At 37.1% G+C, this 61,402-nt stretch overlaps 3 protein-coding genes and 2 long non-coding RNA genes across 6 annotated transcripts; all 5 read right to left on the reverse strand.

Moving 5' to 3' along the window:
* Nucleotides 1-20,523: 20,523 nt before the first annotated feature.
* LOC136068503 (uncharacterized) lies at nucleotides 20,524-22,408 on the reverse strand. Its single transcript, XR_010629868.1, has 3 exons — nucleotides 22,226-22,408; nucleotides 21,059-21,664; nucleotides 20,524-20,962 (listed from the first exon to the last, which is right to left on the reverse strand). It is a non-coding gene; the product is annotated as an uncharacterized LOC136068503 (long non-coding RNA).
* A 3,043-nt stretch (nucleotides 22,409-25,451) lies between these two features.
* Nucleotides 25,452-29,060, reverse strand: LOC112030196 (uncharacterized). 2 transcript variants are annotated; one of them, XR_010629870.1, is made up of 3 exons: nucleotides 28,690-29,060; nucleotides 27,769-28,261; nucleotides 25,452-27,548 (listed from the first exon to the last, which is right to left on the reverse strand). It is a non-coding gene; the product is annotated as an uncharacterized LOC112030196 (long non-coding RNA). The 2 variants fall into 2 exon arrangements; XR_010629869.1 differs by lacking the exon at nucleotides 28,690-29,060 and having other exon boundaries at nucleotides 27,769-28,683.
* Nucleotides 29,061-46,987: 17,927 nt separating this feature from the next.
* LOC112030184 (uncharacterized) lies at nucleotides 46,988-47,542 on the reverse strand. Its single transcript, XM_024062874.1, has one exon. The coding sequence runs from the start codon at nucleotides 47,540-47,542 to the stop codon at nucleotides 46,988-46,990; it is 555 nt and encodes a 184-aa protein (XP_023918642.1).
* A 156-nt stretch (nucleotides 47,543-47,698) lies between these two features.
* LOC112030185 (uncharacterized) lies at nucleotides 47,699-48,634 on the reverse strand. The gene has a single exon (XM_024062875.1). It carries the CDS (start codon nucleotides 48,632-48,634, stop codon nucleotides 47,699-47,701), a length of 936 nt encoding a protein of 311 aa, XP_023918643.1.
* Nucleotides 48,635-55,198: 6,564 nt separating this feature from the next.
* Nucleotides 55,199-56,269, reverse strand: LOC112004078 (uncharacterized). Its single transcript, XM_024036302.2, has one exon. The coding sequence runs from the start codon at nucleotides 56,267-56,269 to the stop codon at nucleotides 55,199-55,201; it is 1,071 nt and encodes a 356-aa protein (XP_023892070.2).
* Between the last annotated feature and the right edge of the window lie 5,133 nt (nucleotides 56,270-61,402).

The following is a 61,402-nucleotide window of genomic DNA, read 5'->3' on the forward strand; positions in this document are numbered from 1 at the left end:
TTCTGGTTCCTCTGCCTTGCCCTTCATTGGCTGTTTCTCGTCTTTATGATCTTGTTCAAGGAAATTCTTCAATTTTCCTTGTTTGATGAGGACTTCAATTTGTTGCTTCAGGTCATAGTATTCATCTATAGCATGCCTATGGTCACAATGAAAGCAACAATACTTGCTTTTATTCCGCTTACTAGGATCTGCCTTCATTCTTTCTGGCCATTTCAAGGATGGATCATCTTTTATCTGTATCAGCACATGATCAAGTGAAGTGTTCAGAGGAGTGTAGTTAGAGTATCGTCTTGATGACGATCTTGCCTTTTTGCCATCACGATCTCTTTTCTCCCCAACTTTAGCTTTCTTTAGATGAAAACCCTACTCTGGATGGTGCACGTAACTATTCTCCAGTCATTCACCCTTCTTTTTTCTCTTGGCAATAATTGCATCTTCTGCATTCATAAAACTTTATGTTGAATGTATCAACTCAGCCATCGTCTGCAGCTCCTTATCATACAACTTATGAATGAATAGATTTGAACTAACTCTATTGTAGAAAGCTGCCAAGAGGATCTTGTCATTCATTTCATCTACTAATAGGGCTTCCTTGTTGAAGTGGCTGATAAAAGATCATAGACTTTCATTCTCTCCTTACTCTATGCTTAGTAGGTTGGACAAAGAGCGTTTTTGCCTTTGTCCCCCAATAAAGTTGTTGACGAACAACTTACTTAACTCCTGAAATGAAGTTATGGTATTTGGTGGTAACTTACTATACCACACTCTGGCTGGGCCTTTCAAGGTAGTAGGAAAGACTCTACACATGATTTCATCTGAAACACCTTAGAGATGCATGGTTGTTTTGAACGTGGCAAAGTGATCATAAGGATCATGCATCCCATCATAAGAGTTTAGGGGAGGTATCTTGAACTTGGACGGCAAGGGATGACTTGTGATGGATGCAATAAATGAGGAATTAGTTCTGTGGACGAGATCATCCACATGGTTTACTCTCTTCATGGAATCCTTCATCTCTTCCATGGATCTTTTCATCTAGTCCATCTCCCTCTCTAGGTGTGGTACTTTACGAGTGACAGTGCCTCTAGATTGGTCTCCTTCAGCATTATTATTAGCCCCTTCGTTCTCTTCATTTTGACCTCATTCTCCACCATGTTGCTGATGACGTTGTCTATTAACTTTTTTAATTAACTCCCGGTTCTGTTGCGTTAGCTTTGCCATTGCTGCTACCATGGATTATATTGTTGGACAGTCATAGGGGGTGGTGGTGCATGATTTAGGTGACTGGAGGTGTTTCCACTCTTCTAGTATCCTAGACTAGTGGCCATTGACCCAGTCTGAACCATGTAGCCTTTTGGTCTTGGAAAGGGCAAATAAGTTAACACTTAGAAACTTTTAACTCTCCCCACAGACAGCGCCAACTAATGATACACGAAAATCAGTAAGCTGAAATATTTCGAACTATGACAATGGCTGTAAATCCTGAAAAGGAAGAAGGAAGCATCAAAGGTGATTGGTGTGACCTGGCTAAAGACCTTCCGACGGTTAAGTCAATTTTATCTCTAGGACACAAGAATAGAAAAATAATGGACGGTTAGAACTTACTTTTGGTAGATGGGACCTACTCCTTTTATAAAGAATTTGACGTGGGTCTATTTGTTTGGGACCTATCACCATCGTGGGTGATATTGGTGGCCAATGAAGAAAATGGGGTATGTGGAATGATGTGTATGAAATTTCTTCCATGTATTAAGCAACGTGTCGTGTTTTGCTTGTGTAGAACTTTTGGATAATTTCTTGTAGAGGTTACCAAGTACAATTTGATCGTCCATAGGTAAGGTCGTTTGTGACATGGTTATCTATGGACGAGTTCTTTTTGGCGGATCTCAATATTCTTAATAAAGGGTCTTGTTCATGCATTCTGTCATTCCAATGTGTTTTTTCCTTGGATGTGATCAAGTCCATGGACAACAACTAAGGACGGGTTATTAACACTACTAAAAAATACAAACAATGTTACTAGAACAACATTACCAAACAGCTATTTGTCTTCCTTTCAATTGCTACACTGCTATAATTATAATCGAGGATAGTGTGAGGGAGGAAAGTCTTGGTATTCAATTGTAGTGTTTCTCTTTCAGTTTCACTACTTTTTTTCTTTCTTTCTTTCCTTCATTTTCTCTCAGATCCCATCTCTTTCTATGTATTTTTTCTTTCTTTCATTCCCTCAACAGACAAAGACCACTGAAATCAAAGAGAACTCAAGCACGAAATGGGGATGGCTTCAAGGAACACTCAATCATGAACCACACCTGGTCGACACCAACAAATTGTTGTTTAGTTTTGAATAGTTCCGGTGCCGAGATTCACAACTATTTAAAACCCATATCAATTTCTTTTTTAAAATATTTAAGTCATAATTTTTTTTTATTGAATATATGTTCTGGTTTTGTTCTAGTAACATCTGAAATTTGTATGATTTGTAATTTTTGTAAGATGATTTGTTTTTAATGAGAATTTTTGTAAGAGGTTATTTGGTGTGTTGTTTTCGGTTAACTTGTTTGAGTTGTGTAACTTGTGTTTCAACTTTCGAGGAGGAGGAGAAATGAGTGAAGGGTAGTTTAGTCTTTTTGAAAAAAAATATAAATTGTAAGATGCTTTTCACTTGTTCTCATAAAAGTCATTCATGTCTTGTGAAAAAACAAAACAAAGTTAATAAACTATTTCCTTATGTGTACGGGGCATACATTAACCGAACCCTATATATATGTGTGTGTGTGTGTATTATTAAGGAAAAACTATAAACCAGGAGTACATTGGTGATGGGCTTGCTCATTACGGGGTGAGTAAGGACTTGCCCGACCCGACCTAACATATTTTGGGTGAGTTTGAGTCTACTTGGGTCTGTTGTTGACTCACACAATCAGGTTGTCATCGGTTTCGGGTTGGGTTGGGTTGCGGATCAATAATTCACCTGTTTTTTCTTAAGAACCCGATTTGGTTTTTGGCTCTCTCTCTCTCTCTCTCTCAAATTTCTCACCTCTCCTTACTCTCAAACTCTCACTAAATCTCAGTGAAACTTTCTCAATCTCACTCAATCCTTTCTCAAAATCTCCCTAACGGTAAGTTTAAAAAAAAGATTGTTTTGATTTTTGGTTTAGGGTTTCGATTTTGGGTATTAGTAAAGCTGGGGTTTAATTGGGTTTCTTTGAGGGATTTGCCTCACAGGTTTTGATTTTTTGTGGTTTATTGGGTATTTCAAGACTATGATGTTAATGTTGTTTTAGTTTTTGAGTAATTTGGGAATTTAGGCATCTAGGTATAAGTATGCTTTCATTTAAATGAAATTTTTAGTCATTTAGATTGATAAATATATGAAATGCTTTTGCTTAAATTCATGAGTTTATTTAATGGATTATTTTAGTTTTTGAGTAATTTTGCTAATTTGGCTTCTAGGTAATGGTATGCTTTTGGTTAATTGTGACTATTGGCGACTTAGATGATAAATATATGGAATGCTTTACTTAAATTTATTAGTTACAACTGTTTGAATTTGGGTTCTAGTGCATGTTTGATTCTACTTTTGCTATCTGGGCTTTTAAGTCCATGCTAGTTTAAATTATAATTTGGTTGTTTAGATGGTTAAACTTAATGGTTGATGTCTATGATTTTGATGTGTTCTTAATGTTGCTGTTTTCTAGTTGCTTTGTTATGTTCCATTTTCTGCATGTTGTTGTTGGTGAAGACAAGATTGTTAGTCTTTTATTTTTTATAGGTAGTTTGAAATTTTTCAACGAGAATTTATATGGTTTGCTTATTCGATTTCTCCTTAGCAGTGAGTTAACCAGGCATTGATTGTGTATGGTTGAATTTATTCAATCATTTTGTTGGCTTTATTCCGTGCCAAATTTGCTTATAATTCAGCATTTAAAAACCCGGTATTTAGGTCGAAATCATGTAAGGATAGTGTGTGAGAGAGTGTGAAGAAAAGCTCAAGAGTGTGCATTCAAGAAGAGCCTCGCGACTGGATCTTGCGATTAGCGAGTCGCTAAAGGTGGCACACATGTGAAGCATGCAGGGGGAGCTGAAGGGTCACGCCAGCTGTTGCACGACATGACAAATACCCTTATACCTACAACATGTGGAGAGCTTCCAAAGAGAATTTTAAGAAAGAAACAAGATTGACTTATCCATAATTTTCATCCTTTGATTCCCCAAATTTCTCTACTCTTACCCTCTCCATTGATATATCCTTGAGAGGTACATTAGCCAAATCCTTATCTCACCATACCCATATTTGTGAGAATGTTTTTTTGGTGCTTGGGAAGTAGCAGAAGGAACCAATTCATTTTGGTTGATGCAATGGCGATTGCGGGATTCAGTAAGCTAGAGAAGACAAGGTTTGGCGTAACCCTGTAGGAGCAAAAAGCTTGGAGGGCTTAGGTACACTGGGTAGATTAGGCTTGGAGGGTCTTCTGCTATTCATGTATCCAAACTTTATTTTCTAGTGGATTATTGACTGCTTAGAGAGCGGCAGAGAGGTTTTCGCTGACGACTTTGGTTTCCTCTTCAATAACACATCACTATATTGTCTTTGTGTTTGCATCTTTCTTCTCTTAATTTTTACCATTTAATTACTGTTGTGGTTGTTATAAAATTCAGTTTAGATTGTTTTACCAATTCTATTTTAGCTTATTTTCATATTTTGCACATATATTGTTTGATTATAAGCTAGTGTTGATAATTTGTAAATTGGGGGTCTAAATGTTCATTAATGTTTTGCACACTTATTGAGCATTCAATTGGTATCAGAGCAGGTACACTTATTATGGTTTAAATACCTAAATGTGATTCTTGACCCCTTATGTGTATTGCCATGGATAGTGATTTGTATGCTTCCTTGGTTGTTGATGATTGTAGCATGCCACGTGTTTGTGAAAATGCCTTTATGAGTATTTATCCTCATGATTGTGATGCTATGTTACGTGAATCTTTGGATATTGTTAATATTTCTAACATCAAACTCTTGAAGAAAAAGGCTAAGAAGTTTAATAAGGATTTGAGCAAGTTATTTTGTGAAAAGGATGATCTGATTGCTAAGCTTAATGAATCCAACAAATTGGTTGAAAAATATAAGAAACTTTCTAAAAATTCTCTTGAAAAGCTGAAAAAGTTTGAATGTTTGAATATGGACTTGGATGCTAAACTTGTTTTGTCTAACAAACTTGTTGATGAGCTAAAATGTGAAAATGAATCTCTTAAGATGCATGCCAAGTGTTTAATTGCTGAACTTATTCCCAAATAGGATGAAAATATTTGTTGTAATCATGTTGTGGTACCAAATTTTGTGCCTATTATGTGTTCTATCTCAAAGAACAAATCGGTGTACATTCCTCCAGATAAAAGAAATCAAAAAGTAAAGAGAAAGGCTATTAAGTCAAAGCCTCCGTTTAGGTCTCAAACAAAGGTTTTGGATGGATCTAAGTTTGTTCTAACTTGCCTCCATTGTGGTGTGATTGGTCATATAAGACCTCAATGTCGTAAATTGAAGAGAGAACAAAATCATATGGCTAGATCCCTTTCCAAAAAGCCTAGTGGACCTAAACACATTGTTTGTCACCATTGTAGTGCTTTTGGTCACTTAAGATCTCAATACTCTAAGTTTCATGCTTTTAAAAGAATCAAAAGAAAAGAGAAACTTGAGCTTTTTGGAAGTTGTGCTTAAAATGATAAACCGGAGTTAAGTGATAATAGCATGTTGTTAAAGAAAGTGTTTAATGCTCTTAACTCCTTGTCTATGTGCATCTTTGGTTTGCATTTTTCCAACTCTTGTCTCACTTTTTATGAGACACTCATTCCAAACAATCATTCCGTTTAGATGAGGAAGGGTTCTTATGGTTAAGTTTTTGGTTTTTTTATCCTTGATCTAATTATTTCGATCTTTGTAGGACCTTTCATGCATTAGATGCTTCATTGTCATGCATTTGTGCATCATGCATCTCTTTATATGCATTGTTTTTGTTTTGCCATTATTGTGTATTATCACAAGCATGTTTTGCCTTGTACCTTTGTACTAATGTTTTGTGCATTTACGAGCGTAGCTTGTTCTTTATACACTCTTATCATTGTGGGAAAAATCTTGAAATCTATGTGACTGTTATAAATGATCTTCAAACTTGACATGAATGATTAGTCAATAGTTTTGTTGATCTTGAAACTTGCATAGACTTGTGCTTATATATCTTCCCACTCTTTTATTTTTTTATTTTTTTGCTTAAAGAGCTCAACAAATGTAAATCTCAAAATAAAAAGAGATAATAAGCTACAAAAGTGGTCGCACATATTAGTATTTGACTAGAAAAAAGGGAAAGCGACTTTTATGAAAAATGTATGATGCCCAAAAAGCCAAAGGCTTGCTTATCAAATTGAAATATAAAAAATTTCAAGTATTGATCTCAAAATGAGATGTATTAATTCAAAATGATCAAATGTTATAATGTACATGAGGCCAAATGAAAAGCTTCAAAATAATGTTATCAAGTTTTGTAGGAGATCATATATGCATATTTCCATAATTGAGATAGGTCACTTTTTCTAGTGCTAATTGTGTATGTCTTGGTTGAATTGATCATTAAAGTTTCACATTAAACTAAAAACTATCTCATCTTTGGTACTCACACACATCACACGTCTATATTCAATGAATGCCTTTTTCATTTGTGTGATTGTACTTGATTAAATATGTTGCACATGCTTAATTATATGTTGATCAAACACAAAAAGATTTTTGAGTGTTTTAATTGTTTTTGAAAAGTGTTTTTATTTTGAAAAATGTCAAAATTTTCAAAAAAAAAAAAAAAAAAACTGTGCAACCCTGTTTTGGCGACTTGCCTCACGGGTCAAGCAAGTCACATTCCCCAGTCGCGAGATTACTCAAAAGCTCCTAGCGACTCTCTAGTGGGTCAAAGCCTCTGTCGCGAAAAAGACGTAGAATTTTTCCAAAAATCTGCGTTTTTAGATTTCGCGTGACTTAGTTTGGCAACTTGTTCACAAGTGGAAGCCTCAATCACGGGGGTTACTCAAAAGGTTTCATGGCTTCCCATGTGACTAACTCGCGGGTGAAACTTCCAGTCACAAAAACCACTTAGACAAATTTTTTTCAAATTTTGTCACAAGGGTTTTTAGCAACTTGCTTTGGCGACTTGTTTGCGACTCAATCCAATCGCAAAAATCGCGTGTTTTGCATAATGAGGGTTATTTTCAAGATAGTTTTAAAATCTTTTCATTTTTTCTTCATGCATCATTATCATTGTTCGTACCTTCATCTCTTGCCCTTATTTCTCCTTGACCATCTGTCTAGTTGTGACAAAAAGGGGGAGAGTATACTTTAGAGAGTATATCGAAGAGTTTTTGTCATTTCTATATGATTCTTATGCACATTCTTAGAGAGAGAAATTCTATTTCTCATGCACATTTGTAGGGGGAGAGATATTTCATAGGGGAGATGCATATACCAAGGAGGAGAAGACATTGAGTTAATAAGAAAACTTTGTTTTATTTGTGTTTCTTTATGTTTGTTTTCTTGTTTACTTTATGGTGCTTTGAGTTATGTTCAGTTTCTATGCTTTGTTGTTCTCATTTCATCATGTTTGTGTTGGACATGCATACATCCTTATGCTATTGTGCTTTATTGAATGCATGTTCGAATGATTATTTGCTTTGCTATGTGATCATTATAGTCATTTCTATATGACCGTTTTGGTGTATGATCAAGTTGCTCATATGTTTCACATAATGTTTACTTGATCGCAATTTACTTGTTACATTATACTTGTCCTTTTATTACTTGCTTTACCTTGAGGGTCTAATATGTTTTGTGCAAGTGTTTCTAGTTACAGGTATATATGTTCCAAGTTCATCACAACTTTTATGATTCATGATAGGGGGAGTGATATGATAGGGGTAGAAAGAAAGAAAGAGCTTTGTGTTATATTAATTATGTTTTTGCTTTGCTCATAGTTTATGATTATGCCTAACTGTTTACACTATATTTTTTTTGTACCCATGTTCTGTAGCTTAGTACTTGTTGTTAATGTTATGTATTTCTCTAAGTACATCACTTTTGTGCCCTTATTGGATTTTGTATCCTTGATGCAATTACCTTGTGTTGTTGTATCAATTGAGTGTTGGACATGCAAATGATACTTTGCATTGAACTTATTAGCTTGCATGTCCAGATGTTCATTCCTTGTGTGAATGATCATTGTGTTCACTATTTATAATGATTGTTCATTTTTGGTCAAGTCATGCTTTAATGTTTCATTCCTTTTTGCTTGATCACATTGTGTTTGCTCCAAATGCATTTCAAGTTTTTTGCTTACAATGATCGTATTGTGTTGTTGTTTTTAGGAAATACTTATTTGTATGGTTCAATAGCTTCATAAATTCTAGAGTTAGGTGTGAGTGAGTTTTGTTCAACTGTTCCCAACTCACATGTTAAGTTTAGAGTTTGTTTTAGGATTTTGTCACGAAATAGCCAAAGGGGGAGATTGTAAGGTTGAATTTATTTAATCATTTTGTTGGCTTTATTTCGTGTCAAATTTGCTTGCAATTCAGCATTTAGAAACCCTGTATTTATGTAGAAATCATGTAAGGGTAGTGTGTGAGAGAGTGTGAAGAAATGCCTAAGAGTGTGCACTCAAGAAGAGCCTCGCGACTGGATCTCACAACTGGCTCGCGACTGGCGAGTTGTCAAAGGTGGGACACGTGTGAAGCATGTAGGGGGAGCTAAAGGGTCACACCAGCTGTTGCATTACAGGAAAAAACCTCTAGCTTGGCAAGGCAGTTAGCTCGCGACTCAAATTCGTGACTCATTCTAGACGCGAGCTCAAGTTGCCAGAATGCCCTATTTGGTTGTAACTAACTCTTCGTATTCCTCATACATCCTACTATAAATACTCTTATACCCACGAAATGTGGAGAGCTTTCAGAGAGGATTTTGAGGGAGAAACCCTAGAGGAAAACAGGATTGATTCATCCATAATCTTCATCCTTTAATTCTCCAAATTCCTCTACTCATACCCTCTCCATTGATATATCCTTGAGAAGTACATTAGCCAAATCCTTATCTCACCATACCCATATTTGTGAGAACGTTATTTTGGTGCTTGGGAAGCAGTTTAGAAGGGACCAATTNTTTTTTTTTTTTAAGGAAAAGTTGGTTTTGGGAATTGTCAATTCTTTTTTTTTTTTTTTTTTCTTTTTTGAGTTCATAGTATGTCGTATTTTTTAGGTAGTATTTGATGTAAACTATCATTTTTGTACTTTGTTTGATAATGATATGCTTCTACTGGTACATTGTTATTGTGAAAATGTTATTAACATATATTTTACTTGTTTCTACTGCATTTTTTTACAAAGTTTTTTTTTTTTTTTTTTTATTTATTAAAAAATTTATGTAATCTTTGTTTATTTATACTATTTATTTTGTTTATTAGTTGATTTATTTTTGTTGCTCAACCTGATTCAAATGAGCCTTCACAGCATAATACTATCATTGTAAGACTTGTTGCTATTGCAAGACTTGCTAGGAAACCTCCTTGTCTAGCCAAGGTGAAAGTTTCGTCTTCTAATCCTAATAAGAGAAAACAATTATGGGCTTGGGAACACTTTGATAAATTTGTAGATGAAGATAGTCAAACTAAGGCAAAATGTAAATATCGTACAAAAGAGTACATGGCTGACAGTAGAAATTATGGGACATCTAATGTAAAATCTCATGTACCCACTTGTCTCAAGTATCCTTATCAAGAGTTGCCTGAAAGAGAACACCCATTGTCCAAGGATGGAGAGGAGGGAAATCTAGTACATAGGAACTTTTCAAATGTTGCAGGTAGAAAAGCTCTTATTGAAATGATAATATTGGATGAGCTTTCCTTTAGGTTTGTAGAGGGTTTAGGATTCAAAAGGTCTTGTAAGATTGTCTAACTTAATTTTAATACCCCATCTTGCTTTACAGTAGCTACAGATGTGAGTATGATCTACTTTATGGAGAAGAATATGTTGAAAAATGCCTTGAGAGGTCGTAAGCTTTGTCTTACCACTTACGCATGAACTTCAATTCAAAATTTTAATTACATGTGTCTTACTTGTCATTTTGTAGATGATAATTGGAAGCTACATAAAAGGATTTTGAACTTTTGTATTGTTGATAACCATAAGGGGAAGACCATAGGTAAAATGGTTGAATCTTGTTTAGAAGATTGGAATATTGAGGACATTTTCACCTTGATGGTGAATAATGCTAGTTCAAATGATATAGTCATTGACTGCTTGAAAGAAGCTACTAAAATGTGGAAAAGTACTGTTTTGGGTCATAAATTTTTACATGTGAGGTGTTGTGCTCACATCCTCAACCTTATTGGATTAAAACAACATAATAAGTCAATTGATAGGATGCGTGATGCAATTAGATATGTGAAAGCTTTTCTAAATAGGTTACAAACCTTCAAAAGTATGTGGAGATAGTGAAAATAGAGTCAAAGTCTATTTTATGTTTAGATGTGGCCAATAGGTGAAACTCCACCTATAATATGTTGGAAAATGCTGAAAATTTTGAAAAGGCATTCAAGTAGATGGAATTTCATGATCCTGGTTATAAGTCCCACTTTCACGATGCTAAATCAAGTAGGAAACCTTCTAATGAAGAAGATTGAGAAAAGATTTTGGAGACTTTTTAAAAATGCCACAAAGAGGTTTTCAAGTTCCTTGAATTTGACATCAAATGATTTATTTGATGAGATGTATATGATTTAGAGCAAGATAAATAAATTGTCTAAGGGTCTGTTTGGGATCTATTTATTTTGCTGAAACTAAAAACTTTTTGTTAAAAGTATTGTAAATAAAGGTAAATGTTAGTTGAAATAGTACAGTGGGGTTCATGAATAGTACCAAAAAATGCAATGAGACCCATGAATAGTAACAAAAATAAGCTGAATAGTAAAATAAGTTGACAAAAAATAAGCTGGCCAAATAAACACTAAGAGTGGCAATTATTTTTTGAGCTCAATAACAGAAGAAATGAAGGGGAAGTTTGACAAGTATTGGGGGACCAAAGAGAATTTATCAAAGAAAGAATGTTTCATCTTATATGTTATTGTGGTGCTTGATCTTCGAAAAAGTTGAGGTATTTGTGTTATTTTTTAAAGGACAAAGTTTAGCTATAAAATTGGGTGTAACTTAAGACTACAAACTCACTTAATAAAATAAATATTACAAAATATTTTGAAAATCTAACTGTTGAATTGCATGTTCTTTACGCTCTTAATACACATGCTAAATTTTGTGTCAATCGGATATTGTTTACTATATGATCTATACGATTATATATTGTGCATAATTTTAAATTATAAAAACTTGCAAATTTAAAAAAATTTATTGATGACATAACTATTGATTTTTAATTTTCTTGAAATTTTACAAGCATAGAAGATATAAGAAGAAGATGTAATCCAATGGTGGATTTGTCAAAATTCACCTTCAATAAAAAGATATTAAGTAAGTTTGTAATCTAAGGATACAACTAATTTTGTACCTAAATTTTATCATTTTTTAAAAACTTTTTATGGGAAATTTGTTGTTAAGTCTATGATTAATCATATGAACACCATATTAACATGCTTGTCTGATCATTATTATTCAATTAATTCATCGTCTATGTCTATGCAAAGTGAGGGCGAGACATCAAGAATGGAAGTTGATGATGATGATGACGATTCAAAAAAATTTCTAGTCTCTCAATACAAGGCCTTTAAGCAAGTGACAAAGTCTGTTCAGTGTAAGAAAGAGGTTGACAAATACTTGAAGGGGGATTGTGAAAATGTGAATGAGAAAATTTTCAATATATTGGATTGGTGGAAGTCTAATATATACTAGTAAGAATAGCATATTATCTCGGTTGGCTCAGGATATATTGGTTGCACTAGTTTCTACAATGGCTTCTTAGTTGGCGTTTAGTATAAGAGAACATATACTAGATCCATTTTGTAGTTCACTTGCCTCTGATATGGTACAATCTCTCATATGTGCTCAAAATTGGTTTCAAGCTTCAGAGGTATCGGAACATATACTAGATCCATTTAGTATAGGAGAACATACACTAGATCTATTTATAGATCCATTTTTTGATGCGAAGTTAGCTTCACCTTTAGCAATGTCACCTTCTCCCTCATGCATTGTTACTAATCCTGATTAATATGCCCACATTCATTGGTGAGTTATTTGGTTTTTTTATTTGCTATTCTGATATTTGTCTCCAAAACACAATTGATGAATTTAGCTAGCATGTCACCTTGTAGGAGTAGGCTGTTCCAGCATCCTAAGTAATGTGAATGGTGTTTTTTTTTTTTTTTAATTGTTTTGTGTTACATTCCTTTCTCTCTTTTTTTTCTTTTTTTTTTTCCTTTTTGTGTGTGACACTTGGAGTAAGTACCCTTTTTGTTTGATGACCCTGCTGTCTTGACCAAGTGATATAAAAAGGAAGTTGTGATTGAGATCTCTTTTGCATTTTCGTTTCATCAGAGAACCATAGAAATGTTGGAAATTTCTAGAATCTCATTCTTGAATGTTGTCACCCTAGAACATATGATCTTAACTAGTTGCATTTAAAGTATAAACCATTGATATGTACCCAGTAGGCCAGTACCCTCTATTATTTATTCAATATCTTTGGTGTCTAAGGCTCCAGCACTTTCATCAACTTCATTTACAAACATGACATAACTGTAACAAATCATCAATTTTTGGCATTCTACTTGACAATTACTGCTATCCATTTTGGACCAGGTTGGCCTATTATTATACCCTGAATTTGTTTGACTAAATGGTCAATGGATATAGTATTTACCCTATTAGGAGTGTAGCCAGGAATAAATACATGGGGGGGGGGGGTTGTAACATAAATATACTAAATATAATTTTTAAGTCTATTGGATACAAAATTATCAACTTTCATATATCATCATATACTTGAACATGTTGGGAATTCAACCGAAATTCCAAACCTGTGAGAAACAAAAAAATAGAGAAAACAAAATGCCAAAACAAAAACAATCACACGCACAAGATAGTATTTACGTGATTCAGCAATTTGCCTATGTCCACAAAGTTGCAGGGATTTCACTATTATCAAAGAAAATTACAATGTGTGGCTACAATGTTTTTCTTTCTCAAAAACAACAACAAGACAAAACCCTAATCATAAAAAAAAAAAAAAAAAAAAAAAAGGTTTTTATATCCTGCGCACAGGATTTACAATGGGCTACAAAACGGGCCAAAAATTTTTTGTCTGCCCATGCCTTCGCTCCATGGACTAAGCCTCAGTAAATCTCCCATTAAAAACCACGCAACATTATTCAAGTCAGGTCGCTTCATCAACCGGATCAAATCATGCCTGCCGACGATTTTTCACGGAATAAAATTCATCCATTATCATCTCCATAGTGAAATTCCCTGCAATTTCCTTCTCCATATAAACTATCATATTATCTGTCAAAAACTCATCCTCTATTCTATTACGAAGTCTTGTTTTTAACAACTTCATAGCTGAGAAAGCTCGTTCTGTAGTTGCTGTAGAAACTGGAAGGGTCAACATAAGACAAATAAGTCTATCAATCAAAAAATAGATATTAGACTTTCCTGAAATTTTTAATCCCCTACATAGCTTGGAAATTGTATTCATATTCTGAAAATCTAGATGGTTTATCACATCAAGCTCATAATGTTGCAATTGAGACTCCAAAAGTTCTTGTTCATGTTCAGTAAAATCTTGAGGATAATATTTCTTAACTAAATTGCATATATGACCAATTTTGAATAATCTAAAAGCATCCTTGTGATTTAAAGCTGAACTAAGAATGACAAATTCCTTTGTTAGCTCATAAAATCTACTTTTCAATTCTTGCAATTGAAAGTCTATTGCAACTGTAAATATGCAAATTCTAAAATGATGTTCCATTGTTAAATCTTTTTCTTGACGACGATATCTACCTCGACCTTTAGTGTAACGAGCATTCATATCAGGAATATCAATTTCATGTTGCTCACAAAATGCTATAACACTAGCAACTAAAGGCTCCTATCCATCATCTCTCAACTTTTGAATAAGTGATTTTATAATTGAAACTAAATGCATGGCATTTAAAAGGTCTTGAGAATGTTGTTGCAAAGCTTGACAAAGAACATTAGTAATTCCCATTATCTCTTTCATCATATGATCTATAGAAGAAGAAACTTGAGCATCTGGGATAGGAACAGAAGTGTAGCGAGGTTCTGTGAATGACTGAAGAGGTGTGGGAAACACAAAAGGATCTATATGAGACTTTGTAACCCTTAATACGGGAAAGCCTACTTTGTGTTTGTTAGCAGAGAGAGTAGAAGCATAACACAAGCACCCAAAGAATCTAAGATGATCATAAGAGGGAGGTGAATTGAAAAGCAACTCAAATGAAGTTTTATCATGTGAAACAATAGTAGGAAGTCTGTTTATGAGATAAACAGCTGTAAGAAACGTCTCCCCAAAGAGTTGAAAGGTAAATTGGATTGGAATCTTAAAGCTCTAGCCACATTGAGAATATGTTGATGCTTTCTCTCAACATTGGAGTTCTGTTGAGGAGTTTCAATACAAGACAATTGATGAATTATTCCTTTGGTTTAAAAAAAAAATCTCGAAGCATAAATTTAGTCCCATTATCTGTTCTTATGCACTTGACTTTGAATTAAATTGCGTTTCAACTAAAGTGGAAAATTGCACAAAATGGGACTGAGTTTCAGACTTAGATTTAAGCAAGTATACCCAAGTACATCTGGAATAATCACCCACAACTGTAAGAAAAAATTTAAAACCATCAGTGGTAGGAATGGAGAAGGGTCCCCACATATTAGTGTATGAGTTCAAAACAAGCATGAGAAACATGAGTATTGGAATGAAAAGGAAGCCTTTTTGGCTTAGCAATTTGACAAACCATACAAAGATCATCTTTATTGCTATTTACAACAGAGAGACCTTATCAAGAAGGGCTAACTTCTCAGTAGAGGGATGACCTAAGCGATAGTGCCAATCATTAAAGGGACATGTATGTACAGAAGAAACAACTGATTTGAACATATTTGACTTGAAGTCTTGTTGCAGGAAGTAGAGACCACCATGTTCTTTACCCAGACCAATCAAGCTCCAATAAGCAAGGTCCTAGATAAAGCACAAGATAGAAATGAAGACAAAGCAGCAAAATAAATATTTTGTAAGATGACTAATGGAAATCAAGTTGAAACTAAAACAAGATAAGAGTTTCACTGAGTTTAACTGTGCCTATATGAGTTACTAATGCTGTTTCCCCAGTTGGTAAATGAACAACAGTATTGATAGCAAAAGCAATGATGGTAAGATGAGTGATTGAATGGACTATATAATCAGTTTCCCCTGTGTCCAAGATCCAATCTTTAGATACAAAAGCTTGTCTATTGACAATACTAGCTAAAAAAATGGAATGTTTGGAATCTATGCTAGAAGGAGTAGAAGGGGACATGATATTAACTGTGAAATTGTTAATGAAATGGGAAGAAGCAGCACCAACAGACTAAAATTGAGCACCAAAATTCACCATAGCAGATACATAAGTAGAAGTTTAAGATGTAGAATTGGTTCAATCACTGATTGACTAAGACTTCAGAAAGTTCAGAAGTTGGTCACATTGAGCTTCTGTGATAGGGCATTGAGAAGGATGAAACCCTATCATTCACCAATGGAACCAGGGGAGCAGATGGTGTGCTTGAAGAGCCAACATTGGAGGAAAGAAGGAGGTGAAGTGTAAACATTGTTAGCTGCAAGTACAAGCACACTTACAATCTGGAATAGCTTAAAAATTGATCAACTGATTTGAAAGAGCCTTGAACCTGTAAGTCTCAATTGAGAGCTGACCTTGTGTCAAAGATGATAATTCCCTTTGAAGCACAAAAATCCTTGGGAGCATTGCCTTGAGAAAAACATATCTTGCAGATTGAGCTACACTTCTCTGACATTGTTAGTGTACATTACACTTGAAGCAATTTCTTTCAAGATGGAATTGATGATCAATGAGATGTACTCTATTGAAGAAGCATCAGGAATGGCTTTAGTTCCATTCAGAAAACCGATCTTCTACTTCACTTTTAGATGTACAATCAAAGCTCTTGACCAACTTTGATAATTCTCAGCACTAGCTAATGGTTAAGAAACCAATCAACTACTTGGAGCATTGCTACTACTCAGAAAGAATAGATTGAGAGATGGATCTACCATTCTTGCATAAGCTTGACCAGTAGAAGAAGAATTTGTAGTGATTGGATTGGTGGAATTTTCAGTGGAAGCCATTGATGAGCTTAGAGCTCTGATACCATATTAAGAATTTCACTCACTCACTCAGAAGCAACAAGCTAAATAAAATGGAAACTTTTATTGATGAAAAATGAAATCAGTCCCCAAATAATTAGAGAGGCACTAGCTAAATAACTATCCGTATTTACAGGAACAAATGAAGTAATTACACGTGGATTAGCTTAATAGCTAATTAGCAAACTGTAACTAATAGCACTTGAATAGCTCGTGATTCATTAAGTCCATTATCATTAACTAATTGAAATGGTGTCGCTTCATGTCTAGACTTCTTATAAGACTTAGTATCATTCGCACTAGACTTAGAACCAGTTTTAATAAATACTAAATCATGAATACACAAACATGAACACAAATGAAATCTAGAACAATAAAAGATGATATGACAGAAATAGAAACAAAGGCGCGGTAAGAATTGATGGTCAAGGGATACCAAAGAACAACAACTTTTAATATATTGGATCATTAATTCATAAAGATTGAGAGGTTGTAGAGGATGTGGATCATAGGATAAGAGAGAGAGAGAGAGAGAGAGAGAGAGAGAGAGAGATTAGTTACCATAATTAAAAAGAGTATAAGGCCATACCCCAAGAAAAAGGGGAAAAAAATCCTAATTTTGCTTCTTTTTCTTATACTATTGGAAATAATTAAGATGAAGACAAAGACTCTATCTCTCTCTCAATAAGGTACTTTATGATGGAATTAAATCAAAGAAGCATACAAGCAGTAAACTTAAAAATTACAAATGAAAATTCATGGGATATAACAATTCTGAAAATAGAAATTACAATAAAAAGAAGAGATACAAGCATCACAATAAGCTGACATCCAATCATACAAAGTTCTCAAAAATAGATTCTTCAGCTCAAGAGTAGAAAGATCAACAGCGTTGAAAGTCCAGTTATTCCTCACTTTCCAAATAATTGACATGAGATAAAAAGGAGTTGCAATCCACACCAGCCTACTCTTATGTCACTCAAACAATAATTTCCAATCAAAATACATGAAATTGCCTTCTTATTGTTACCACATCGTGTAAAGAACTCCAAATCTTGCCAAGAAAAAAAACAACAACTTATGAGCAATGAAGTAGAACTATAGAAGATGATCAACTATTTACTCACAATAATCACACATACAACACAGTTCAGTAGATTAACATTTCTTTGACAATTATCCAAAATTTGAATTTTTTCCAGTGCAACCATCCAGACCCCCATAAAAAAAGGATTTCTTAGGTACTTTATTACACCACTCCACAGGACATTGCATATCACCTTAACTCTCAAAACCTTGTAAAAAGATTAGACATCAAATACTATTTCATTAGGCTTCCGAAACAATTTTTTCAAAAAAAATATTTTTTTAAATAATTTGATAGTTGGGAAAGGGAAGATTTGAACCCTAGATGTACAAAAGATGCCAATTGAGCTACAACTTACATGGCTCCAAAACAGTCTATCAACCCCATCACCCACTGTAATATTAGAATGTAATAGGCCCATCAAAGAATTGAATGACTCAAATTCCTAGTCTTGAAAATCTCTAACAAACCTAAGATTTCAAGAACAAAAGCCCTTGTCTTCTGAGTACTTCACATAAGAATTAATGGGAACATCCTTTCTCCTTATCCGTAGCTATTAGGAGCAAATCAAGAAATATTTCTTTTCATGCTATTTCACATCACATAATACGCCAAAATTAAATTCCATCTTTACCACAAACATCACATACCTAGAAAACCTCTCTAACTAGTCCTAATAACACGCCTCTGTCCAAGTTTGTTGTCTACTAGTCCTAAGAAACTCCATATTTCACTTGAATAACACGCCTCTAAAAGTGGTCTCTTATGTTTATTTATTCGTAATAAAGTTACTTTTTTTTTTTTTTTTTCATTTTTTTCTTTCCACAATCTTGTTGAAAGGGACTTTGTTGCGTGACATAACATGTGACTAGATAAATGATTCACTTGTCCCTATAGTTCACAAATTAAATGATAAGACTATTTATGGGTACTTTATACAAGAAGAAAATATCTACACTACTAAGAACAGGAAAAATGGTTTGCAATTTGTAATTAATGGAGTTCATATATGTGAGATTATAACTATATTGGTTAGGGCAAGGGAAAAAAGAGGACAATAGTGATAAGCAAGAACAAATGTCATGTTTCTTACTTTGGGGGTTTGAAAGTCTCCCACTTGCTGACACAACTTACAAGAGGTCACCTTTCCTAACCATAAGGAGAAGACAATAATGTACCATTGTTAGCAACAACCTAAAGAATGAGGAAAACTACAATAATGGCTCTTAAGTCATAATTCAATAGCAGTGTGGAAAATTAACTCATAGCGCATAATTCTATAGGCATCAGATCATACCAAGAAACAAACCCTAACTTAAATTTTTGTGTCCTTGCTAGACATGGCAATACGGGTCAGAATTTTCTGACCTGATCCGATTCGAAAAATACCTGACATGAACCCGATTTTTTTGACTCGAAGTAAAAATGGGTTGACCCGTGACCCGATCCGATTTTTTTTTTTTTTTGCAGGTCAACCCGATCCGATTTGGATAACCCGTGACCCGACCCGTTAAAAAAATTCGTTAAAAAAATATTTAAATTACATCTTGATACTAAGTGCATAAAACATAAACTGCCAAAACTAATAATAGAAAATGACTATTTAATTCGTCAAAATCAATAAAAGCTAGCTAGCCTTGCTTCTTCTTTTTTTTTTTTTTTTTTTTTTTTACTTTTTCTTTTGAGAAGCTAGCTACTAGCCTAGCTTCAGTGCTTGCCAAGTCAATTGCCATCAGACACGTTACACAACACAAAGGCAAGGCTGTCAAGTGACTGAAGAGTCAAGACAAGTAGACAACCATTTAAAAAAAAAAAAAAAAACTCATTCAGCTGAACAATGTTGCAATGCACAAACAAATGGACAATGTTACAATGCACAAAGCCACAAACGGCAAACCTGAAAAAGTTGAGTCAAACCAAACCAGTGAGCCACAAAGCTTCCTTTCCCAGTTCCGCAGTACTGAATCTGCTACCGACTAGATTAAAATTGAAGTGTAATTTTTATAAAATATTTACTTATTCTTCTTTACTTAATATGTTATGTTTATTTTTAAATATTTTTTTGTTTAGTTTATCTTTTTAAGTAATTTAACTTTACTATTATTTTAAATGCAACAGGAACATGTGCACTTAAGAAGACCGATAACTTGCTATTTTGCTGACTTACTTGTTTTGTTTGTTTTAATATATATATATATTTTTGAAGATATAAACTTGTAATTATATGCATTTTGACAGTAAACTATTAACATTGAAGACTTTTTCCATCATGAATTTATGACTATAAATAATTTTTATCATGCTCAAAACTATTAGAATTGGAAGTATATTAACAAGTGGCATTAAATGTAATTCATTTGCTTAATTGATTTTATTCATTCTCTCTAAATAAGTTGTCATAGATTTGTTTTTGTAATTGAAAAAAAAAAATTGTTTGAAAAATATGAGTAAACCCAACCCGACCCGCAACCCGATTGACCCATTTAAAAATGACCCGTTTTGACCCGCGATCCGTTTGACACACAAACCAGATTGACCCGACCCGACCCTAACCCGACCCGACCCGACCCGCCCGTTTTGCCATGTCTAGTCCTTGGGCCTTGTTTTAGTGAACTCCACCTGCATTGAATTTTTAGACTAATAATGGATAAATGGAAATAATGCATCCACCTTTCTTGCATATTTTCTTAGTTTTAACCTTTTTATTTTGATAATATATAGCTCGTTTCTATCTTTTTTGGGCAAGTAATATAATATAAAGTTCGCCATAAGGGTGTGCAACACAATTACTCATGTATGTGAAAGGGCACCCCTAAAATGGAAAGAATGTGAAGAAAAAGTACAAATCAAATTCTGAAGTTCAATGATTGATTGAAATTTGGAAGCACTCTGCACACACACACTAATAATGGTACCTACTGATTGAAAAAGGTATATAGTTAATTACTTAGAAAGCAACTAAAATAAAATAAAAACATATTGTCATGATTGTACTGTTTTAGAGCATCAGTTCACTTTTTGTAAATATCCTCTTCATTATGATATTATATGTAAACCATTATACAATTTTTAGTTACAAAGAATCGAACGTGCCAATATCTCTGCTACATGTTGGCCAAGTAATCAGGAATAAAAACTTATGTAAAGCATGTTAAATGTTAAAAGATGCATATAGCAAGGAGGGTCAAAGGAGTTTTCCAACATAGGTCCTGTGACAAATTGCACCCAGAAAACATCATCACCAGAATGTACTTAACATATTTGAATTGCTTTCATTGCCAATGCTATGACTTCTTGAAATCAAAAGAACTACTAATACATCCCCAATAATCCGAGCTACTCTTTGACGACAAAAGTTGTAGAAAAAGTCATTGCCAAAATTACTAGTAGTTTGGCATTTTTTTAGTAAGTTACTAGTAAGTTGGCATTGACAAATGCTCCAGTGTGATTAGCTTCACCAAACAAAAAACAATGGTAATTCAAATTAAGGAACTGGATTAATAATGCATGTGAAAATGGTAACTTTATTCAGGGGGAAAAAAGCATACCTTGTCATAGCTACCCAATCTAGACAGCTCTCCAGAGTCCACAACCAGAGTTCCACATATATACTAATTATGAAGAAGATAATGAGTGTAAATGATCAGGAAAACTTACTTAAGGCAATTCAGAACCTTCCCATAAAACTTAGGAGGTTTTAATTCCATGCTTCTCTCTAAATAAATTCTCAAGCTCCTTCGTCAAAAGCCGATCGCTCTTCTTCTGTTCCGGATTCAGTGCCTTGAGACATATGGTCATCGTCCAAATGGCACGAAGGCTTTGAGTTTGAGTTCCCATTATTTACAGGTGTAGTAACATATTTATAATTCACCTTAACATCAGATTCTCTCTCATTGAGAATTTGAGATTTTACATCAGAATAAGGTTGAGCACACGGTGTAGCAGGTTCATTATGAGTTGTACTTGTAGGTTGGGTGTCAGAATCAGAAGCAGTTTTGGCATCAGGCACTACTTGACAACGTTCAGTTTTGGCGACTGCAAAATCTGGTTCAGCGGTCTCAAGATGACATGTGGAAGATATTCTTGTTGTCATTGCTGCGATCACTGCCTGTATTACTCTTCTGAGGCAAGTCATCTAATCAAGGTACCTTCCACTGGCACAGAATGACAAGGAGACTCAGCCTTGTGTGATCATTTTTTATAATTGATAAGTTACACACTTACTCAATGGGTCTTAAACCCAAAACTTGTGTTGGAAAACTTGCGGAATAGTAAGATTTAAACAATATTTATGATTGTTTCAACTCAATTAAATAGAACAAACATCCGCCAAGGAGGGGACCCTCTGGTTTAAAAACACTACCAGAGTTGGACAGCCCTTACTGGTGAGGATGGCAAGGATAACAAAATTAGTGATGTAATTAGCCTTTTGAGCTCTCTGGAGTAAGGAAGAGAAGAAAGATGCAAAATTCTGAATAGGACCAATTTCCAAAGCTCAGAGAGGTAGTTTGTTCATCTGATGATGTAAAAGAACTCTTTTTTTAGGCGGCTATGGAATATGGAAAAGATTCTAGTTATTGTGGGTAATAGTAAAAGATTCTAGAAATAGTACTAGTAGAATTGATGAAGAATTTTTTTAGTAACATAGGATGTGACCAAAAATGCTTCTCTAATCTGAAAATAACGACAAATCGGTTGGAATGAGATGAGCTTACCTTCTTCGATTGCATGAACAATCAGGCATGGATTTTTTTTCTTTGGTATTCCAAGACTTGTAGGCCAACATAGTTTTGCAGCCCCTCCCCTCCACCAGAAAAGGGTCCGTTATAGTCGATATCTTCATGATTATATATTCCAACAGGAGGACATCATTAAAAGGTCATTGCACCCACAATTTGATATTGGTTAGATATTTTTACACACATATTTTTTTATTTATTGAGTTTTGATACAGTTGAAGTAATATTATATGATACAACACCACCAACTTTATTCTATTTGTATTTATCAATGGATCATGGATGGTTAGCCTCAAGTCTTTGTACGGCTACTAATTAAGATATCTAATCCACACAGCATACACCAATTTCCACTAATTTTTTGTCACTATGTTTTTTTTTTTTTAAAAAAAAAAAATTTAAATAAATGTTTACTTTTCTTTGGTTATTAGAAGTCAATAACTTGTTAGGTACTTCTTTCATTTTCTTTTATTTTTAAAGGAAAATGACAGTAAAATGGTTAGGTTGTTCAAAAGTGTAAAGCTTCACGGTACCCCTAATTGCGCTGTATTTGTTATTTACTTTCTAGGCATGCATTATGTAAAAAGGAATGTTCAAGGAATTGTAGGGTAGATTTGTGGAAGCTAGCTATAACCCCCATAATTATTAATTCTTTACACATGGCATATATGCTGTCAAGAAAAAATTGATACGATACAAATTATATTATGTCATGTCATTTATCTAAATAATTTGAAATTTTAGCATGAATAATTTTTAGGTACTCTCGGAGCAAGAAGAATAGTGCTCCATTCTCTCGCAAGTTTCAAAGTTCAAACTTAACAGATGACATAATTTTAGTAGAGGCTTTGTAATAATATAAATATACGCCATAACTATAACTTTATTTGTTATGGTGTATATTATCAAAAAAAAAAAAAAACTCATTTAAAAAAAATAGCAAAATATTAATTTTATTTGTTTGAATTTGGTAAGAGATTTAAATCTTTTTTTTTTTTCTTTCTCTTTTTTACTTTGAATTAAAGTGCTTGTTTGGTTAGAGAACTCAAATAACTATTTTCAGTTTTCACTTTAAACATGTATTCTCATAAGTCTAGGGCCATGTATTTTCAAATCAAATGGCAACAATGAGGAAAAAGAGAAAGAAGCTATATGATAGCTTATTGATGCCACTCTTTGGAATTTATAGTAAAATAGAAAACGTCACCACGTTTTCTATTTTACCAAAAATGACACCTTTTAATAAGTGCATTTTTTTTCTTGGGCTATGTAGGTTTTGGTTATCAATTAATTTTACCTATTAATCTATTTTCTTGGGCTATGTAGATTTGATTATCACTTTCTTGCAGTCTCTAACAATGTCCTTTCCCATCAATTTCTGCACCGAAAGGATCTTGCCGACAATTGCATTCTTCTTAACTTCACTAGTGGCCATTTTCTTATTTAGATTTGTATATTTCTCAATTTCTCTGCAAGTTTTTAGTTTTCCATCATTATTTTAAAAAATAAAAAATGGCCAGCGTATTTAAAAGATAAGTGAAGTTTATATTGCTTAATCTAGAAGATTAATTAGTAAGAACAGTCCAAAAAAATTTAGAAGAGAGAGTGAGAGACTGAAGCTAATTAAAATGAGAAACATAAACCTATAAAAGAAAAAAGGATAAAAACTCTTTTGTAATGGTTTACGTACAGGTACAGGTTTGCGTGTTCTCCTTTCTAGAGCCATAAACTTATGTTGACACAGATTCCTGTACTTTGAATCCTTTTTTTTTTTTTTTTTCTTTACCACTGCATGCTACGAAAGCATGACTCAGCTGGCAACGTACCAAATCTGTGTAATGGACCAAATATATGAAACAAATAAACACGTACAAATTTAAATGACCAAATTTTTTTTTTAAATGTTTATATTAACAACCGTTTGACAATAAATTTTAAGTGGTGATAAATTGTATTATTTGCTGTTATATGTAAATAAGAAAGTAAATTTAGTGGTAAATTAAATTAAAACCATAAAAAAACCTATTATTTAAAATTTGTTATTGAAGTATTGTGACTACACAATCTTTTTCCTCTTTTTTGAAGAATGACGAGATTTTAATACTCTTTCAATATCACCCTTTGAAATTAATACTACTCATTATAGTTTAAAAGGGTTAAAAGAGAAAAAGACAGCCCTTCTGTAATTGTCAAAAAATAGGAGTACTTCAGCTTTAGTTAGTCAATAGTTATTTGGTCAAATTGTTTACCATTTTTTAGGGTTTNTAAATTGTTTACCATTTTTTGGGGTTTCCCCCCCCCCCCCTCCCCCCCTCCTCATTCACAAATCACATGGAGTACATTGACTAACTAGAGGAAACAAAAAGAATCAACGGCTCAAAGGGCGGTGCTGAAATTGGGACCAACATCACCAACTATGATCCCTACACAAAAAATAAAATAAAATTGCTAGCGTGGCCATTTTTTCCTTCATTCATTCACCCCCATGTATTTTCGCCTAGCTATTGGGAACTGCCCTTTCTAAAAAATGGGGCCATAGGGCCCTACTGGTTTATGCTTTCCAATTTGGGCTCTTGTCACTTTGGGACCCACTTCACAGCCGTCTGATTTTGCCACGCGGGCTTGTATTCATCGTAAAATATAGTCAATTTCTTCGTGATTACATGCTCCAACTGGAAGACGTCATTAAAAGGCCATTCCACTCACAATATTCAGATCAAGTGTGATAGTACTTTGTAATTATAGTTATGGTTGAGATTGAAAGTTAAAAAAGTAACTTTTAATTTTAACCATTAAATAAAATATATATTAAAAAAAAGTAAAAAAAGTAAAAGATATAAAAAAAATTTGTGAAAGAAAGTGGGTGTATTGTATTAGGTGCAATTTCTTAAGTATTGTACCTGATACAATGTGAAAAAAATTTGACCGTGTGTTTGTTAGAGCAATTACATCAATTTATGCAAAAGATTTCGTCTATTTTATAAAAAAAAAAAAAAACTTATTTCTTCTATTTTACACTATTATTTTTACAAAACACTCACATCAATTTATCTATTATACACATTTTTTTATTAAAATAATATTTTCCCTCACTTTTTTATCATTTCCCACCTACTCCCACCTAACCATTCTTTTTCCTCTAAATACACCCTCTTTTTATTCACATCATCCTTATCTCTATCTTCGCCTCTCTTTCTTCTCCTTCCTTTTTTTTTTTTTTTTTTTAGAATATTTTTCTTTCCTCTTCTTTGTCAACCCATTACAAGCACTTTATCAACACCGATCTCCATCAAAATTGATCTCCATCAAGATCGATCTCCATCAACACTAATCTCCATCAACCCATCACCGATTTCCATCAACACCGATCCAAATCACCTCTCCAATCCATGATCCATGATCACTGATCCAACGATTTTGTTCCAGTGGTTGATTTTTTTTGTTGATTTTGTGGTTGATTTTTGATTTTGTGTCTGTGGGAGTGTGTGTATCAGAGGAAGAAAGAACATGAGAGGAAGGGTTAGTTTTGCAGATGGAAAAGAGAGAGAAAAAAAAGAGCAAATCAGAAATTATTAACATATTAAATGCAAATGCTATAATAACTGTGTATATATGCACGGTTACTATAACAATTATGCATAATTTTACACTCACTAATGTTGGTGTTTTTTCGCTCAAAATGTGTAAAATCAATTAGTTTTTTCATTTTGCATAACTTTGCACAAACTAATGTAATTGCTCTTACATCTGGAATTTGGCATTTACATCATTAAATGGATAAAGGTCTGATTTAAATGAATGTGCAATCTTTCGAAAAGGTTCCTCACAAGAGATTGATGGCAAAAATGGCCCACTACCGTTATATAAAAAAAAAAAAAAAAGCAATTTGTTTCACACTGTTTCTGAGCAACTTAACAGCACATTAAAAATTAGCAATTGGTCAGACATGAAACTCCTGATGGTCCATCAGAGTCATCGCCGACGGACAAACAAAAGCTGTCAACCACGACTTTGGGATATTGCATTTGTTTCACACAGTTTCTAAGAAACTTAACAGCACATTAAATATGTTGGTTGCATACAAACCCAGAAACATACAGATCATAACAAATGAAACTCATCTCTAATTTCTCTTTAAATAGACGAAATTTAATAATTTGATTACTTGAATTACACATCATAAATAAACTATAAAAATGTGTGTGCGTGTGTAAGAGAGAGAAAGAGAGACCTATCATGGTGTTTTGAGTTAGTGGAATTGAATGAAGAATTAGCCCTCCGAAGATTAAGAATAAAAAAGAGATTGAGAAATTTTAGAGGGTATTGGGATTTGGGTGCATAAATTTGAAGTTTTTTTTTTTTGGTGTGTGTGTGCGCGCGCGCACCGCTCTCTGAAACTCAATAATGAAGCTTGGAATGATTACTTATTAGGTTTAGAAATTTAAAAGTTAATTTTGGGTAAGTTTTAGGCTGCTAGAAACAGGAATTAAATTTGAAAGCTGCTAGAGGGATGACCTAAGCAATAGTGCCAAGCATTAAAGGGACATGTATGTACAGAAGAAACAACTGACTTGAACACATCTGAATTGAATTCTTGCTGCAGGAAGTAGAGACCACCATGTTCTTTACCCAGACCAATCATGCTCCAATGAGCAAGGTCCTGTATAAAGCATAGGTTAGAAATGAAGACAAAGCAGATAAATAAAGATTTTGTAAGATGACTAATGGAAATCAAGTTGAAACTAAAAAAGGTACACAAAGTACACCAGTCAAGATAAGAGTTTCACTGAGTTTAATTGTGCCTATATGAGTTACTAATGTTGTTTCCCCAATAGGTAAATGAACAACAGTATTGATGACAAAAGTAATGGTGGTAAGATGAGAGATTGAATGGACTATATGATCAGTTGCCCCTGTGTCCAAGATCCAATCTTTAGATGCAAAAGCTTGTCTATCAAAAATACTGGCTGAAAAAATGGAATGTTTGGAATCTATGCTCTAGTAGAAGGGGAAATGATATCACCTGTGAAATTGTTAATGAAATGGGAAGAAGTAGCACCACCAGATTGAAGTTGAGCACCAGAATTCACCATAGCAGATTCATAAGCAGAAGAAGTTTGAGATGCAGAATTGGTTCAATCAGTGATTGACTGAGACTTCAGAAAGTTCAGAAGTTGGTCACATTGAGCTTGTGTAATAGGACATTGAGAAGGATGAAACCCTATCATTCACCACTGGAACCAGAGGAGCAGTGGGGAATAATTCATGACAATTATGTCTTCCATCTCACAATGTATTCCTAATCCATGGGTTTTGAATAATTCTAGATTAAAAAGAATTTCTCTATCACTATCCAAGACACTTAATCAACATTAGTTAACTATTGGTGTTCACATGGAGTGTTAGATTCTACATAGTTCCTTGTGCCTCTAGGGGAAAATGTAAACCTTCATCTAACAAAAAAAAAAAAATATATATATATATATATAACATAATGAATCACATCAAAGACATAATACCACATGATTGGCCAATATAGTAGTCTAAAAGGCGTGCTTGAGATATACAAGGTTTTCTGCAGAAACACAAAGAAACATCATTTCAAATTAAAAGCATACGTTATAATAAGTAGAAACTGCATTTGATGTGACTCACTGCATAAGTAACAACTTATTAATGCCCATGAGTTGAGACGGCTTAATCTTGGATCAACAGTGCGTGGGACATCCAAATTTATAATACAAATAGCTAAATTTCCAATTCAATTAAATTGAAAAAAAAAAAAATTAACCAAAAAGAATACAAATAGCTGAGTAATTGGATTTACATTGAATTGGAAATCATAGATTTGATGTGTGACCTGGTCATTGTGGACTCTACTAACCTTGCAGGAATTAGTGCAACCAAATCATGCTCTGATTGGGTTGGACAGAGATAAGAAAAACAACCGCAATTCATTGGCATCTTTTTCTCCCAAATTGATAAGAATGCAGGAATTCAATACTGTAGCATCTAAAATAACAATACAGGATTTTCACAAAACATACATAAAATTTTACCAAGCCTACTGATTCTAATTTCACTGAGACATTTTGTCAAACAGTTAGGGTGATGGGGAGGATTTTCACAAAACAAACGTAAAAAATTTACCAAGCCTTTAATCTTCATTAATTTTATAGGATCGGCCTGCTTTCACAAAGCAAGAAAACTGGTGAATTTGTCGAAAAAAAAATTGGATTTTTTGAATAAAATATGGAAGCCTCTATATGTTTTGAGACCCTGATGATTCTCTTAAACATATTTTGGTTGGGCTTTGATCAAGCTCAAATGGGAAAATCGTCTATATATATAAAACATAGACGAATTGAATAAGATAGCCAAATTAGATTGCAAACATAGATTATCAAATAGAATAATATAATTAAGAAATAAAAACTCACCTGGGGAGGATGAAGGGGACCAGTTGATTAAGAGAAGCCAAATACAAAGGATATTGGTTTGATCGAATGAAGAAAGCTTGCAATGAAGTTAGAGAAGGGAGAAGATAGGAGGCAAGGTTATAAAAGTCAAAGTCTCGGTTATATAATATTTATAAATAAATTATATATTATAGATAATAATATTTTTAAAAATTAAAAAAAAAAATTGTAAACACAAAATAATAACAGACCAAATCCACTACAAATTCAGAGTTACAGGCAACAAAACGCACTCCTTGTAGACTTTTTTTTTTTTTCATCAAAACAAATCAACACGAACTCCGTGAAAGTCTCGAAGACCCCTTTTCTACTCATTAAAAAAGAAAAACAAAAAACAAAAACAAAAGTCACTTCCGAATTACAGAATACAGCTTTGACAAATGCGCATCACGGACCAAATTCACTAATAGAAATAGCATTAAAGCGGACACTATTCAACTGGGCCGCAAAAACCGGGTGGCCCAATCACAAAGCCCAATAAGAAGCCCATGTCACTGCTGATCACCCATGTTCTTCATTTCTAACATTATTTGGGCCACCTCTTGTAATTCATCTGCTTTCGTGAACAGCTTCTCTAACATGATCTGCTTCTCTGTTTCCACTATCTCCATTCCTAGTTCATTTTTTATTTCAATTTCCTAATCAATTCAATTTCCTAATCAAAATTGAGAATCTATATATTGTGTATGGAAACCTCTGCTCGATAATATTTCACTAAGCACTCTGGTATAGTGGTATGTAAAAGAGACAACCTAAGAAAATATCACACACAACAAAGAAAATACATAGAACTTTAATGTTTAAAAAACAGTATGCAGTTTGTGAGTGGAATCCCACATCGGCTAATGATGATAAAAACAAGGTTAATATAACGTTGGAGAAGACAAAGATAAACACACGGAATAATATAAACTCACAGAGGAGTAGAGGATCAGGTTCTTCTTCTCGGAAGTGTAAGAGAATGCCAAAAGAATGTCAATATACAAAAGTTCAGAGGAGAATAGAGTGAGTGTCAAGTGTCAAGTAAGTGTCAAGTGTCAAAGCAGAGAACAGTTTATAGTATAAACGTGAGTGTCAATTGCTACTAATTTTGTAAAAATAGAGTACCTGCTTAATCACATGTGAGTTAAATCTAATTTCCCAATTTTTCTCCTACAAGGTAATAATTTTCATTTTTTACTAATATCTGAAGTGTCAAAAAATATTGAACTGATACTAAGAGTGAGTATAGGGAGGTCATTGGTGGGCAGGTAATACTAAAAGTATATGGAGGCAAGTAAGAGTTCAAAAAATATTGAAATACTAATACTAAGAGTGAGTATAGGGAGGTCATTGGTGGGCAGGTAATACTTTGTCAAAGCAGAGAACAGTTTATAGTATAAACGTGAGTGTCAATTGCTACTAATTTTGTAAAAATAGAGTACCTGCTTAATCACATGTGAGTTAAATCTAATTTCCCAATTTTTCTCCTACAAGGTAATAATTTTCATTTTTTACTAATATCTGAAGTGTCAAAAAATATTGAACTGATACTAAGAGTGAGTATAGGGAGGTCATTGGTGGGCAGGTAATACTAAAAGTATATGGAGGCAAGTAAGAGTTCAAAAAATATTGAAATACTAATACTAAGAGTGAGTATAGGGAGGTCATCGGTGGGCAGGTAATACTAAAAGTATATGGAGGCAAGTAAGAGTTCAAAAAATATTGAAATGATACTAAGAGTTTTATCTAAGTGTCAGTATAGGGAGTTCATTGATGACTTGAGTATAGGGAGGTCATTGGTGGGCAGGTAATACTAACAGTATAAGGAGGCAAGTAAGAGGTCAAAAAATATTGAACTGATACTAAGAGTGAGTATAGGGAGGTCATTGGTGGGCACGTAATACTAAGTGTATAGGGAGGCAAGTAAGGTAAAAAAGTATTGAACTAATACTAAGAGTATTATCTAAGTGTCAGTATAGGGAGTTCATTGATGACACTAAGAGAATAATGTGTATCAAAAAATATCTGTGTCAAAAAATATTGAACTGATACTAAGAGTGAGTATAGGGAGGTCATTGGTGGGCAAGTAATACTAAGAGTATAGGGAGGCAAGTAAAAGGTAAAAAAATATTGAACTAATACTAAGAGTATTATCTAAGTGTCAGTATAGGGAGTTCATTGATGAAACAAAGAAGTTGAACTGACACTAAGAGTATATAACATGTATCAAAAAATATTTGAGTGTAAAAAAATATTGAACTGATACTAAGAGTATAGGGAGGTCATTGGTGGGCAAGTAATACGAAGAGTATATGGAGGCAAGTAAGAGGTCTTAAGTGTAGCTATCAGTAAAAAAATATTGAATTGATACTAAGAGTATAGAAACTTCTTCTTGGTAAGAGCAAGAGCTAAGTGTCAAACAAATATTGAACTGATACTAAGAGTATAGGGAGGTCATTGATGAAACAAAGAGGTCATATGGCTAACGTGTATCAAAAAATATCTAAGTGTCAAAAAATATTGAACTGATACTAAGAGTATACGGAGGTCATTGAAACGAAGAGGTAATATTTATTCTTCTATACTTTAGAGTATACTTTAGAGAGTATATCGAAGAGTTTTTGTCATTTCTATATGACTCTTATGCACATTCTTAGAGAGAGAAATTCTATTTCTCATGCACATTTGTAGGGGGAGAGATATTTCATAGGGGAGATGCATATACCAAGGAGGAGAAGACATTGAGTTAATAAGAAAACTTTGTTTTATTTCTGTTTCTTTATGTTTGTTTTCTTGTTTACTTTATGGTGCTTTGAGTTATGTTCAGTTTCTATGCTTTGTTGTTCTCATTCCATCATGTTTGTGTTGGACATGCATACATCCTTATGCTATTATGCTTTATTGAATGCATGTTCGAATGATTATTTGCTTTACTATGTGATCATTGTAGTCATTTCTATATGACCGTTTTGGTGTATGATCAAGTTGCTCATATGTTTCACATAATGTTTACTTGATCGCAATTTACTTGTTATATTATACTTGTCATTTTATTACTTGCTTTACCTTGAGGGTCTAATGTGTTTTGTGCAAGTGTTTCTAGTTACAGGTATATATGTTCCAAGTTTATCACAACTTTTATGATTCATGATAGGGGGAGTGATATGATAGGGGTAGAAAGAAAGAAAGAGCTTTGTGTTATATTAATTATGTTTTTGCTTTGCTCATAGTTTATGATTATGCCTAACTGTTTAAACTATATTTTTTTTGTACCCATGCTCTGTAGCTTAGTACTTGTTGTTAATGTTATGTATTTCTTTAAATACATCACTTTTGTGCCCTTATTGGATTTTGTATCCTTGATGCAATTACCTTGTGTTGTTGTATCAATTGAGTGTTGGACATGCAAATGATACTTTGCATTGAACTTATTAGCTTGCATGTCCAGATGTTCATTCCTTGTGTGAATGATCATTGTGTTCACTATTTATAGTGATTGTTCATTTTTGGTCAAGCCATGCTTTATTGTTTCATTCCTTTTTGCTTGATCGCATTGTGTTTGCTCCAAATGCATTTCAAGTTTTCTGCTTACAATGATCGTATTGTGTTGTTGTTTTCAGGAAATACTTATTTGTATGGTTCAATAGCTTCATAGATTCTAGAGTTAGGTGTGAGTGAGTTTTGTTCAACTGTTCCCAACTCACATGTTATTGTTTTAGGATTTTGTCACGGAATAGCCAAAGGGGGAGATTGTAAGGTTGAATTTATTTAATCATTTTGTTGGCTTTATTCCGTGTCAAATTTTCTTGCAATTCAGCATTTAGAAACCCTATATTTAGGTAGAAATCATATAAGGGTAATGTGTGAGAGAGTGTGAAGAAATGCCTAAGAGTGTGCACTCAAGAAGAGCCTCGCGACTGGATCTTACAACTGGCTCGCGACTGGCGAGTTGTCAAAGGTGGGACACGTGTGAATCTTGTAGGGGGAGCTGAAGGGTCACGCCAACTGTTGCACTATAGGACAAAACCTCCAGCTTGGCAAGGCAGTTAGCTCGTGACTCAAATTCGTGACTCATTCTAGACGCAAGTTCAAGTCGCCAGAATGCCCTATTTGGTTGTAACTAACTCTTCGTATTCCTCATACATCTTACTATAAATACTCTTATACCCACGAAATGTGGAGAGCTTCCAGAGAGGATTTTGAGGGAGAAACCCTAGAGAAAAACAAGATTGACTCATCCACAATCTTCATCCTTTGATTCTCCAAATTCCTCTACTCATACCCTCTCCATTGATATATCCTTGAGAAGTACATTAGCCAAATCTTTATCTCACCATACTCATATCTGTGAGACTGTTATTTTGGTGCTTGGGAAGCAGTTTAGAAAGGACCAATTCATTTTGGTTGATGTAATGGGCGATTGCAAGATCCGGTAAGCTAAAGAAGATAAGGTTCGGCGTAACCCTGTTGGAGCAAGAAGCTTGGAGGGCTTAGGTGCACTGGGTAGATTAGGCTTGGAGGGTCTTTTGCTATTCATGTATATCAACTTTATTCTCTAGTGGATTATTGACCGCTTGGAAGGCGGCGGAGAGATTTTTCGCCGAGGACTTCGGTTTCCTTTTCGATAACACATTGCTGTGTTGTCTTTGTGTTTGCATCTCTCTTCCCTTAATCTTTGTCATTTAATTACTGTTATGGTTGTGATTAAATTCGGTTTAGATTGTTTTACCAATTCTATTTTAGCTTATTTTCATATTCCGCACATATATTGTTTGATTATAAACTAATGTTAGTAATTTATAAATTGGGGGTCTAAACGTTCATTATTGAACATTCAGAATGGTTACCTCATTTTTTTTGAAAACTTGCAAATTTTTTTTTTTTTTTTTTGGAGTTTCACCTAGTGGCCACATCTAAACATAAAATAGACTTTGACTCTATTTTCACTTTCTCCACATACTTTTGAAGGTTTGTAACCTATTTAGAAAAGCTTTCACATATCTAATTGCATCACGCATCCTATCAATTGACTTATTATGTTGTTTTAATCCAATAAGGTTGAGGATGTGAGCACAACACCTCACATGTAAAAATTTATGCCCAAAACATACTTTTCCACATTTTAGTAGCTTCTTTCAAGCAGTCAATGACTATATCATTTGAACTAGCATTATTCACCATCAAGGTGAAAATGTCCTCAATATTCCAATCTTCTAAACAAGATTCAACCATTTTACCTATGGTCTTCCCCTTATGGTTATCAACAATACAAAAGTTCAAAATCCTTTTATGTAGCTTCAATTATCATCTACAAAATGACAAGTAAGACACATGTAATTAAAATTTTGAATTGAAGTTCATGCGTAAGTGGTAAGACAAAGCTTACGACCTCTCAAGGCATTTTTCAACATATTCTTCTCCATAAAGTAGATCATACTCACATCTGTAGCTACTGTAAAGCAAGATGGGGTATTAAAATTAAGTTAGAAATCTTACAAGACCTTTTGAATCCTAAACCCTCTACAAACCTAAAAGANGATCATACTCACATCTGTAGCTACTTTAAAGCAAGATGGGGTATTAAAATTAAGTTAGACAATCTTACAAGACCTTTTGAATCCTAAACCCTCTACAAACCTAAAGGAAAGCTCATCCAATATTATCATTTCAATAAGAGCTTTTCTACCTGCAACATTTGAAAAGTTCCTATGTACTAGATTTCCCTCCTCTCCATCCTTGGACAATGGGTGTTCTCTTTCAGGCAACTCTTGATAAGGATACTTGAGACAAGTGGGTACATGAGATTTTACATTAGATGTCCCATAAATTCTACTGTCAGCCATGTACTCTTTTGTACAATATTTACATTTTGCCTTAGTTTGACTATCTTCATCTACAAATTTATCAAAGTGTTCCCAAGCCCATAATTGTTTTCTCTTATTAGGATTAGAAGACTAAACTTTCACCTTGGCTAGACAAGGAGGTTTCCTAGCAAGTCTTGCAATAGCAACAAGTCTTACAATGATAGTATTATGCTGTGAAGGCTCATTTGAATCGGGTTGAGCAACAAAAATAAATCAACTAATAAACAAAATAAATAGTATAAATAAAAAAAATTACATAAACTTTTTTAATAAATATAAAAAAAAAACTATGTAAAAAAATGCAGTAGAAACAAGTAAAATATATGTTAATAACATTTTCACAATAACAATGTACCAGTAGAAGCATATCATTATCAAACAAAGTACAAAAATGATAGTTTACATCAAATACTACCTAAAAAATACGATATACTATAAACTCAAAAATGACCTATAATATGTTGGAAAATGCTGAAAATTTTGAAAAGGCATTCAAGTAGATGGAATTTCATGATCCTGGTTATAAGTCCCACTTTCACGATGCTAAATCAAGTAGGAAACCTTCTAATGAAGAAGATTGAGAAAAGATTTTGGAGACTTTTTAAAAATGCCACAAAGAGGTTTTCAAGTTCCTTGAATTTGACATCAAATGATTTATTTGATGAGATGTATATGATTTAGAGCAAGATAAATAAATTGTCTAAGGGTCTGTTTGGGATCTATTTATTTTGCTGAAACTAAAAACTTTTTGTTGAAAGTATTGTAAATAAAGGTAAATGTTAGTTGAAATAGTACAGTGGGGTTCATGAATAGTACCAAAAAATGCAATGAGACCCATAAATAGTAGCAAAAATAAGCTGAATAATAAAATAAGTTGACAAAAAATAAGCTAGCCAAATAAACACTAAGAGTGGCAATTATTTTTTGAGCTCAATAATAGAAGAAATGAAGGGGAAGTTTGACAAGTATTGGGGGACCAAAGAGAATTTATCAAAGAAAGAATGTTTCATCTTATATGTTATTGTGGTGCTTGATCTTCGAAAAAGTTGAGGTATTTGTGTTATTTTTTAAAGGACAAAGTTTAGCTATAAAATTGGGTGTAACTTAAGACTACAAACTCACTTAATAAAATAAATATTATAAAATATTTTGAAAATCTAACTGTTGAATTGCATGTTCTTTACGCTTTTAATACACATGCTAAATTTTGTGTCAATCGGATATTATTTACTATATGATCTATAAGATTATATATTGTGCATAATTTTAAATTATAAAAACTTGCAAATTTAAAAAAAATTATTGATGACATAACTATTGATTTTTAATTTTCTTGAAATTTTACAAGCATAGAAGATATAAGAAGAAGATGTAATCCAATGGTGGATTTGTCAAAATTCACCTTCAATAAAAAGATATTAAGTAAGTTTGTAGTCTAAGGATACAACTAATTTTGTACCTAAATTTTATCATTTTTTAAAAACTTTTTATGGGAAATTTGTTGTTAAGTCTATGATTAATCATATGAACACCATATTAACATGCTTGTCTGATCATTATTCTTCAATTAATTCATCGTCTATGTCTATGCAAAGTGAGGGCGAGACATCAAGAATGGAAGTTGATGATGATGATGACGATTCAAAAAAATTTCTAGTCTCTCAATACAAGGCCTTTAAGCAAGTGACAAAGTCTGTTCAGTGTAAGAAAGAGGTTGAAAAATACTTGATGGGGGATTGTGAAGGTGTGAATGAGAAAATTTTCAATATATTGGATTGGTGGAAGTCTAATATATACTAGTAAGAATAGCATATTATCTCGGTTGGCTCAGGATGTATTGGTTGCACTAGTTTCTAAAATGGCTTCTGTGCGGGTCGCAAATGAGGTCTATGGGCTCAGCCCCACTTGGGCTCACAACTTATTTGTTTGTTGGGCTGAATTTCCTACTATGGGTCGTTCTCCACCTAAAGGCTCAATGAGATCACTTTTCTCCTCCTCAGCAACACACTACTTCCTCTTCCTCCCCTAAGATATTCTCTCCATTTGACTTTCCTATTCCCTCTCTTCTCCACCCTCCTCTCAACCAACCCTTCCCTCTTATCCTCCCCTCCTATTTATAGTTCCTAGCTCAGACGTAGGTTATCAATGCTCTCATAGTTTGTGCCACAGAGGGTCCAGTAAGGTTTTCTATAAGTGGGAGGTCAGGTATGGGTGGCTTTGGGACTTGGTTCCCACCCCCGTCGGCAGCTCGGCAGAGTCGGTGCGCGCTTAGTGTTACGGAGGGTCCAATCAGGGGGATGGTAAGTGAGAATCTAGGCTTGGATGGCTTTGGGACTTGGTGCCCACTTCCGTTTAGAGTTCGGTAGCGGCGCTTAGAGGGACTTCTCTGAGCAAAACAAAGATGACGCGCCGTTCAGTGACCTTTCCGAACGTGCTCGGTAAATGTATGCCGAGCATAACTTTAGTAGTAAAGCTCGGGCCCTCGGGCTGCGGTAGTGAGGGCTGGGCTTTAGGGCGAATGAGAGTTGGGCCCAATTACTGTGCATTCGAAGCAGAGGCTAGGGGCTGAGTGGGCCCAACGGTTTGGATGCCGCACAGCTTCTTAGTTGGCATTTAGTATAGGAGAACATATACTAGATCCATTTTGTAGTTCACTTGCCTCTGATATGGTACAATCTCTCATATGTGCTCAAAATTGGTTTCAAGCTTCAGAGGTATCGGAACATATACCAGATCCATTTAGTATAGGAGAACATACACTAGATCTATTTATAGATCCATTTTTTGATGCGAAGTTAGCTTCACCTTTAGCAATGTCACCTTCTCCCTCATGCATTGTTACTAATCTTGATTAATATGCCCACATTCATTGGTGAGTTATTTGGTTTTTTTTTTTTTGCTATTCTAATATTTGTCTCCAAAAATCAATAACTTAAGAATTATATTTAGTATATTTTATCTACAACCCCCCCATGTATTTATTCCTAGCGTACACCCTAATAGGTGAATACTATCCATTGACCATTTAGTCAAACAAATTCAGGGTATAATAATAGGCCAACCTGGTCCAAATGGATACAGTAATGTCAAGTAGAATGCCAAAATTGATGATTTGTATAGTTATGTCATGTTTGTAAATGAAGTTGATGAAAGTGCTGGAGCCTTAGACCACCAAAGATATTGAATAAATAATAGAGGGTACTGGCCTACTGGGTAACATATCAATGGTTTATACTTTAAATGCAACTAGTTAAGATCATATGTTCTAGGGTGACATCATTCAAGAATGAGATTCTAGAAATTTCCAACATTTCTATGGTTCCTGATGAACGAAAATACAAAGAGATCTCAATCAACAACTTCCTTTTTATATACTTGGTCAAGACAGCAGGGTCATCAAACAAAAAGGGTACTTACTCCAAGTGTCACACACAAAAGGAAAAAAAAAAAAAAAAAAAGAGAGAGAAGGAATGTAACACAAAACAATTAAAAAAAAAAAAAAACACCATTCACATTACTTAGGATGCTGGAACAGCCTATTCCTACAAGGTGAATGCTAGCTAAATCATCAATTGTGNACTGAAGGTCTGGTTTAATCTACTCACACAACTCACTAACCGGTAAAAATTGGGAGGAAGTTGGTCCGGGCACAGGCCGTAGTACCTAAGTGTGTCTATTATCAGGGGGCCTATGGGAAACCTCACCCCACCCTCCAAGATGGCCATTAAAGGGAAGAAGGCGCCCCCCTATGAAGTGCCATCTCGCTTTCGTGACAATACGCAACCTCCACATCGCTGGGGATGTCGAAGGCCTGCCTAAAGGTAGCTAAGGCCGCAGCCGTATCTAAGAGATATGAATACCCCATCCTAGGACCCTAAAATTTAAGACGAAGTGGAGATATGGAAAAAAGAAGTGTAGAAAACTTACTGTGGGCTCTAAGGAGAGAGAAATTTCTGGGCTGGAGTATGAAGACACAGATGAATGCGCGGCAGAGAAGAAGTTGCAGAATTCAGAGTTTGTAAAGTAAAGGAATAGTTTTGAGAGTACCTTTTATAGTGAACCCAAAACGGATGGGCAGCGGTTAACCAGCCATTATGGAGATTGATTAACAAGCTTTGATGACTCCAACACCCGATACAAACTGCGCCTCCTCGGTTCACGAAGCGTCAGGCAATGATGAGGGTTGTAACGCATGGCCAGATCCAGCGCGCCTTTTTAGGGCGCATTAATGGAACCCTGCAACGCCCCAGACGTCGCTTCACTGAACACGTAACGTGCGCTCTTTGAGTTCCTTGATTCACGCCGGGCGCCGAGCATAAATCAAGGGGGGCTAATGTGCGGCATCCAAACCGTTGGGCCCACTCAGCCCTAGCCTCCGCTTCGAATGCACAGTAATTGGGCCCAACTCTCATTCGCCCTAAAGCCCAGCCTCACTACCGCAGCCCGGGGGCCCGAGCTTCACTACTAAAGTTATGCTCGGCATATCATTTACCGAGCATGTTCGGAAAGGTCACTGAACGGCGCGTCATCTTTGTTTTGCTCAAGAAGTCCCTCTAAGCGCCGCTGCCGAACTCTAAACGGAAGTGGGCACCAAGTCCCAAAGCCATCCAAGCCTAGATTCTCACTTACCATCCCCCTGATTGGACCCTCCGTAACACTAAGCGCGCACCGACTCTGCGAGCTGCCGACGGGGGTGGGAACCAAGTCCCAAAGCCACCCATACCTGACCTCCCACTTATAGAAAACCTTACTGGACCCTCTGTGGCACAAACTATGAGAGCATTGATGACCTACGTCTGAGCTAGGAACTATAAATAGGAGGGGAGGATAAGAGGGAAGGGTTGGTTGAGAGGAGGGTGGAGAAGAGAGGGAATAGAAAAGTCAAATGGAGAGAATATCTTAGGGGAGGAAGAGGAAGTGTGTGTGTTGCTGAGGAGGAGAAAAGTGATCTCATTGAGCCTTTAGTTGGAGAACGACCCATAGTAGGAAATTCAGCCCAACAAACAAATAAGTTGTGAGCCCAAGTGGGGCTGAGCCCATAGACCTCATTTGCGACCCGCACAGAAGCCATTTTAGAAACTAGTGCAACCAATACATCCTGAGCCAACCGAGATAATATGCTATTCTTACTAGTATATATTAGACTTCCACCAATCCAATATATTGAAAATTTTCTCATTCACACCTTCACAATCCCCCATCAAGTATTTTTCAACCTCTTTCTTACACTGAACAGACTTTGTCACTTGCTTAAAGGCCTTGTATTGAGAGACTAGAAATTTTTTTGAATCGTCATCATCATCATCACTTCCATTCTTGATGTCTCGCCCTCACTTTGCATAGACATAGACGATGAATTAATTGAAGAATAATGATCAGACAAGCATGTTAATATGGTGTTCATATGATTAATCATAGACTTAACAACAAATTTCCCATAAAAAGTTTTTAAAAAATGATAAAATTTAGGTACAAAATTAGTTGTATCCTTAGACTACAAACTTACTTAATATCTTTTTATTGAAGGTGAATTTTGACAAATCCACCATTGGATTACATCTTCTTCTTATATCTTCTATGCTTGTAAAATTTCAAGAAATTAAAAATCAATAGTTATGTCATCAATAATTTTTTTTAAATTTGCAAGTTTTTATAATTTAAATTATGCACATATATAATCTTATAGATCATATAGTAAATAATATCCGATTGACACAAAATTTAGCATGTGTATTAAAGCGTAAAGAACATGCAATTCAACAGTTAGATTTTCAAAATATTTTATAATATTTATTTTATTAAGTGAGTTTGTAGTCTTAAGTTACACCCAATTTTATAGCTAAACTTTGTCCTTTAAAAAATAACACAAATACCTCAACTTTTTCGAAGATCAAGCACCACAATAACATATAAGATGAAACATTCTTTCTTTGATAAATTCTCTTTGGTCCCCCAATACTTGTCAAACTTCCCCTTCATTTCTTCTATTATTGAGCTCAAAAAATAATTGCCACTCTTAGTGTTTATTTGGCTAGCTTATTTTTTGTCAACTTATTTTATTATTCAGCTTATTTTTGCTACTATTTATGGGTCTCATTGCATTTTTTGGTACTATTCATGAACCCCAGTGAGTAGATTAAACCAGACCTTCAGTTTACAGCTAAACCAGCATGATATAAACCATATGTACAGTCTATGCGGAAGTAAGAAAACGAATTACTACCTCAAAATGAGAGACATGAGGGTACGGCTGATATCCTGCCTGCCCGATTCAAATAGAGACTCTGCCGGAGAATTCGTTTTGGTGCGCGGCAATTGGTTTGTTGGCGAATTTCCTTGTCCGCTTACTAGGCGAGAAGTGGGTTTGTCCCGATCATTAATCCTCTTTTTCCTTTTCATTATTATGTACATTTTTTTTTTGTTTGAGTTTATGCTCGGATATACATGCACGAGCATTTTGCGTACTCTGATTTTCATTTCTATTGGTTATTTCAAACGATAGGGTGTTCGCCCCGGACGTCAGAGCAGTGCACGTAAGGGATCTTAATTTCATCCTCAGGTCCGAGATCTTCGTTCACACAGACGGGCAGCTTCGGGACTCTCATCTTATACTCGGAGTCGACCTCGTGTATACCACTTGGCAGAATTTTAGTCAATCACTGCTAGTTGACAGCACTCTTCTCTCTTACATAGACGTTCGACACACGAACTTTCTTCCCCCCAAGTTCACAGCAAGCGAGGCACGCGAACTCAGTCCCCGGCACATTTGTTCTAACGAGATTCCACCAGTGAGGGACGAATCAGCCGAACGTGTCTCCCGAGCACGAAGAGAACGTGCACACGAACAGATCAAGCAAGAAGCCCCCGCCTAACAAGAAGTTCAAGTTGACCAAGAACCCCCACCCATAGATACCGAAGTAGTTGGTGAGTCATCAGGTGAAGTTATGGTGACTCGAAAAGTAATGTCAATCACTCGTTTTGTCCCCGGAGCCCAGTCTGCCGGGCATCAGCAGCAACAAGAACAAACTCAAGGTCGCACCCAGCCCAGTCCACCACCGCCGACAGCTCCTCTACGACAAAGAAAGAGGTCGCGCACTACCGAACAAACTCAGGCCGACCCGATTTATGCGCGGTCAAAAACGCCCCCGCGTCCCTCGAGCGGCATCGTGATTCGTGAACCCGCGACCCAGACGGGGCTGAACGTGGCGTCTTCCTCCCATGCCGTGCCCGCGTGGCAGCCCTCCTTTATGCTGGATGGCAAACCTCTTCCCTCGGATGCATGTGTACACGTCTGGAGGAAAGGGGTCGGTGGCCACATCGCCCAGACTTTGGCTCAGGGGCTTCTTTTGCCCGAGGATGTGCGTGCCTTCGAAGATGGCACCGACGAATCGATGGGGCGACGACTGCAATGGCACACTGTCGCAGTAAGACTAAGTTTTTTTTTTTTTTAAAGTTTCCGTACATATGCTTTGCCAGGCTGCACAGCTGGCCTACATCCTCGACCGGCACGTCACAGATCTGGCGGAGGATGCTGGCCGAGAAAGAGCTCTAAAGGACGTGGCCGAGGTAACTGCGAAGGAGAAAGCGGTGGCTGCTGCGACATCCGAGAAGAAGGCTGCTGCTACGGAGAAGGCGAGGCTGGCCGTGGAAAAGAGGTACAAGGAACTGGAAGTTCAGCTGGGGGAGACCGAGCTCAAGTTGGGAGAGGCTGAGAGTAAGCTCAGTGCACGGTCCGAGGAGCTGGGTGATATGAGGGCGGCTTTGGAGGAGAGCAAGAATAAGTGGTACCAGGAGGGATTCGCGGATGCGGAGAACTCGGCAAAGCCGGTCATTCACGAGGCATGGCGGCTTGGCTTCGAGGAGGGTTGGTTGGCCGCTCTGCAGGCTTTGGGGGTCCCCGAGGATTCTCCTTTGAGGAACCCCGGCCAGATCCCATTTCCAGTCCCCCCACCGGAGCCGATGACCGCAGCCGAACATGCTGACGAGGAAGAAACGACCAGCCTAAGGGAATTGGTGGAACAGATTGATTCCCACGTGGGAATGGAAGAACCAGAAGTGGTCAGCCATCCTTGCCTTGGAGATCAGCTCGGCCAAGTTCCCGTTCACAATCCCGTCCAGCAGCAACCATCCGAGTCCGAGGCCCGAGAACGCCCTGCAACCTCCGCATCATGATTACCGAACTTTGCCCCATTTGCTTTAAAGAGACTTTTTTTTGTTTGCTTTCCCATTTTGGTTTGCCCATATCATCGGGTTGTGGTGATTAAACAATTTTAATTTTTTGCTGGTCTTGAAACTCAAATGGCCGCCTTGTTTTGCAGCCGAGACAATGATTTCCTAATGTTTGCAATTAATTCTCGCTGTTTCTCTATTCTTTTGTTCCGTATTTGTGCGATACTTACCGGTAGGCCAAGTCCTGTTTCGTCATAAGGCGGGGATTTGGCCTGTTTACCGGTTTTATCCTCGGAAAAAAAAATCAGACCTTAGTCCTCATGGTAGAAATTATAAGGTTTACACCTACTCGGGAATATAGATCGAGCCGAGAGTCAGGCTTCTGTCCTTAGGAGAGAAATAATAAGGTTTACCTGCTCGGCGATATGGATCGAGCCGAGAGACAGGCTTCTGTCCTTAAGATAGAAACAATAAGGTTTACACCTGCTCGGCGATATGGATTGAGCCGAGAGACAGGTTTCTGTCCTTAAGATAGAAACAGTAAGGTTTACACCTGCTCGGCGATATGGATCGAGCCGAGAGACAGGCTTCTGTCCTTAAGATAGAAACAGTAAGGTTTATACCTGTTCGGCGATATGGATCGAGCCGAGAGACAGGTTTCTGTCCTTAAGATAGAAACAGTAAGGTTTACACCTGCTCGGCGATATAGATCTAGCCGAGAGACAGGTTTCTGTCCTTAAGATAGAAATAGTAAGGTTTACACCTGCTCGGCGATATGGATCGAGCCGAGAGACAGGCTTCTGTCCTTAAGATAGAAATAATAGGGCTGCCATAGTTTCGCAAAATGGGATAACAGTAATCAGCATGAACCGTCATTTTCATTAGCCTTTATACAACAGCGGTGCTTCAACCATATGCCCCCACTTCTTTCTCTCTCCCTTCCCCCTTTTTTTCTTACATAGCCGATCAGTGATAGAACTTTTTTAGGTTATGAACGTTCCACGGCCGCGGCAAAGGTCTCTCGTCTAGGTCTTCCAGATAATATGCTCCCGCGCCTGCGATGGCAGTTACCCTGTAGGGCCTTTCCCACGTTTGAGCTAGCTTCCCGGAGTTGGTATCTCGCATACCCCCCAAAGCCTTTCTCAGGACCAAGTCTCTCGTGCTGAATTCCCTGAGTCTTACGCCTTGGTTGTATCTTCTAGCGAGCCTTTGCTGGTACTCTGCGAGTCGCACAGTGGCCATCTCACGGCGTTCCTCCAAGCTATCCAAAAGCCCGACCATCATTTCCTCGTTTTGCTCGGGGTCGAACCCCGCGACCCGTGCGCTACATAAGTTTACCTCGGTTGGTATGACGGCTTCTGATCCGTAAGTCAAGGAAAATGGGCTTTCCCCCGTGGATCTCCTGGGGGTAGTTCGGTAAGCCCAAAGTACGTCCGGCAGTTCCTCGGCCCAACCGCCCTTTGCGCCGTCCAGCCTTCTCTTTAATCCGTTCAGTATTACTTTGTTCGTAGCTTCTGCCAATCCATTACTCTGAGGGTACGCCGGGGTAGAATACTTGTTTTTTATGCCGAGGCCCTCGCAGAAAATGCGGAAAGCTCTGCTGTCGAACTGTAACCCATTATCGAATATTAACGACTCCGGCACCCCAAACCTGGTCACTATATTCTTCCAAACGAATCTCTTCACATCTGTGTCCCGGATATTCGCGAGGGCCTCGGCCTCCGCCCACTTGGTGAAGTAATCGACGGCAACAATTACGAACCAGCGGTTCCCCGTAGCCCGCGGAAATGGACCGAGGATATCCAGCCCCCATTGTACAAACGGCCAGGGGCGGCTGATCGGATTGAGTTGACCGGCGGGCTGGTGAATCAAGGGGGCATGCTTTTGGCATTGTTCACATTTTAGAACGTACTCGGCGGCGTCCCTTTGCATCTTTGGCCACCAAAACCCCTGGGTCATCGCTCGATGTGCCAGGGAACGCCCCTCCACGTGGCTCCCGCATATCCCATCGTGAAGCTCGGCTAAAATCTCGAAAACTTTCTCGGGGGGCAAGCACAAAAGGTATGGTCCTCCGAAAGATCTTCGGTACAACCTGCCGTCTCCTGACAACCAATAGCAGGTTGCCGTCCTACGTATCTTACTAGCCTCCTTTTCATCCTCCGGGACTATATTCTCGGCCAGGAAAGCGACGATGGGATCAATCCAACACGGCGCAGGTGATGAAACCGTGTCGACGCTATCCACCCTGACTATAATCTCATCGGGGATCTAGATGCTTGGTTCAGCTATAAGCTCCACCCTGATCAGCCAAGGCACGTCTTCAACGCTTGATGATGCCAGCGTGGCTAAGGAGTCGGCGTGCCTGTTCTGTGCCCGTCCCACTTGGGACACTTTCACCGAGACGAATTTGCTTATGATCATTTTTGCCGTGCACAAGTACGCCTTCATCCGAGGATCTCTAGCTTCAAAACTTCCCTAGACTTGATTGATAACCAGCCGAGAATCTAAATGTATTTCCACGCTCCGAGCACCAAGCCTCAATGCTGTTCTTAGTCCGGCGAGCAAAGCCTCATACTCGGCCTCATTGTTGGAGGCCTTAAATCCCAACCTAAAAGAGTGCTCCAGTCGAATCCCTTCGGGAGAGAGGATAACGATCCCGGCACCGGCTCCCTGGGAACTTGAGGCTCCATCCACGAAAACTTTCCACGGGCAAGCTTCTACGTGGCAGATCATCTCTCCGCCGTTTCTGGGTGAGAATTCAGCGACAAAATCTACAAGGACTTGGCCCTTCACCGAATGTCGTGGTCGGTACCGTATGTCGAAGGAGCCCAGCCTAGTTCCCCATTTAGCTATCCGTCCTGTGAAGTCAGATCTTCTCAAAAGTGACTGTCAAGGATACTCGGTTAACACATAAACCGTGTGGGCCTAGAAATAGTGCGGCAGCTTCCTCGTGGCATGTATAAGGGCCAACACTAACTTCTCCAGAGGCAAATACCTCTTCTCGGCATCGACCAAGGTCTTGCTGATATAGTACATGGGTTGTTGGATCCCCCCATCCTTCAAGAGCACGGCACTCACAGCATGATCGGATACTGCCAAGTACATAAATAAATCTTCACCCGGCTCTGGCGCGGCTAGCATGGGTGCCCTCGCCAAGTACTCCTTCAAGTCCCGAAAGGCCTTGTCGCACTCTTCGCTCCACAAAAACCCTGTCCACTTCTTCAAAAGCTGATAAAATGGGCAGCAACGATCCGCAAATTTAGAGATGAACCGGTTAAGTGCTACTAGCATCCTGGTTAGAACCTGTACCTCCTTCGGATTGCTCGGTGGATTCAGCCTCTTTATTGCTTCGATTTGATCGGGATTGACCTCTATTCCCCGGCTCGTGATCGGTATCCCAAGAATTTTCCAGCCCCCACTCCGAACGCGCACTTCTCGGCATTAAGGCGCAGCTTGTGTCGCCTTAGTGTTTCGAATACTTCCCGGAGATCGCCCGTGTGTTGTTCCTCCCGTTTGCTCTTTACCACCATATCGTCAATGTAGACTTCGACCGTGCATCCTATTTTGTCGCGGAACATTCTCGTCATCATTCGCTGATAAGTTGCCCCGGCATTTTTCAACCCAAACGGCATCATCGTGTAATGATAATTGCCCTCCGGGGAGATGAACGCCGTTTTTTCCTGGTCCTCGGCTGCCAAGGCGATCTGGTGGTACCCCTGAAAAGCGTCTAGAAAACTCATCCTAGGATGACCGTACGTGGTGTCAACCAACTGATCAATTTTAGGCACGGGGAACGGGTCCTTTGGACATGCTCGGTTCAAGTCTGTAAAATCCACGCAAACCCTCCACCTGCCATTCTTCTTTTTCACCACGACGGTGTTTGCCAACCACTCGGGGAAATAAGTTTCCTTTATTGCTCCCGACTCCTTCAGCCTTTGAACTTCTTCCTTTATAGCCTCGGCATGCTCCTTGGATGATCTCCTTGGCCTCTGTTTCTTAGGCAGATACGAGGAATCAACATTGAGTCTATGAACGATGAACTCGGGATCCACCCCGGGCACCTCATATGGGCTCCAAGCAAACACGTCCACGTTTTGTATTAACAGTAACAACATTTTTACCTTATCTTCAACATCCATACTTTCCCCTACATAAAAACACCTATTGGAATCCGGGAGTATCCGTACCTTCATCATTTCTTCGGCGTGCCTGTCCCCCTTCTCACCTCGGGGACTCTGTAGTTGCTATAACGGGATATTTTGCTGCGCCTCTTCTTCCTCGGTACTCTTTCCCCATTTGAGCGACTCCCTCCTCCAGTCAACTAGTGTGACCAAACATTGTCTCGCCGTCTGCTGGCTTCCTCTTACCACCGTCACACCTTGCTCGGATGGGAACTTCACCTTCACATGCAGAGTGGATGGCACAACCCCCATTTCATGGATCCACGGTCTTCCTAATATCGCGGTGTACGGGGAGAAGGAAGCTACCACTATAAAGGTTACCACCACCTCCTTACCTTCTATGTTTACGGGCAAAGAGATCTGCCCTTCAGGGATCACTGTCTTGCTGTCAAAACTGACCAAAGGTGTACCATATTTGGAGAGGTCCGCACTCCTCAGTCCAAGTCCTCGGAACAAGTCTGGGTACATCACGTCTGCTCCGCTTCCCTGATCTATCATCACCCGTATTACCAGGAAACCGCCTATACGGGCATTGACTACCAGCGCATCGTCGTGTGGTTGGACCGTCCCCTCCAAATCGCTATCATCGAAAGCGATCAGTTCTTTGGTGGGCTTCATCCTCTTCCCGTATGACTGCCCGTCCTGACTTTCCGCCGCCGTTGCTAGTGCCCACACCCCTTTCCCTCTTGCCGTGGAACATTTCTTGGTAGGAGCGTGGATGACTTCAATTATCTCGAGAGGGGGTGGGAGCAAGTTGCCCCAATGTGGAGTGCCTTACCCTGCTCCTCGGTCCTCCGCGTCCGTCACAAACTCCTTTAAGTACTCGGCTCCGGCCAGCTGCCGAAGATGATCTTTCAATACTCGGCATTGCTCGGTGGTATGTCCTTTATCTTTATGGTAAGTGCAGTATAAGTTCTGGTTCCTTCTCGTTGGATCACCACCCATCCTGTTCGGCCACCTAAAGTAGGGTTGATGCTTGATCTTGTCTAGAATCTTATGCACCGGTTCTTTGAATGCCACATTTACCTCCCCTGCCGGCGCCTCTGATCCCTGCATCCTCATGTTCCCTCGTATCCTCGGTGGGAAACTGTTCTGCCGGGGATGATTTATCATTGGTGCTTTACCTTTGTTTTGCAGCCGGTCATCCTCTAGCCGTTTATACTTTTCTATGCGCCTCATTAGCTGTCTCATGTCCTCGGGAGGTTTCTTAGTCAACGACTCCCTTAGGCCTGAATCCTCGAGCAGCCCCATCCTAAAAGTACTCGCAGCAATTTTTTCGTTCCCTCCACCGATCTCGTTGTAAAGCTCCCAATACCGACTGGCGTAATTACGAAGGGTTTCCCCCACCCTCATCTTCATTGACAGCAGTGCATCTACCGGTTGTGGTACACGGCTACAAGTAACAAATCTAACTCCGAACTCCTGTATCAATTCGACAAAACCGCGGATGGAACCCTTCTGCAAACCATTGAACCACCTGAGAGCGGTAGGGCCCAGGCTTGAGGGAAACACCTTGCACATCAGCGCGTCATTCTGGGTATGCAATGACATCATTTGGATGTAGTGGCTGACATGTTCCACCGGGTCGGTCTTCCCGTCATAAGAGTTGAACGGGGGGCGTGTGAATCTGTCCGGCATTGGGGCGTGCTCGATGTCAGTTGAGAACGGCGACCTAGCAGCTTGGCGCAACGCACGGCTTATTGCGTCCATGGCCGCTTTGTGGTTCCGCTTTTCTTCCGGAGAATCCAAGCCCCGATCTGGATACTCCCGTGATCGTGAGCGTTTTCAACGCTGACCCCTGTGTAGGTGAGATTCTCGCGAAGGCGAGCGCTCTCGGTGACGGCGGTATCCAGATTGATCAGACCCCGCTCCTTGTCGCTCCTCCCCGGCACCCGGTCTTCTTGCTCGGTTGTCCTGATTCATTCTCTAGTGCCTGTCTTCTGCCTCCAACTCTAAATCTCTCATTAACCTTCGCAAACGCTCAAGCTCCTCGTCTCTTTCATCAAACCGCCTACGCCCCGAGGCACTGGATACCGTCCGTTGCGTTTGGTACGAGCCCTCTCCGAGTCCGGGACTTTCTTCTGCCCTTTCCTAACGCCTGTCTTCGCGCCCCTTCTGCCTTCGTTCTCGCCAAGATGACCCCCGAGAGGATCCAACCGAGCCACTTTTGGCGTCACTCCCCGAACGAGTTCCGGACATCTATCTCGTGTGCGAGCCTCAGCTGAACCACAGCAGCGTAGGAGTTTCCCACAGACGGCGCCAATTGTGCGGGTCGCAAATGAGGTCTATGGGCTCAGCCCCACTTGGGCTCACAACTTATTTGTTTGTTGGGCTGAATTTTCTACTATGGGTCGTTCTCTAACTAAAGGCTCAATGAGATCACTTTTCTCCTCCTCAGCAACACACTACTTCCTCTTCCTCCCCTAAGATATTTTCTCCATTTGACTTTCCTATTCCCTCTCTTCTCCACCCTCCTCTCAACCAACCCTTCCCTCTTATCCTCCCCTCCTATTTATAGTTCCTAGCTCAGACGTAGGTTATCAATGCTCTCATAGTTTGTGCCACAGAGGGTCCAGTAAGGTTTTCTATAAGTGGGAGGTCAGGTATGGGTGGCTTTGGGACTTGGTTTCCACCTCCGTTGGTAGCTCGGCAGAGTCGGTGCGCGCTTAGTGCGACGGAGGGTCCAATCAGGGGGATGATAAGTGAGAATTTAAGCTTGGATGGCTTTGGGACTTGGTGCCCACCTCCGTTGATAGCTCGGTAGCGGCGCTTAGAGGGACTTCTCTGAACAAAACAAGGATGACGCGCCGTTCAGTGACCTTTCCCAACATGCTTGGTAAATCTCTGCTGAGCATAACTTTAGTAGTGAAGCTTGGGCCCCTGGACCGCGTTAGTAAGGACTGGGCTTTTGGGCAAATGAGAGTTGGGCCCAATTACTGTACACTTGAAGCGGAGATTAGGGACTGAGTGAGCCTAACTGTTTGGATGCCGCACAATTACATATCCTCAGTGTAGTTTTTTCTCATTTGATGCTTTGTGACTAACTAATTAAGCACTGACAAACAATTTGAAACTTAACAAAAACAACAAAAAGACTTAGTCTCAAATAAAATAACTCTAAGAGAAATTTATTTTATTAAAAACTTACTATTTGAACTCAACAAACAAAACTTACCAATTAAGAGAGGAAAAATCTAAAAATTTGAAAGTAACAACTATTTATGTTACAAGGTGGATAGTTTGTTGTTCTTAACAACTATTTTTTGGAACCCAACAATTAGTTGTTCAATTCTTTTTTGCTAGGCCAGCTCTTATTTTTTGGAGGGGCCAAATATTGATTTTAAGGTCTAATATTTTAAACAATTACAAAATATACATACATTATGAAGTTTTTAAAAAATTTTGGGAGGGCCTCTGCCCCCGAGTTACTCTCCCACTTCCGTATGATCAATAAAATAAACTCTCCCATTTCCACTGAAAGATGAAACTAATGTTATGGCTATAGATACATCAAGAATCAAAAACTTGTAAAATGGTCTTACCTACCTACCTACCGCTCAATATGAAATTGTGGACCACATTCATATCCGAAATAAATATTTCCCATGTTGCTTATGGTTGGGAGATACAATACTGATGAGTATGTACCTAAAAATAAATTCTAATAACACACGTTTGGACATATATTTTGCTACAACTTACTTGAATATTAACTAGTGATTAGAGTTCTTTAAGTTGTGGAGCCATGTATAATGATGTAATCCAATTGCCAATTGACAAATCATGACGGTTTTTTTGGCATCAATTTTTTAAAACTAGGGCCTGTTTGGTAACATTATTCTAGTAACATTATTTGTATTTTTTAAAAATACGTATGAGTGAAAAAATATGTAAAAATACGTGTAATGTTGTTTAAAAACTAAAAATTACTGCTTAAAATGTCATACCAAACGGCCATTTTTCCTATTTATTTCACATCTTTTTAGGTACAAGTATACTTTAGTAATTTTTTAATTATAAAAAAATTCAAATCCAAAATGAGTATTTCTCATATTGGTTATGGTTGGGAGTTACAATACTGATGAGTTTGTATCAAAAAATAAAGTCTAAAAACACACATTTTGTCACAATTTACTTGGGAAAGGTTTTTCAGCATAATAGCCTTTAGACACGTGTTATTTTTTTTTTACTGCCACATAATTCATTATGCAGAAATTACTGCATACCAATATGCAGTAAAAACTTTCCCATTTACTTGAACATCAACAAGTAATTAGAGTGTTTTAAGTTGTGAAGCCCTGTGTAATGATGCAATTCAATCACGAATGGATAAGAGTGTTCACAGCAGTGCATCTAAAATTTTAGCTATTTAGCTACACAAAAAGTCACTTTATCTATTTTACCTACACACATGCTACAGCAGTGGATCTATTTTAGCTTTTAACACAATAAAATAATATAAACACTACAATAAAATAATATTTCATTTAACCACCAACACACAACAACAACCACTATCAAACTCATAAAAATCACTGCACAACCACAACTCCGCTGTGCCCATCAAAACCATTGAAGAAGAAAAAAAAAACAAAAGCAGACAAATCACAGCCGGAAACACAAACCCAGCTTGAAACAAAAACCAAAACCTAGCCCAAAACACAAATCCGAAACACAAGCACAGCCCAAAACACAAGCACAACCCGAAACACAAAGCCGAAGCACAAGCACAACCCGAAACACAAAATCGAATCGTCGAAAATAGAGAAGAGAGGCCGAAATGGGTTAGGTCGGCGGCCGAACGTGGGTCGAAAACAAAAACCCAGCCTGAAACACAAAACCCAAACACAAGCACAACTCGAAACACAAAGCCAAAACACAAGCACAGCCCGAAACACAAAACCGAAACACCGAAAATAGAGAAGAGAGGCCGAAATGGGTCAGGTCAGCGGCTGAACGTGGGTCGGCGGCGACGGGTCTGTGGCGGCTAGGCTCATGCAAATCGACGATGAGTCTCTGAAGAAGAAAGAAGAGATGGAGAGGTAGTGAGCAGAAAGTGAGATTGAGAGAGATGAAGTTCAGAGATTAGATGAGAGAGAGAGAGAGAGAGAGAGAGAGAGAGAGAGAGGCACGGTGAGAGTGAATGGGAGAGAGAGAGAGAGAGAGAGAGAGAGCGAGAGTGGGGACAACTCTTATTTTTTTGGGTCTAATATTTTAACCTTTTTTGTTGCAACTGCACCTCATTTATTGTAAATATCCTTGGTTTGTATTTTGTGAAATCTATATAAACCTCTCCAATTTTATCTTAAAAATAGAAAGAGAGAAGCATGAGACTAATGGTGAGATATACATACCTATTCTTGTAATGCCATCTAGACAAACTACCAACTTCGCATAGAGTTGTTCTCCATCTCTGCACCTTGCCCATGTTATCTTTGAAATTTTCATGTTTAGCCAATGTACTCCAAACTTTCTCTCTTGTTTAGATACTTCCGATGGACTCACTTTGTAAAACACTGGTAAAATCAACTGGCCATTTTTCCTACACTCAAGAATCCTAACAAGTTTATCCAAGCACCAAGTAGAAAATGTGTAATTTTTAGAGAACATAATAATTGAAATCATTGACAACTCAATGGCTTTGAGAAGCTCTACTGAAACTTCCTCTCCTCTTTGAAGGTTATCATCGATGAAAGTACCAAAACCCTTGTCACATAAAGCTTGATATAAATGGTCTATAAAACCATAGCGGGTATCTTCACCTCTAAAGCTTAAGAAGACATCATATTTCTATTGGAGAGTGAAAGAAGAAAAGGAGGTTTCTTCATTGGTTGGGAAAGCCATCATGGTCTATGAGGAGAAGGGTGAGAAGCTCAAAAAAGAGGAGGAGAGATGGGTTTCAGTATGAGGCAGACAAGGATTGCAAGCCAGGGAAGATATATTGGGAAGCTGATTTGTCTCCACTCAAGATCTCTCCAATGTAGACTAAACAAGCATTCACATTGGAAAACACGTAGATGGAAGCAACTTCTTGTGGTGGTCACAGTTGGCTCCTCTGCTTTGCTATTGTCAAATATATTATACGTAGCACAGGAAACAACGGTGTGACAGTAACGTTTAGCCTTCATTACATGAAAAAACCCAATAAACATCACTACATGATTATATCTACAACTGCAAAACCAATGCAAATTAATTTGATACACACCCCCTGTCCAATTCGGTCACTCTAAAAATCCATGTCCACTTTGAAGCCCCAATTAGCATCTTTACCTGTAAAGCTAAAAACATCGGAAAGGAAAAAATGGAGCTCAGAAAGGAAAATCCCCAATTAACATCTCTACCCCGAAAGCATTTTAGAGCTAGCGAGCATCGAATAGCTACTATCAGTCTCTCTCTTCTCTTCCAATTGTTTATGTTAGAAATTGGGATAGTTTTGATCCAACCCATAATCCATGGCCCATGGATCATTCACATGGGTTATCTAATAAGTAAGTTTAAATTTAAACTAACTGATATTGTCATGAGTTATCAATATTAGTAGTGAGGTAATTTAAACTTAATAGATATTGATATGGGTTATCAATATCAGTGGTGGAATAATTTAAACTTAAGATATGAGATCTTTTAGGGATCGCATATATCTGATAGTAAGTGAATCTCTATGAGTATTTAAAATACTCATATGTCAGTCAGTTAGATGATAGACACAATAAGTGAACATACGTATAGTTTTGAGTGCTCTTTCAAAATTAAGCCATCTCTCTGGGACACTATCTATTGTTCCCTAGAATTTGGAGCGTGGAAATTAGGAGAGACTCTAGTAGCATCTCCTATGACTTGGAGGTGTTCCACAAAGGAGATTGTGAAGAGTTCGTAAAGTAAGCAAAGAACAAGATCCAACAATTTGGTTATACCAAAGGTATGTGTCTATATGACCTCTAGTAAAGTATATAATTATTCAACATTAGTATCAGAGCCATTTTATGCTTGTTTTCACTCTTGAATGATGCCATGATCTCTGATATATTTAATTCTATATGCATGCTAAAAAAAAAAAAATTAAAAGTTTAGGTAATTTTTTAATTTTTAGATCTGTAATTTTTAGAAGCATGTTATGGCATGTAGAGAGAAAAATAAAAAGCTGTAATTTTTTGATTGTTTACATGTAATCCAAAATTTACAGGTTTATTTTGACCCATTTAATCTTGTTTGATGTCAAATATTTTTTTTTAATGGTTTGAAAGTACATTAAAATGGAACACCTCGTTCTGTTGGTCCTACACAGAGGACCAAGTGAATAACTGTGTATTCACTATTCATCGGCCAAGATTTGCTTTGGCTATGAGTCCTGGAGGGGTCCACTAACCACTAATTGTTTGAGTGGTTATCTAAATAAATAAAAATAATAATAATAATAATAAAATGAAAAAGCCCCACGTTGATGTTAGTGTATTAGTTACACTTGAACACAATATTATCCTTGTTTCTTTTAACAAGGATATTGTGCAGATCACCGGGGGCGTAGCCAGGAATAAATATGTTGGGGGGCCGGATTGTAACATAAATATACTAAATATAATTTTTAAGTCTATTGGATACAAAATTATCAACTTTCATATATCATCATATACTTGAACATGTTGAGAATTTAACCGAAATTCCAAACCTGTGAGAAACAAAAAAAATAGAGAAAACAAAACGTCAAAATAAAAACAATCACACGTACAAGATAGTATTTACGTGGTTTGGCAATTTGCCTACGTTCATGGAGTTGCAGGGATTTTACTATTATCAAAGAAAATTACAATGTGTGGCTACAGTGTTTTTCTTTCTCAAAAACAACAACAAGACAAAACCCTAATCACAAAAAAAAAAAAAAAAAAGGCTTTTATATCCTGCGCACAGGATTCACAATGGGCTACAAAACGGGCCAAAATTTTTTTTTTTTTTCAAGCCTCCGCTCCATGGACTAAGCCTCAGTAAATCTCCCATTAAAAACCACGCAACATTATTCAAGTCAGGTCGGGTCATCAACCGGATCAAATCATGCCTGACAATGATTTTTTATGGAATAAAATTCATCCATTATCATCTCCATAGTGAAATTCCCTGCAATTTCCTTCTCTATATAAACTATCATACTATCTGCCAAAAACTCATCCTCCATTCTATTGCGAAGTCTTATTTTTAACAACTTCATAGCTAAGAAAGCTCGTTCTGTAGTTGCTGTAGAAACTGGAAGGGTCAACGCAAGACAAATAAGTCTATCAATCAAAAAATAGATATTAGACTTCCTGAAATTTTTAATCCCCTACATAGCTCGGAAATTGTACTCATATTCTGAAAATCTGGATGTTTTATCACATCAAGCTCATAATGTTGCAATTGAGACTCCAAAAGTTCTTGTTCATGTTCAGTAAAATCTTGAAGATAATATTTCTTAACTAAATTGCATATATGAACAATTTTGAATAATCTAAAAGCATCCTTGGGATTTAAACCTGAACTAAGAATGACAAGTTCCGTTGTTAGCTCACAAAATCTACTTTTCAATTCTTGCAATTGAAAGTCTATTGCAACTGTAAATATGCAAATTCTAAAATGATGTTCCATTGTTAAATGTTCATCTTGACGACGATATCTACCTCGACCTTTAGTGTAACGAGCATTCATATCAGGAACATCAATTTCATGTTGCTCACAAAATGCTATAACACTAGCAAGTAAAGGCTCCCATCCATCATCTCTAAACTTTTCAATAAGTGATTTTGTTGTTGAAACTAAATGCATGGCATTTAAAAGGTCCTGAGAACGTTGTTGCAAAGCTTGACAAAGAACATTAGTAATTCCCATTATCTCTTTCATCAAATGCAAGATTAAAATAAATTCAAATGATGTTAATACCTGATAAGCTCCCTCGGCATCACCGCGTTGTTTATAGTTAGCCCCTTCCTCAGAGATAGTGTTGATAACTTTGCAAGTAGCATCAAACATGTTAATCAAACTACAAACAGATTGAAAATGAGATCTCCACCTAGTATCTCCAGCTCGTTGCAAAGTACCAATCTGGTTTGCACCTCTTCCAGTCTCAATTTCATTAGAAGCAATCATATTCTCAACTTGTTCTGCTTGAGCATGTTGCAATTCATCATTATGCTTACTAGAACCAACAACAATATTGATAATATTAACCAAATGATCGAAGAACTGATGAACATCTTTTACTTCTCTAGATGCTGTAACTAGAGCTAATTGCAACCTATGAGCCATACAGTGTACATAATAAGCATATGGGCACTCTTTAAGAAAAAGAGCTTGTAATCCATTCCATTCACCACGCATGTTACTAGCCCCATCATATCCTTGACCTGAATATTTTCAATGTGGAGGTTGTAATGAGAAAGGACAGCACATATCTCATTCTTTAAAGTCAATGCAGTAGTGTCTCTAACATGCACAACATGAAAGAAACGCTCTTTAATGAAACCTTCTTTATCAACAAACTCAAAATGATGGCCATTTGCTCTCTCTTCGACTCATCCCGAGCTTCATCAACAAGAATGCAAAATTTTGCATCCCAATTTCTTCACGAATAGCATTTCGCACATTACTAGCAAGAATATGCAAAATCTCCTTTTGAATTGTGGGTGATGTATATTTGGCATTTCCTGGTGCATTTTCCAAGACAACACTAGCTACTTTGTCATTGAAAGTTGATGTGAATTTTATCAATTCAATAAAATTACCTCTATTTTTTGAATCAAGGCTTTCATCATGACCTCTAAAAGCACAAGCTTGGAATGCTAGCCATCGAGCACACTCTACTGAGGTTTTGAGCCGCAACCGATTATTCTCTAATTCTTTTGACGTTTGTTTCTCAATCAGCTTGTCAATATGCCGTGAATGATTCTTTAAATCCTCGCAACATTTCATAGCAATTTTATGTGGGGAGTTTGGTTCTTTCCCTTCATGACGAATTAAAGGACAATTCATTCCATCTTTCACCTTTTTCCAATTATTAAAACCTCGTGAAATGAATACATCTGATCCGGGACGACTTATTGGTTTCTTACTAAAAAGGTAGCAAGGTAGACAATATATCGCATCCATTGAAGGTGAGTATTCCAACCAATCCTTATGTGAACCAAACCATGAAGTTGAAATCGACGACGATGAGTATCATCATTGATATGGATAGTCTATATTTTCAGGTTGATATGGACCTTCTTTGAGATAAGCTCGTCGATTTCATCTTGTTGGTTGATAGGAAATTCACATATTTGTTTACGTGATCCTGGATCACGATCTATCTCTTCAAATTGAAGTTTTGGACATTTGGAGGGGTGTTATCAGGTATTGAAGTATTAACATTGTTTCTACAGCCACAGGTGTCCTAATTTCTGAATTGCTAACATCTTTTTTCTTAAAGAATGCATCAATTGTTTTTTGTTTGCTCATAATTCTTTTAGCTTTAAGAATATGACTCAAAAATTAACCTGAAAAGAATTTTTTTAAAAAAAATTTAATTAGAAATTTTTACTTAGTTATATGAATGTTATTCATACTCAAGAAAAAAAAAATTTTCACTATAATTTAAACAGTCAGCCCATTTTTAATACAACTTTAATTAATAATAACCCCTCAAACAAAAACAAAAATAATTTAATTAATTTGTCTTTTATAATGTATTGGTTAATTTAATTATATAGCTTTAATTATTATTGTTTAGTTTAACAATAAACTATATTGCTTTATTTATTTGCCATTAATTATATTGCTTTAATTTGTTATATTATTTAGCCCCTTGTACATATTACATTAAAAGAGCCGAACATTATACATTCCATGTGCAGCACAATAATTAAAGCAATGTAATTGCTGCACATTACATTGATTTAATTATTATGCTGCACCCGGCCCCATGTGCCCATAGCCCATCTACCCCCTCCCCACCCCACTCAACGCCAACAGACAAGCACAAAATGCGCCCCAATCACAATAGCTAGCTGCAATCAGAAAATTTCGCAATGCCAATCACAAATCATAACACACGTTACACTAAATGACAATTAATATTTCACCAAACACCAACACACTGAGTCACTGACCAACAACAAAAAGGGATAAGATAAAGCCAAATTTAAAAAGACAAAAACACTAAAACAGGAAAAAAGCAAAACCAGCCAATCAGAGAGTCACAATTCAAAAGAGAGAGAGAGACTTACCGAGATGTGAGATCAGAATCATCAGATAGGCTATTAAAGATAAGAATAAAGAGACTCTTCATAAATATTCATTTCATTTTTTTCCTTCAGTGAGATAAAGAGAGAGAGACTGAGAGAGAGTTAGAGAGAAAACCTTGAGGGAGGGCCGGACTGCGGAGCGGAGGGAGCAACTGCCAACGAGCACCGCTGCACCGGAGCAGAGCAGCACGATCTGCGATCTCCGATGAGGCGATGACCGCTACGATCTGCGAAAAAGAGCATTTCAAATTTAGTGAGATAAAGAGAGAGAGACTGAGAGAGTCAGAGAGAAAAAGTGAGAAATACCTTGAGGGAGGGCTGGAGGGAGCACCGTCGCACCGAGCACCGGAGCAGAGGCAGAGAACTCTGCGATCTCCGATCTTCGATCTACGATCTGCGATGAGCGGCGACCGGGCGAGCAACGACGACGACAAGGAGCTGCGGCGACGACGACGGCGACGTGACCGTGGGTTACTGGGTTTGGTTTGCTGGGGACCTGGGTTTGGTTTTGGTTTGTGTATTGGGGTTTTTTTTTTTTTGATAAACACCTCTGTTTTGCGTTTGGTTTGCTGGAGTTTGATGTGCTTTAGTATTGGGGTTTGATTTCTTCACTGCCAGCGACGTGATGGGTTTCAACTCTCTGCCAGCGATGTGATGCTCTGTACTGGTTTTTTTTTTTTGGTTGAGAATCTGTGGGCTTGCGTGAGCGAGCTTGGGCTCGCCGTGGGCTTGGCTTGCTGTGGCTTTGTTACATTTTTTTTCAAATTTTAGTTCAAATTTGTTTTGGCTTTTTTTTTTTTTTTTTTTTGGCTTGAAAGTAGAATATATATATATATTTTTAATTTGAGGTGTTCCTAATTTTGATTGGGGCTGGAAAATGGGTGAGAAATGGGTAGGGGGCCGGCTGGTTAATGTTGGGGGCCCATTATTTTTTCTTCCTAGTCTAATGGGAATTTTTTTTTTTTTTTTTGCAGGGGCCTCGCCCCCTCAAGCCACTATGTGGCTCCGCCCCTGAGATCCGTTGGTGTATAAGTACACACAAATTGTGTTGTTTCCTTCAACAAGGAAAACTATGTAAGTTGATAAGCCACACGCAAGTGGCTGTTGGATTTGTAATATTATTTACAAATGCTGTGGATTTGTAACATAGTTTACAAAGGAATTGGTTATAACAATATAGAAAATTATATCAAAATCAAATGTTATAACATGCACAGTGGGTTTTCTTATTATTTATTTTAATTTATAGTAAAACACTATATATTCTTAATTTTGTTTAGACCAATTTTTCTAATATGACATATATGTAAATTGTAGTGGCAATTCTTTTTTTTTTTTTAACTGTGACGTTAAAATAGAATTGTGATAATATGAGAAAATTGTGAAATTAGTTTTCTAATTTTCTGTATAATTATGCATGTTTTTAATCTTTGAATTAATTTATGATGTCTTTTTAACATATTGTGATATGATTGAATTGATATTATATGAATGCATTATGTGATGATAATCCAAAGGGTTTATGAGACTCTTTGGCTGATCTCTATAGTTAGAGATTATATTGGTAATTTATGCAACATGTATATTTTTATTTATTGTTATTGTGGATGGATAAGACAATTTTTTAAATTATTTGGTAACGTGGCATCCCAATTTTTTAATTAAAAATAGAATCTTTGTAGTAGAGTACTTGAATATGTAATTTTTTTTTTTTTAGGCCAATGTTTTTTGGAAAAATTTTTTTGGCCATTGTTTTTGGCTATGTAATTTGAAAGTTCAAATAGCGTTGAAAACACTATGAACAGTTAGACCCTCAATTATAATTTAAGCTTTATATCAAACAATGTATGTGCGAAAAATGATAACAAACTTATAACAAAATTGATAAACAATCTAACCATAAATAATCACAATCACAGCAGTAATTAAATGGTAAAGATAAAGGAAAGAGAGATGCAAACACAAGGACAAAACGTGATGTGTTATCGAAGAGGAAACAGAAGCACTCGACGTAAAACCTCTCCGCCGCCCTCCAAGCGGTCAATAATCCACTAGAAAATGTAATTGGGATACATGAATAGCAATAGGCCCTCCAAGCCTAATCTACCCAGGTACATAAGCCCTCCAAGCTTCTTGCTCCAACGAGTTGCGCTGAACCTTTTTTTTTTCTAGCTTATCGGATTCCGCTATAACCCATAGCATCAACCAATAACCATTGGTCCCTTCCAAACTGCTTCCCTTAGCACCAAATGAACCTTCTCACAGACGTGGGTGTGATGAGAAAAGGATTTGGTCAAAACCTCTCAAGGATGTATCAATGGAGGAAGAGAGTAGAGGAATTTGTAAAGTCCTTGGTGAAGATTGGGGATGAGGTAAATCTTGTTTTACTCTAGGGTTTCTCTCACAAAATTCTCTCTGGAAACTCTCTACATTTCGTGGGTATAAGGGTCTATATATAGTAGTGTGTTTGGAATACAAAGAGTCAGTTTTTTCCAAATAGGGCTAGTTGGCGGCTTGGCCTCGCGACTGGTCCAAGTCGTGAGTTCAAGTCGCGAGATAACGGTCTGGCCAACCTAGGACTTTTGTCCTATAGTACGACAGCTGGCGTGACCCTTCACCTCCCCGCATGCTTCTCACGTGCACAATAGTTGGCGGCTTTCAAGCGCGAGTCAGTCACGAGTCCTAGCCGCGAGTCCTTGCTTTTTGGCACAAGTTGAGCAATTATTCACACTCTCTTCATACACTACCCTTACATGAATCCCACCTAAATACAGGGTTACTAAGTGTTAAATTACAAGCAAATTGGCATGGAATAAAGCCAACAAGATGTTGATAAATTTCAACCTTACATAATTTAAGGCTATGTAATTTAATTTTGGAAGCCATGTAAGGGGATGTGTTTCACGGTTACCTATAATTTTCAAATTTTGTCTTAGCATGTTGTATGAAATTACCAATAGGGCTTATAGTGGAGCCCATGCACAATGTGTTGTGCACAAAGATGTATGGACACATGTTATATGTATGATTTAATATATGGATGGTGTGATGTTTTATTCTTCACAAAATTTTATTTAAAATCATTAGATGTGATATTCCAATTTACACAGTGAGAGATGATTATGAGCTTAGCGAAATTTTTGATCTCACTATGTAGAAAGGAATATCATGGTCTAGTTGGATTTTTGGAAATAAAATCTAAAAATGTATGCTAATGTCAACTTGTGTAACG

The sequence above is a fragment of the Quercus suber genome, unplaced genomic scaffold, assembly GCF_002906115.3.
Source record: "Quercus suber isolate HL8 unplaced genomic scaffold, Cork oak 2.0 scaffold_118, whole genome shotgun sequence".
Lineage (NCBI taxonomy): Eukaryota > Viridiplantae > Streptophyta > Magnoliopsida > Fagales > Fagaceae > Quercus > Quercus suber.

Coding starts and splice junctions, on each gene's coding strand:
- LOC112004078 (XM_024036302.2), bottom strand. CDS start 56,269: ATGCGTGGTGAATGGAATGGATTACAAGCTCTTTTTCTTAAAGAGTGC.
- LOC112030185 (XM_024062875.1), bottom strand. CDS start 48,634: ATGGACGCAATAAGCCGTGCGTTGCGCCAAGCTGCTAGGTCGCCGTTC.
- LOC112030184 (XM_024062874.1), bottom strand. CDS start 47,542: ATGAAGCCCACCAAAGAACTGATCGCTTTCGATGATAGCGATTTGGAG.